Here is a 71,818-nt window from a genome sequence, read left to right on the forward strand (position 1 = left end):
TCTCTGTAACGTCAGTATCAAGGGATCTGACGCTCCCTACTGGCCTCTGGCAGAACTGCATGCAAATGTCGTACATGCAGGTACACAGAAAATGAAATCCGTCTACATAGAATTTTTGAAAAGGAGGTGAAAGCAGACATATGCTTTTTACTCAGATCTCTCTATTGCTGGGTGACCCATTGGAAGATGGCACTCCTATTGAGGGTCCGTTCATCTGCTCTGGAAATGCCTTCACAGACATGCCCAATGTGCATCTTCTAGGTGATTCTAATTCTATTTCAGTTGACAATCATGGCCAGTTATCATAATTATGTGATTATCTTTTCTTTGTTGCATTTATGTTTGTCTACATCTTCTCACTAGAATGTAAGTTCCCCAAGGTCAAGGACTTGTTCTGTTTGTTGTATGTCTTACTGCTCTATTTCTATATTCTAGAAAAATGTTTGGCATGAACATCTGTTGAATTAAGCCCAAGTCTCTATTCACACCCATGTAATGGCCTTACACAGGGTTCATGCTCAATAAATGTTTGCTAAATTAAACGGAAACCCAAAATCTGCAGGAGAACTTAGAGCATGGATTTGAGTCAAATGGCAAGAACTTTGGTCTTTTGCTTTTGCTTCCTAGCTAGCTGTGGTAGCACCACTGAGCTGCCAGTTCTTACTGGTGGAATGGAGGTACCTTTAGTATTGCCTTGATAGACATTTTTTGTTTGCACTTCAGACTTTGTAATGATTCAGTCATTGTCTGCTAAAGACAAAACAAGGATAGCAAGAAGCTAGGCCAGGTGACACCTGTAATACCACCAATCGAGTCTTTGAGGCAGGATGGTCACTCTGTCTCAGACAAACAAACAAACAAACAAAAGAGTGTCTTATGATTATTCTTTCTCTGCCTTCCAACAGCGAGAGCCAGGAGAAGCTAAGCAGATTTCCTTCAATAGGCATTCCTGGGTGCTTTACCAGACCCACAGAATTGGCTTCTCTCACTTCAGATCTTTCCTTACCACTTCCTTGTACCCGAACTCCCTTTCTTCTTAACGTTTCAAATCTCTTTTCTCTCACATAACCGTGGAGTGAAGGCAGAAGTGTCGGAGGCAGGCCTGAGTAGTTTTCTCTCTTTACCGGTCCTGAGGTTAAGTCTCTCACTGGTGATGTAAGAAAGGTCGACTGTGAAAGATAGTCAATTCAGCAAGGGCCTAGGGAATGTGAGAACAATGGTCCCGATCAGGATCCTCTGACAGATCTGGATGCTGCCCTTTTCCTTGGTCCCCTGCAGGAGGCAGCACGTCTTGCACCCTGCCCAGATGCCCCTTCGGTCAGTTCTGTTGCTGCCTTTACTTCTGGTGGCCCTAGCTTAGAGCAAGCTTAGGGACCCATTGAGCATCTCACTGCAACTCCCTCTTGCAAGTGGGGCGGGGTGGAGTGGGCAGAGGACAGCCTGAAATTGGCAATATGGGGACACAAGATCGCAGCATCGTACTCTTCAGTTCTCTAATGGCTCAAATCTCAGTCACCTAGAATAGGGTCGCCAGTAACCCCAGAGAATAAGGGAGATGTGCCTGAGCCCGGGGGCGCCTCTGCTTCTGTTCCTTTAAGGAGCCGCTGTTTAGCATTCCTGCTGCTGCCGCTGCCGCTGTCTGACTCTGCATTCTGATTGGCTGGAATCAATTGAGAAGGGAGCCAGGGAGAGATGCTCTTGACTCCACTCAGATCCATCCTGGGGACCCGAGCAGAAGAGGTTCTCGCCGCACCTAGCCTTTGCCCGGGCGCCTGATTCTTCTTTGCCGCTGGGCCTTGGCCCAGAAGCCACAACGGGCGACACGGAGCCGCCAGTGCTGGAAGGGGAGCCATGGGTGCGGGGCAGCGTGGGGGCAGAGGCCCCGGGACGCCCGCCCGGCCCCAGGCCCCGCTCCGCCCGGGCACCCCCACGGGTGCCCCCCCCTTCTTGGTCTGAGCAGTGCGAGTGTGCTAGAGAGCCCGGCGGCGGCGGCGGCGGCGGCGGCGTGGAAACTGGCGTGGGTTGGGGGGTCCGACCCGCGGGGGGCAGTGCCATGCACAAGCACCAGCACTGCTGTAAGTGCCCCGAGTGCTATGAGGTGACCCGCCTGGCCGCCCTGCGGCGTCTTGAGCCTCCTGGCTATGGGGACTGGCAGGTGCCGGACCCCTATGGGCCAAGTGGGGGCAACGGGGCCAGCTCCAGTTATGGAGGCTACAGCTCGCAGACCCTGCCTTCACAGGCAGGGGCTACCCCCACCCCTCGCACCAAGGCCAAGCTCATCCCCACAGGCCGAGATGTGGGGCCAGTGCCCCCTAAGCCAGTTCCCGGCAAGAGCACCCCGAAACTCAACGGCAGTGGCCCCGGCTGGTGGCCTGAATGCACCTGTACCAATCGGGACTGGTATGAGCAGGTAAGGACCGGCAGATGAGCAGGAGGGGAGGCTGATGGGACTACCCAAAGGACTAGGAATTGGGGTCTAGGAAGTCTGGGGAGCAATAGAGGTTGCTGGGGCTCCAAGTCTATGGATCTGAGCCTTAGCACTGCAGGTGACCAAAGAGAGACTGTTGGAAATACATGCTTCTTCTATGTGTGTCTGCTTAGGGGGGTCTCCATTTGAAGGAGATTGGGAGGAGCTGTTTGTATGAGGGGGTGATGGTATGGCGGAGGGGCACATTTTCTAGTGTGGGGGATTTGGGTTTGTCTCAGTGCGGGGCGGGGGGGGGTGGCAGTGTCTATGTGTCTGGCAGGGGGCGGGAGGTTCTGCGGGGGTTGTATGTGGTGTGTGTCTCCATAGGAGGGGAGGAGGGGGCATGGTGCTCTGCGTGGGGGGGACATATGTGTTTGTATGTATGTTGGGGTGTGTGGAAGAAAGCAATGGAGCTTGTGTGAATGTATGTAGCAGAGCCCATGTGTCCAGATGGCTGAGCTTCATGTCTCCATACCATGAGTCCCTCTCCATCCCAGTCCCTTTGTGTGTGAACGTGCACATGGATATGTGAGCATGTCTCTCTGAATGTGGAGGTGTCTCTGTGGATGAGGCTGCAGGGATAGCTGTATTTGTCTGAGGGTGTCTCCATGTATATGTGTGTAAGCATGTGGCTGCAAGAGTGTACACGTGTGTGTGTGTGTGTGTGTGTGTGTGTGTGTGTGTGTGTTGTTCCTGATGAGAAGCGCTCGACAGGCAAAGGGTGTGTGTGGGGGGGTGAGACACGTCCCAAGCAAGGCTGAGAGGCTGCTGAGAAGGACAGACTCTTTTGTCTAAGCTGTTCTGAAGTGTGTGTGCTGGGGGGGGGGGAGGGCAGGGGGTGTTAAACAAGCCTTCTTGCTCCAAAGCAGGCATATTGCCTGGAACCTGTCGAAGGGTGGCTTCCCTAATGTAGGGTCTGCCCTGAGTGGGACATGGCCCTTATAGGTACCCACAGATGTGAGAGAGCTTAGCTCCCCAGCTCTGATTTGGCACAGCTTGGGAGCCCCTGGGTGCTGGGCACAACTCCGGCTTCCACTCCCAGCCTGAACTGCCAGCTTAGAAAATGGAAGGAGCGTCTGTGGGAGAAGCAGCAAAATGGAGGCTGGGCCAGCAGAGCCAGGTCTCTGGCACGCATGGCGGAGGGCCTGTCTCGTTCTTCAGTTCTGCAGCCCCCAGGGTAGAAAGACAGGAGGAAAGGCTTCGCTCTCTATGGCAGGTGCTGACTGCACCAAGCTGGTGACCATTCTGGCCACCCCTGTCCTCTTCAGAGAATAGGATGTGCTTTTACCTAGAAGCAAAAGAAGGGGCTTCTTGGAGATAGGAATCCTCCGTTCTGTCTGTCTGTCTGTCTATACCTCTTCCTATGTCCCTAGCCTTGGTTTCTTGCCCTCTCCAGTGAGTCCCCTCTTATCTGCCCCTCCCTTACAAACACATGCTCATGCTTGGCCTGCCCAGTGGGAAATAGGTGCCAATTCCAGGGCTGGGCCCGTTGGGTACCCTGTCTTTACCCAGACTGATCTTTGGATGGCTCCTGACCCTAGAGGTAAGGTCCCCGAGTGGAAGTGGGACCAGAGCTAGAGGGCGGACTACTGGGACCTGAAACCTCCAGGTACCACATGAACTAGGCTTGAGGCATGGCTTGTCACATGTGGTGCACACATGGTACCCTAGGCACACGAAAGAGCTGAATGCTCTGTACTGGTTGTATTTCACTTCAGTTGGCTGTGTTGGTTTGGGGGTCTCGGAAGAACCAGTGATTTTTTTTTTCCCTCCTGGGACCAGAGTGAGGCTGCAGCTGGAGTCCTACCCACTGACTCCTTAAGACTACAGAACATGAAGGAGGAGATAGGGGAGGCATGGCTAGTCAGCACTCTTGAAGCCAGTGCTGCAGAGGATGGAGGTGGGAAGGGGGAGGCAGAGCAGAATATATCAGAAGAGCCCTCACCCCGGGTTTCCAGCTGCTCTCTCCTGGGGCCGAAACTTAAGAAAGGTATAACACAGCCAGAGAAATTTGGACCAGTGCTGGGACACCTGGTGAGAGAGTCAAGGGGGTTCCTTCAGTCTTGAAGATGATTATGGGAACGAGGGAGCAGGTGTACTAGTCTGTGCAGAATCAGATTTCCACTTGAACAATTGCCACAAGTATGTCCTGTCTGGAAGGCAATGTCTATTTGTTGCTGAAAACAACCTGTGCTTTTTTAACCACTCACTGGCCTGTCTTCCCCTGGTTACAGTATGCTAAAGATCACAAATTCTGCTTCTACTGTCTATGGGTCCTCAGGTTCTCTGACATGGGGAATTTTGTTTATCCCAGTCCTGTCCTACCCTAATTTGTCCTCAAACTACTGGCCAAATCCCACCCTGACCCTTTCTTTGGAACACAAAAAGGGTTCAAATCAAAAGTTGCTTTGAAAAAAAATGGATTAGGACTTTTGTTCCTGTCCATTTGAGAACTTGGATTTCTGGAACCTTTGAAAGAAGTATAAAAATAGGGCTTTCAGAGAATAACTCGGATGAAAATAACATGGGGAAGGAATGATCAGCCAAATTACCACTGGCCTTGAAGCTTCCTATAACCCAGAGTACCTGGAGATGCAAGTTCTATATCCTAACTCCCAGTGTGCCATTAGGCACACTCCACAACCACTCTGGCCTTTAGTGTCCCCAACTGTCATGTGAAAGTGGTGTCTGTTGTCTTTCCATATCTGACATTGTGGGAGTCTATGATCCCAATGTCAGGAGGAGCTGTTGTTCAGAAACTGAGAGGTTCCCTCACCGGGCTTCCTGTGGATGTTGGGTGTGGTACAGTTTGCCCACCATGCTCCATCTCTGCATCCCCCTTAGGCCAGCCCTGCACCCCTCCTAGTGAACCCTGAGGCCCTGGAGCCCAGCCTATCGGTGAGTGGACCACTGATTGGCTCAGTCTCAGACAATTGATCTGGGTTAAACAAGCAGCTGGTTTTGGACTGATATGGTTGGACACAAGGGGAGGGGTATGCTTGCTTGGGGTCAGCCTGTCCCCGTCCGTGGTCTAGAGATGCCTTGTGGTGTACTTGGGATCTTTGTGGGAGTGGGGAACGAAGCAAACTGACTAGAGTGCAGATACCTGGGAGGGCAGGAGACACTGAAGGAAGTGCTTGTGTCTTGTAGGTGAATGGCAGTGATGGCATGTTCAAATATGAGGAGATAGTACTGGAGCGGGTAAGTTTTCCAGTTGAGAGATTGGGAAATGGGAAGCCAAGGTTACATCCATGAGAGGGGAGGGCCCTGAGCAGCATTTCAAGACTCACTGGGGAGCCCGTATTGAGAGTATGAGGAAACAGGGCCCTCAGAAACTACATCACTGCAGCTATCAACCAACTCACAAATATTGATCATGTTGACTGAGGCCTGGAAACTTGGGGTGGGGGTTGGTTTGCTGAAGTTTCCCCACCAAAATGGTCAACATAGACTGAGAAACTGCTAGGTTTCTGAGGAATGTGTCCCACCCTTACCATGGGACCTGGAGAACCTACTCTGGGATATGGAGGGAGATGGAGAGCCAAGAACCCTCCTTTGTGCTCTCAGAATGAAATGACTGTGCCCTTCCACCCCCTTCTCAGGGCAACTCTGGCCTGGGCTTCAGTATCGCAGGTGGCATCGACAACCCTCATGTCCCTGATGACCCTGGCATCTTTATTACCAAGATCATTCCTGGTGGAGCAGCTGCCATGGATGGGAGGCTGGGGTGAGATGGCCTGGAAGCAGGGCTGTGGGTGGAAGGGACAGGATGACCCTTCCATTATATCTGAGAAGGAGAAGGAGAGGGAAAGGAGGAAGGGAGAGATGAGGAGAGGGAGGATACAGGAGACAGAGGGGCGGCCACACAGTGTCATGCCTCTTGGGCTTTCCCCACAGGGTAAATGACTGTGTGCTACGGGTGAATGAGGTGGACGTGTCCGAGGTGGTGCACAGCCGGGCCGTGGAGGCACTGAAGGAGGCAGGCCCTGTGGTGCGGTTGGTGGTGCGGAGGCGACAGCCTCCACCTGAGACTATCATGGAGGTCAACCTGCTCAAAGGGCCAAAAGGTGCGGCCCTCTTGGTTCCTATGCTCTAGCAACACCCCAAGCCTTTAAGTTCATGGCTGCCCCATAGGTGAATAGAAGGGAGTGGCTTTTCTCCTAGCATGATTATTACTCCAGGCCCAGATCATAGCCTTCTTTCTTGACCTTAAGTTTCAATCCTTACTGACCTTGGGATGATAGACCGGTGTTTGACTGGTGGGAAAGAAGCTTTTGGAGGGGACGGGGAGGGAATTGGCTTTGAAATGAATGGAAAAATGCTAACTTCTCCTTGTGGCTCTCTCCCACTTCCTGCTGGCTGCTATCTAGGCCTGGGTTTCAGCATTGCTGGGGGCATTGGCAACCAGCACATCCCAGGAGACAACAGCATCTATATCACCAAGATCATTGAAGGAGGAGCTGCTCAGAAGGATGGACGCCTACAGATTGGGGACCGGCTGCTTGCGGTGAGATAGCCTTCAAGGGGATGCCCAAACAGCAGAGTAGGGAGGAACAGCTCTGGTGCTCCCTCTCACTCCATCCAAACCTTAGTAGAGGATAAGGCATTTTGGCACATTTCAAGAATATCACCTGAGTTGTGTTTACTCAAGTAATGAGGCCCTAGTTTTTTCCATAGTGGGGCCAGTCACTCTTATAGCCCCTTGATCCTACCCTAGTTGGATCTGAAAGTATACTGAAAGAACATTTTTGGAGTACCCTGGAGAGGTTTTCCCTTCTAAGACCCACCCTAGGGTGTCTCCTCTTCTAGGTGAACAACACCAATCTGCAGGATGTGAGGCATGAGGAAGCTGTGGCCTCACTCAAGAACACATCAGACATGGTCTATCTCAAGGTGGCCAAGCCAGGCAGCCTCCACCTCAACGACATGTATGCTCCTCCTGACTATGCCAGCAGTACGTACTCATTGGTCTTTGGTCCTGGTTTCAGCGGAGACAGTATCTGTGCCCTTTGTTCAGAAAGAACTAGGAAGATGCTATTGTTATAACTGAGTTCAGGTCCAAGCCTTGTGCTTTCGAGTTGGGTGCCCTTGGGCAAGCTCTTTTCACAAATTCAGTTTCCTCTTTAGCCCAAAGAAGCTAATGATGTGTGTGTGTGTGTGTGTGTGTGTGTGTGTGTGTGTGTGTATGTGTGTGTGTATGTGTGTGTGTATGTGTGTATGTGTGTGTGTGTGTGTACACATAGGGCTGGTGTAAAGATCAAATAAGATCATGGATGAGAAAGCCCTTGAAATGTTATTAGGCTACAGAGATGTAAGGATTATTAGTCACACCTCAGTCATGCCTTTCTTGGTAGACTGCCTTGACTTCAGCTCTTTCTAAGACTCTCAGGAATAACTCTGGGTTTAGAAAGGGACAGAGGAGGAGGAACCCTGGGGGTGAGGGTGGGCAGTAGGTAAGGCAGAGAGCATGGTCTAGGGAATCAGCATTTCTTGGTTGTTTTTGTACCTGAGGTAGGATGTGAGGAAAAATTCTTGGAGAGGGTTGGGGAAAATTCCATAGTGGGACATCTCTGGACTCTTTTCTCTCTCTTTCTACCTCAGCTTTCACTGCCTTGGCTGACAATCACATAAGCCATAATTCCAGCCTTGGTTATCTTGGGGCAGTGGAGAGCAAGGTCACCTACCCTGCTCCTCCTCAGGTGCCCCCTACTCGCTACTCTCCCATTCCCAGACACATGCTGGCTGAGGAAGACTTTACCAGGTAAGACACTCCCCTGTTCGTTCAACCTAGAGGGGGTGAGAATAAGTTTTCTGGCCGGTGACAGGTCTTCCTGAAGTATGGTAAAGGGGGCAAGGTCCTCACCATTCCCAGCAGTAAGTTCTGGGGCCCTTCTCTGGGAGGCCTTCAGACTTTAGAGGAAACAGGGGTGGCTGCAGGAACGACTACTGCCGTCAGGGGGAGTGCTAAGCGAGTGGCCCAGATCGGAAAATGCAGATCCGGGGAGGGGTGAAGCTTCTAGGGGGCTGAGGAAGTGGGGGCAACGGGGAGTTTGCTGCCCCGCGACCGTAGCAATCCTTTCTTCGGCAGCCATCCATAGTGTCGCTGAAGAAGGCCTTTGAGCTGAGGGGGTTGGCGGGAGCCAGGAAGGCCGCCAGGCCAGCTCGGGACCGCGGGAGGCAGGGTTCCGCCCTGTGCTGGTGGCGGCGGGCCGGGGCCGTTGAACTGGTCAGGCCGGCCGGGGTTGCTGGGGGACAGGTTTGCAGGGTGGGGCCTAGGTGGCTGCTAGGCCAGCTGCGGTGGAGACAGAAAGCTAGACTGACCCGGGGAGAACCAGAGGAGCCATGGAGAGGGCTCGCAAGTTCTCAGGCTCAAGCTTGGCCCTGGGTTTGGGCTCAGCCTCGGCTTCAGCCTGGAGGAGGGCTTCGCAGAGGTGGGCCTGGCCGCTCCGCTCCCTGCGGCCTGGAGGGGATGCCAGGTAGGGAGCACCGAACCCAAGACTGGAAACTGCAAGAAAGAGTTTCACTTGAGACCTGGGCTTCCTCTTAGGAAAGATGCTTGTAACGAATGAAGATGGCCGGATGGGACAGCGTTCTGGGGAGTCGGGCGAGTTGTATGGATACCTATGTGCAGATAATTCTGCTCACCTGGTGGCACTGTGACCATTCAGAAGTCCTTGGATATGACTAGTTTTAGTTAGATTATATATATAAATAATCTTCCCTCCTCAGCTTGACCCACTTTGGGACCTGGGATTTCCTCATCTATTTCATTGGTCAGTGGTGGAACTTCAAAACTTCCCAGCAGTGGGTGTAATGAAAGTATCTTTTGGATGGTCAGGGAGATCACCCTAGGGTGACTCCACTGCCCTGTACACGTTTCTCTTTCACTCCGGGGCCGTTCACAGAGCTTACTAGAACAGAAGTCTCGGGGAAGAAATGGAGCAAGTGAACTGTGAAGTTTGGGTTCTAGAGTTCTGGAGGACTTTTAAGAGAGTGCTGAGGAATACCCATTGGGAAATTGACTTTAGGAAGGAGGGACACGGAACTGAAACTTGGCACCTGGCATAAAAGAGCAGCCAAGCAGGTTTCAAGAGACAAAGGGAAGCACAGGGCATCCATCACATATAGAAGCCCAAGTCTTTACTTCCTATAGCAAGTGTGCAAGTATGAATCTTGTGAATGAATCAACAGTTCCTGTCATCCTTTGTCCTGACCTCTTGTCATATTTTTTTCCTTTCTCTCCAGAGAGCCCCGCAAGATCATCCTGCACAAAGGTTCTACAGGCCTAGGCTTCAACATTGTAGGAGGGGAGGATGGAGAAGGCATTTTTGTTTCCTTTATCCTGGCAGGAGGCCCAGCAGACCTAAGTGGGGAGTTGCGAAGGGGAGATCGGATCTTAACGGTGAGACGAAGTCGAGGTGGGAGGATGGGTCTGTGCCAGGTGTAAAGGGAGATGGAGAGTTCTTGTGTCCACCAAGAAGTGCTTCTTGGGATGAATGAGGGAAGGGCTAAGAACTGAAGAAAATGTAAATTGTTTTATAAATATATTTAATTAGAAAAGGGCAACAAGACTAGACTTATGCTTGAGGAAGAAATGAATATCTCTAGATCTTAATTTTAATTGGCATTTGACTTCCACAAAAATAGTTATTACACCAGAGGTATTGTATCCTTTAGGCCTATTTTGTGGGGACAGGATGGAATTTGTGGAAAACCAATCCAAATGGGTTGAGAGATAGGTTGTACATCCTCTTTATAACAGTTATAAGGGCTCTCTCTCCCTCCCTCCCTCCCCTCCCTCCCCTCCCTCTCTGTCTCTCTCTCTCTCTGTCTCTCTTTCTCTCGACTTTGAGGTAGCTCACAGCTCCTCTCTTTGAACAGGTAAATGGAGTCAACTTGAGGAATGCTACCCATGAGCAGGCAGCAGCTGCTCTGAAACGGGCTGGCCAATCAGTCACCATTGTGGCCCAGTATAGACCTGAAGGTAAGAGAAGGGAAGGTGTGCAGAGATGATGAATCTCAACTTATACTTAGCATTGGCTTATCCCACCGTAGGGAAGTAGGGAACAAAGCCATTTGACCAGTCCGTGGTATTCTAGTGCAGTCACCTCGGATTTCCTTTAACCTCTAGACAGTGTGGTAGCAGTGGTGGTTTGGGAGCATCAATCAAGAGTGCTGAGATCCTACAGATGAGGAATGCAGTACCTCAGGAAGCCTGTAGCGGGCAGCAGCCCATGAGAAACACCACCAAGAGATTTTTAGGGCAAATGGAAAAAAAAAGAGGGAGTATGAGGGCTCAAAAGTGGTCATTGGGAATTGCGTGCCCTGGGAAAGAGTAAATCGGTTAGATGAACCTCAGAGAATAAGAAATCAGACCTCCTAAGAGATTTTGGAGGTGCCACTTATTGCCCTTCATCAAATTAGGTGATACTAAGCCCTTGGGATGGGGGATTCAGGAAGAGAATCACACCCATATGGAGACCTTTGTATTCTCAGCTAGTAGGCCCTCCTCAGGGGCGGGTGGGCGGAGCCGGTTATGAAACAAAGGTGTTTGATTGGCCCGGGCCAGCGGAGGCCCAGGTGAGGAGGTGAATTGTAGGAAGGCGCGTCCCAGCCTGCCAGCCAGCTGGACAACCATTGGTGCTCCGAGCGCGGCCTCCTGCCGCACGCCCCGCCCCCTGACCCAGGCGGAGGGCGACGGGCGCCCCTCCTCCCCTTGCGCCTCTGGCGTCTCCTCCTCTATCCCCTCCCCTCCCCCCTTCTCCCCTCCTCCCGCGCGCCCCGCTTTGTGTCCGTGGTCTCTTGCGCGGGACAGAGGGACCGGCCGGAGCCGGCGCTTTCTCGACACTAGACCTGGACTCCGACTGGGCGCCAGGTGAGGTGGGATGGACGGGGGCCAGACCTCCTCGCAGTCCCCCCAAGTCTCTCTACTGTTCTGTTCTCAGCTTCTTTTCCAACATTGCAACCCATCTCTGCCCTCTCCTCCGAAAGCCTGCGCTGCGCACCCCGACGCCCCTTCCCCGCCACTTTGGCTTCTTCAACTGCACTGCGAGGGGCTCTTCGCCCACCGAACCTTGTCTGGCTTTCACCTCTGGGCCATCACCTCTCACCCATCAACTGTTGCCCCTTTTCGTCCTAAAGCCTCAGTACAGCCCACAGCCTCCTTCCTGCAGCGTCCCCAGCTGCCCTCAATCCCTCGGAGGAATTTTCTAAATGTTCCTTTTTCCCCATGCTCCTTTCTCCCTCTAACCCTAGGAACTCCCCACGTAGTTTAGGATTCTCGTGTCCCCAGTGTTCTCAAGGTTTCATTCTTGAGAACCAGACATCTTTCATCTCTCCTCCCTCTTGCAATCCTGGCCTTTGTCCCCTTAGGGCTGCAGTGCCTGGGTTCCTTGGACACTCAGGCCCTGCAGGCCTGAAACCCCTGTGGAGGAGGAACCTGGTGCTGGCAGGTGCTCTAGTTGTGCAAGAAGAACGAGAGAAGCTAGGATCCCTGTGACAAAGCTCAGAAGACTCAAAAGTAACCACCTTTGTCCTTCCCGCCCCTCCCCCCACGCTAGTTCTGTGCCCTCCGAGCCATAAGAGAAAGGGCTCTGTCACCCTTTCTAGCAGGCTTGATGGGAGACAGGAGTGCAGGCAGGTTAACTATTAGGGGAGCTCATTGGTCTACGATAATTGGAAAGAGAGATGCAAATGGACACTTGGAATTATTTCTCTCCATGTTTGCCGTTCGGCTTCCTGACAGGGAATGCTCCTTAGGGATATTGTTTTATGTGAATCAGGCTTATGATGTTTGCTTCTGAAGAGAGGGTTCGCTATTGGATTTTTCCCAGCAACTAATATTTATCATTTTTGCCCTCAATTTAAGAGTAGATTCTGTAGAGGAAATGGCTTCGAATTGCCTGCTTGCCTGCCCCCACTGCTGTGTTTGCATGTGTGTGTGTGTGTAAGAGAAAATGGTTTTTCTCTCTGATGCTGGACACATGGAACCAATACTGTGAATTTGCCTGGTGGCAGTATGCTGGAAACTGGTGACTAAATATTTCTATGACTTGGGTTTGGGGAATGCAACTGGTCTGCATAAAAAGCTGTGAGTGGCTAAAGTCATTCCTGCCCTGTCTGCTGCTCTCAGTGTGGTTTTGAGAGTTTATGATGTAGACTGAGATGCTGTCTTGGGTCAGTTCTTTCTACCACTTGCTGCTCAAGGCCTTCCTTTCAGGAATTAGAGAAGCACAGCTAAGCAGTACCTCCCCAGTCTTATTTTTCCTTTGGTTTGCTCAATCCAACAGAGCTCTAATAAGCATTTCTCTTCATTTGAAAGTGGACCTTTAGGTGCCGGTCTAGATAGGCCATCAAACTTTTTTGCATTGAACCCATACTTTTCTTAAACCCTTTTTTTAAGAGTAAGGATTACATGTTGATAATTTAAAAAATATATTAAATATGGCTCTTTGGAAGATTGCATCATGGTGCCTGTTTGCAAGGTTGAATAATCCAAATATGTCCATCTGTTGGCAAAAGTGGTAGAGACTTTTCGTGTTGTTGGCTAAGCAACTGTTCATTATTTGGCTTTTCACATAGAATGTGAGCACGGGAGGGGTCAGATCACACTCTGCATCCCTGCTGTGCAGACTGGAACAACCCCAGGAGAGCTAGAACTCAACTGGCCTGAGGCCACACAGAGAAAGTTGCTGAGGATCAAAAAAGCATTTAATTTTGAGGTCCACCAGGGGGCACATACAGTGGTTATAACAACCAAGACCTAAGACTAGTTCAGAGTGGAAGAATAACCAGAAAGGGACTGGAGGAATAACAGATAGGGGACTAGGGAGGGGGTGAGAGAAAGCAGGGGATGGAAGGAGACTGCAGAGGCACCATTGCAGTGCACCCTTTGACTACATCATATTTAGCATGAGAGCTTAAAAATAGCTTTGACTAATTAGAACAGTCAGGATAAGAACTTTTTTCCCCCTGCCTTCTAAAATGTTTAAAATGAGATATAAGTCATAATAGCTTTCACTTCCCACATGTAGGTCTATAGTTCAGTGACACAGAGTTGTGCCTGTGTTGCCACAGATAAATTTAGAACAATTTCATGATCCTTCATCTCCTTGGAATACATAGAGAGGGACAGGCACTGGGAAGGTGATAGGCTTAAGGTAGCTGCTTCCTAGTGTATCTCCCTTGAACATGCAGGGGGCTGCGTGGCAACTTAGAAATGCTCCTAACAAGACTTTTTTTTTTTTTTTTTTGGTATATGTGGCTTGCTTAGTGTGGATTAATGAGGTATAGGAACCGGGTCTTTCTGTTTGAGCTTTATGTTGTGTTTTCACCATGAAGTTTGGAGATGTTAAATAGAAGTGTTAAATGATGAGATAGCACCGTGAAAGATAGTTAATAGTTTCCGTTCTGATTGCTCCAACCTGGTGTGGATACCCAAATCCTACCTGTTAGTTAAACGTCTCATTAAAATAGAACATTTAAACAGCTGGCGCGAAGCAGAGGCTTTCTTTCAAACTATTTTAAAATGGGTATTATTTCTCACTGGCCTCTGGAACTGCAGCAGCAAGGTAAGATGTGCTTGGCATTTTAACATGTTGGTTGAGGTCTCCTACACTTTCCCCCTAGTTGCTCTCTTCCACCCTCTGTTTATAAACTGAGCTCTTGTTTTTGTGGAAAGACCTCTTGTTTTTACAGTATAAACCTGATCTCTAATCAATAATTGAGCCAGAAATGGATCATTTAAAGTAGACCAAGTGGGGACTGATCCTTTCTGACATTTTGTTTGTTTGGTTGATTTTGCTTTTGTTTTTAACTAGAATGTAAAACCATATGGGGTAGAAGTATGCTAAGTGAGAGAATACTTTTTCCATTTTAAGGTGCCTAATGGGCTCACCACAGAAACTCCTCCACATAAACTCTGGAAGAGCCGAGTCAGGGCTGATAGCATGAAAGTTCCAGAGGGTTTTTTTTTTTTTTTTTTTTTTTTACAACATTTCCCCATATTTAGGAATGAAGGATGTAAACATTGCTACCCTATCAATATGATCTCTCATGAGGGCAGAGATTAAACTGCATCAAGGCAAAGGAAGTTTTGAAACTCCTACTGCATTCCTAAAGCAAGGCTAAGGCAAGGACGAAGAAGTCCTCAGAGTGAAAAGGTGGAAAGAACCTAAATGTCCACCAAATCTACAATGGGTGAACAAAGGCCACTCTTAATTTAGACCAAATTTTCTCTTCTATCATAAAACAGAATAAAGAACTGGTTGTCACAACAAGGCTGAACCTTGAAAACATTAAGTAAACAAAAAACAAACAAACAAACAAACAGAAAACCCAAGGCACATCTTAAATCCCACCAGCACTTCAGAGACAGACAGATCTCAGGGTCCCAGGCCAGCTCAGTTTACATAGTGGCTTCTAGAACAGCCAGAGCTACATAGTGAGACCCTGTTTTAAAAACCAAACTGAAACAACACAAATGAAAAGAAACTAATTCCATGGTTTCATTTACATAAACTGGCCACGAAAGGCAAATTAATGGAAGCAAAAGACCTGGGGCTCTAGTGAGGGGAGGGATGGGGGATTTTCTCTATCTCTGTGTAATAGAGAGGGATAGGTTTAAGATACTAGCTTCCTAATAGATCTCCTCTGTACAAGGAGGGGTTGGATGCCATTTAATCTCTGGGCTTCTACATACTTTGGGGGGGGGTCCAAACAAGATTTCCCTGTGTAATCCTGGCAGTCCTCTACTGTAAACCAGGCTAGCCTCAAACTCAGAGACTCTCCTGCCTCTGCCTCCCTATGCTGGGACTAAAGGTGTGCACCATCACTGCCTGGCTGTACTTTTTTGTGTTTTTGTTGTTGTTTTTGAGATAAGGTCTCTTTACCTGGCTTTGGTTGGCTTGGAACTGGCTGTGTAGATCAGGCTGGTTGGCTGACCAGATCTTCCTACTTCTGCCTTCCCAAATGCTGGTGGGATTAAAGGTGTATGCTACCACACCTTGTTTATCTCAGCTTTTCAGTCCTGGTGATCATTCAGTCCTGCACAGAAAGAAGGAAAGAGATTTCTGGAAGCATGTGGGAGTCTCCGACAGAAAAGTGAGTTCCCATAGGAAGTGGTTGTGTTGGAGAGGGGAGAGTTGCTTTGCTCAATTGAACAGCCAATGGGACCAGGTTTAGAATATTAATGGTGTAAGTAGGCATTTCTCATTTTGTCAACTGGAGTTGGGTCATTCCTTCTGAGTACTGGGGATGGTATCTGGGGCGTTATGTATGCTAAGCAGGGGTTGTGTCACTGAGTGACACCCCCAACCTTGTCATTCATTTTATGACAACAATTAATTCAAGGCTACACATAATGGAGTTTAATAGCTTAACTATCACCCCGAACTTCTTTTTATTTTTTTACGGTTTCTTTATTCTCGTATATGTGAGTACACTGTAGTTGTCTTCAGACACACCTGAAGAGAGCATCAGATCCTATTTCAGATGATTGTGAGCCACAGTGTGGTTGCTGGGAATTGAACTCACTCACTGCTCTTAACTGCTGAGCCATCTCTCCAGCCCCAACCCTCAAACTTCTTATCCCTCTTAGCCCTAGGCAACCACAAATCCCCTTTCTGATGTTTATGAAGTTACTGTTTATTCTGAATTTTTCATCTAAGGGAAAGTACATAGTATGTGGCTTTTTGAGACTGGCTTTTTTTTACTTAGCACGCAATCAAGGTAATTATGTTGTAGCATGTAGTGGTACTCTCTCTCTCTCTCTCTCTCTCTCTCTCTCTCTCTCTCTCTCTCTCTCTCTCTTTGTGTGTGTGTGTGTGTGTGTGTGTTTGAACTATTATAAATAATACTCTGTGAACATTAATGCGCAACCTGCAACCTTTCAGTGGGCAGAAGCTTACATATTTCTTGGATATGTTCTCTGGATCAAATCACATTACCATTCCCCTTAGAGGACTGTCCAGGCTGCTTTCTATTGGGCCTGTACCATCCCTGCATCCTCCCCAACACTTGTCAGTTCTCTTGGTTGTCACCATCCTGCTGGGTGTGAAGTGGAATCTCCTTGTGGTCTTGATTTGCATTCCCCAATAGTAATGCTGAACATATTTTAAGGGCTTATTATTTGTTGTTCAGTTCTGCTTTGATTTGATTCTCACCCTGTTTACAAATTAACTTGAGAACAAAGAGTGCCAAGCATGCCATTGCTCCAGTGATTAGAAGGAACCCAAAGGTAAGTAGCTAGCTCTCAGTCCCACCAGCTGAGTGTGCTGGAGGGGTTTAAAGCTTTAGTGAAGATGCTTTAGCTAGAAATGATGATCTGATAAGAATGATAGGGTCCACCTTTTATGGAATCAAGTTATTGAGATATAATTCACATGCCATAATATGAGCATGTTCATTTAAGATATACATTTCAGCTCTTTCTTCAATTTTTAGGATTTTTGTTACAGTCAATTTTAGAATATTTTCATCACTCCTAGAAGATTTGACCCACTACCAGTCTGTTGTGTTTCCCCCAGCTCTTCCCTGCCCCCACAACCTTAGGCAGTTCATGTAAACTTTGCAATATTTGGCCTGTTGTGCCCAGCTTCTCTTAGTGTAACCTCTTCAAGGTTCAGCCATGTTGTAACATGTGTCTGTCCCTCACTGCTTCAGGGTAGGATGACAGCAGTGTGCGGTTAGAACCCATTTTGTTTATCTGTTCTTGGGTTGACGGGCATTTGTGTTCTTTTCACTTTTTTGCTGTTGTGAATACTGCTATTACGAACATTCCTGACGAAGTTTTCCTGTGAACAGATGTTTTCAGCTCTCTTGGATTTACACCTAGAAGTAAAATTGCTGTGGGTCAGAAGGTAACAACATTTTTGAGGCACTGCCAGACTTCTTGAAGTGACTACACCCTTTCAGGCCTACCCAGTTTTGTAAACTTAGAAGAGAATATGTAGCTCTCCTTCCTCACAGTTTTGTCCCCTGAAGCTGCATGTGTGTTTGTGTTGGGCTTTTCCGTGTCCTGTGTTTCTGTAGCCCCAAGGACATTGGAGTGAAATTTGGCACGGTGTTTTGAACCTAGCTAGACAGGTGCTTTCTTGTCCTTGCTAGGTGTGAGTCAAAATCTTAGGAGCTTTGCTCTTTGTTAAACATCAGATCTTCCTGCTAGGTGGAATGACTACAGTAATATGTAGGAATAAGAATGGGTTTTAAATGTAATTAATAGCATTTGAGGACGTTTTTTCAGTCTATTGTACTAGCTGTTGAAATCTTGACCTTCATAATGACTCTGATGGTTTTAAAAAGAAGAAAACAACACTAGTATATTCTTCTAAAGGGTAAATGTTCTATTGCTTTAAACAGAGGAACAGAGAGAGAGTAATTTGGGACTGCCACTGTTACTGAAATTAAAACTTGTTTTTGCCACTGTTGTGTAAAATACATGCACACACATGTATACCTACACATATATCTATTAGCACAATATAGAGATACTAGACTCCTACATATATGATATAGAAGGTCATATATTATCTATATTAGAGAAGCCAAGCTCCTGAGATCTACTTCTGGATTTTTCTCTAAATGGATAAAAATTCTTGACTTTTAGACTCAGTTTCCTAATGTCTAAAATGAGGAGATTATGTAAAATGTTTTGTTATATGTTTTCTAGCTAAAATTCTGTTAGATAAGTGGAAGTAAGTTTTTAACTCAATTTATGAATTTTTGTTTGTACTTATTAAATCACGTGATCTTGAACTAATACAATAACTGCTTTGCTTTAATAAAGGTTCTCATCCGCCCCTCTCTCTTGAGCTAGGCTTTTATCCTCTTGAGAAAGGCTTCTGTTCACTTTTCACTGAATTCACAGCTCCCTGAAAAGCAAAAGCCTCAGAAATTTTTTGAATTTTCTGTTTGACAAAATTGAGTGATGAGATATTTTGTTAGCTAAAAAAATGAAGATAACATGTTTTATATAAACATGTACTTAAAGGATTTGAGTTTCAAAAAAGAGAAAGAATTTTGTAAATGTGGGGTTAAATTCCAAACTGGCTTTTCTAGTGTTTTCTAACTGTCCAGAAGAAGAAAGTGGTAAGCACCAAAGTCAGACAGGGCAGCTTGCTCATATTCTCTCAGAGGACAGGGTTGCTGCAGTGTGGGTCAGGAAGGTATGACTGTGGTGGATGTAGACTTCAGTAAGGCATTCAGTGCCTGGGTTATAATGGTTCTCTGTTCATGTAGATTTGTTTGCACCTGATTGCTAAGCTAGGAGCAGTGTAGACTGACATTTCTAGTGTAAGTACACCCTGGCTTTGCCCTGGTATACTGTTGGTCTGTTCAGTGTGTCTTTTTACTCAGATCCCTTCAATTTTATTCCTGGATATAAAAAATATAAGAATTTCATATAATTGCAAATATAAAAAATACAAAGTCATAAAATTCAAATCACCTGTCAAACTACCTCCAGGGATAACCACTGGCGCCTGTACATCTTTGTATGTTTCTTCTCAAACCATATGTATTTATATTTTACATAACATACACTGTGTCTGTAACTTTGAAAATGGGATTATTAGATTGAGGCAATTTTTATATTCTTTTCATTATTTTAAATTACATCATGACTATTTTCTTAGGTCATTACATATTATTTGAGAAAATTATTTGAAGTAGTTAACAAATAGCCCCTCATGTGTGCCATGATTCAGGTAACCATTCTTCCGGTAGTAGCTACAGATATTTAGGGTTTTCCCCCCAATATTCTGTTCTTCTAAAAATGCCTTAATGAATATCCTTGTACAAGGTTTCTCTGAATCTATAATTATTTCCTGAGAATATGTTCTTTCAAATGGAATTATTCATTTAAAGAATATGAACCTGTTTAATGCTTTTGATGCATTTTTTTCAAATTAGCTTTTACCTCTGCGGGCAATATAAGGTCCCCTCCCCCACCAAAAATTTCTCACTAATGCAGAGTAATTTTATTTATTTCCATTCTTTTGGCAGTTTTCTACATGCATAGAATGAATTTCAACCTTTGCCACCTCCTAGCACTCTTTCACTCCCCTCCCCTCCCCTGCCGAACCCTTTCATGTCCTTTTGCTTGAGGGCCCCCACTGAGTTTAATTAGAGTTCCTTGCATGAACATGGGTGGGAGGTTATTTACTGGAGCATGGGGAACTTATCATCAATCAGTACAACATTAAAGAAAGTGACACTCCTTCCCCAAGCCACTGTTAATTGGCAATGGCTCCTTGTGGGACTGGCCTTCATAAGCCCTTCCCCCTTGCAGAATGAAAGTTGTTGGCTCTCCCCGATCTGTGTGGGTCTTATGTAGGTAAGCAGCGTTGCAGTGAGTTTGTAAGGGAAGTGGCCATGCCTTTTTTGCAGCACACCTCTCCATCCTCCAGCTCTTCTGTTCTTTTCAACCTATCCTGCTATAGCCAAGCCTTGGAAGTGGGCTATGGTGCTGTCCCATCTAGGGCTGAACACTTTACCTTACTCTCAGTACTTCTATCAGTTATGAGTCTCTTCATTAACCACCATCCAGTGCAGTAGGAAGCTTTTGTGATAAAAGCTGAGAACAGCACTGTTATTTATTTGGACATAAACGTGAGTGCTTCAAAGGCTGTTTGAACACGTGTTCCTCCAGCCATCAGCTCTTGAGCAGGTTTACAGTACTCAGCATGGATTTTCTGTGTGGAATGGGCTTCAGATCCACTCTCACAGTGTTAACTACCCCACAATATTCATGGCATTATTGCACTAACAGGTACATATTGCCAAGCTGGTCCTTATTGTCCTTACAGGACTCACAGTCGGGTTGAGACTGTTGATAACCTCTCTTGTAGCAGCCTGGGTAGCACCTTCTAGCACTATGAAAACTAGCCAGCTAGGAGGAAGGTATCAACTCAGCTCCAGCTTAATTTTCCATGTCCTGTGACTAAAGTGTATAGTATCTTCAGCAGAAGGATCTTACCATCCAGTTCTGGTGGGTAACCTTTGGGGGCCTCTGTGGCCTCTCTGACCAACAACTTCCCGGTGTTTTCCCATATCTGCCACTGGGGGGTTTTCTTTAATAATCAATGGCTTCTAAGTTAGGTTTTTCTTTATGTTAACTAACTAAACACAACTTGAGGAACAAGGGTTTATCATCTCCCCTTACAACTCACAGATCACACTCTATCACTAAGGGCAGTCAGGGCAGGAACCTGGTGGCAGGAACTTGAATCAGATGCCATAGAGAAAACTAGTTGCTGGCTTGCTGGGCCTGCTTTCATTCATATGTGTATACTTATACATATACACACAGAATGATGGCGGGGGGGCAGGAGGAGAGAGGAGATTTCTCTGTATAGCCTTGGGTGTTCTGGAACTCAGTCTATACACCAGGCTGGGCCTGAACTCAGTGATCTGCCTGTCTCTGCCTCCTGAGTGCTGGGATTAAAGGCTTCCACAGCCACCACTGCCACCGTCAGCACCACCTTTCTTTTATATTTATATTTTGTGTAAGAATCCCCAAAGGGGCAGAAGAGGGCTTCAGCAGGTTCCATTTACTGCAGAAACAGATGGTTGTCAGATGCTGGAGTGTGGGCTGGGGATTGAACCTAAGAGCAGTCAGTGCTCTTAGCCACTGAGCCATTGCTCCAGCCACCAGTTTGCTTTCATTTACACTCCAGGACCATCTGCCCAGGGATACCACCACCCACAATTGGCTGTGTCCTTCTGCATCAATCATTAATTAAGCAAATGCCCTACAGGCTTGCCTGCAGCCAGTCTTTTGGCGACATTTTCTCCTTGGAGGATCTCGGCTCTCAGATGACTAGCTTGTCAAGTTGACAAATAAACAAAACAAATCAAGATAGTTTCTATAAACACTTGAGAGGCAGAAGTATGCAAATCTCTGAGTTAGGGGCCATCCTGGTCTAGGTAGTGAGTTGCTAGGCAGGGAGTACAAAACAAAAAATAACCTGGGGCTTCTGGGAGAAACATCTCCCTGTGCAGTGCAGGATACCTTCATTCTGACTAGTTTTCAATTATATTTTAACACTACTTATAAAATAGTAGATTCCTTATGACTTTTTTATAATCCTTAGTGTTGGTTACCCACTTTCCACCCCCTCCCACGCCTTTCATCCCTTTCCAGTTTCCTATCATTCAGTGTGATGGAACAAGCCTGTCATCCTAGCATTCAGGAGGTCCAAGGCTGTCCTGAACTACATAGCTAGATTATGACTCAAAAACTAAGTGCTGGGGTTAAAATGGAAGGTCACTTCCCTAACAAGTGCCTGTTTATACACTTTCTCCATTTCCTTTTGTGGTACAATCAGCTATTGAAGGTTTATATAGGTAAATTATTAGTTCTTTGTTGGATATATTACAAAGGCTTTTGCAATTCGTTTTTTTTTTATTGTTTCAGTGATGGGAATCAAACCCCAAGACCTCACATAAGCTAAGCAGAGTCTTTACTACTGAGCTATCCTACTGTCCCTTTTTGTTTGAGACACGGAATTGCTATGTAGACTGAGCAGGCTTTGACCTCAACTATCGTCCTATCTCAGCTCCCCATGTGCTAGGATTACAACAAATCAGCTTTTCATTCCCTCTCATGCTTTTGGTCTGTATTGAGAGATCTTGAAGGTCCTTTCCTATCCCGAGAGAAAATAAATGCCCAACTGTGTTTTCTTGTGGTTACTTAATGTTTTTGCTTCACATTTAGAACCATTGACTTGAAGACTTATTTTTATTATAAGCAAAATTATTTTATACTCTCATAATTTGGATTTTGGAGTTTCTTACTCTGTTCTGTCATGGTTTACCTTGGACTATCTGATTATTTTACAAAGAGATTACTTGAAAGCAATCACAGATACTTTAGCAACTATAAACTAGAGGAGAAGGGGTCTTTCTCTAGAGCCCTTTTTCTCTGGTCTCCTTTTTACAGGAATTTGACTTAAAAGGTTCAGATGATACTCTAGTAAGATTGTTGGGCAATTCATAATTCTGGGGGGAGGATTACTGTGAAGGATATATATTTAAATGTGGATTATTGACCTGACAAAATATAGAAATTGGTAACATCAACTTAGATTGGCAAGCTTCATTATAAGCTGTGTATGTTTTGGTCATTATGAGGTAGCATTTACCATTGAGTGTAAAAGATTGTTCTGAGAATGTCTGGTACTGAGAGCACACTAAGGGTAAAATTGTACCTTCATTCTCAGGTTTTCTGCAAGAGAAGACCTGCCTTGGGTGACCTTTCTATATACTTTGATTTGTGGGTTAAAGGAGCTAAACACTTGGTCATGTTTCATTGGAACAGGCTATGTGAAATTTCCTTTGAAGTAGGGAGAAGGCCCTGTTTGAAGCTTTTACCCAATCTGACTACTTGATGGATGTGAAAGCAAGCTACTTTTGTACTCATTTCAGACCAAGTGGCTGGGTGTTATAAAGACTTTAGTGAGCATAACACTTTCACTCAAACAGCCAGCTCTTCCTACATCCTCACTTCTTGGGGAGACAGACAGACAGACACACACACACATACTCACACTCACACCAACACAAAATCCCCACACAGTCTGTAGGGAAAACTGGAATTGTTCTAGCATGCTTACTTACGGAGTGCATCTTGTTTTCTGTTTTGTTCTCAGCCTTGGCTGAGTATGTGTCTCTGAGGAAGTGCACTGTGACAGTACAGGGACCAGAACAGGTTTCTGTGTAGGGCTAGTCATAATTTCAAGTCATCGTTCTAAGGGTAGAGCTGGAATTATTTTTCCTTAAGCGATATTTGTCCATATGGAAGCTGTTTGTCACTTCTGCTGGCTTACATACCCTTGAGATTTTATTTTAATATATATATATAAAGCAAAGAGTTTGAGGTTATTTGTAGATTTTAAAATTTTGTTAAATAAAAGAAATAGATTATCCTAGGTTTGATTCCTCATGAACCTCATTTATTTTTCTTAAAATCATAAAGTTATAATTAGAATAGCCTTTCAAAATTGTTTAGCTTTAAAGATGTTGGATTCTTGAAGTAGTGGGCCCATAATGACAAACTAACCCACATTTTCTTAATTGTATAGAGGCAAAAATTCCAAGAAACATACCTTTTGTCAATTCATGTATGCTGTACTTAGAGATTTCTTGTTGCTACTGTATTAAGACATGTACCATTGTAGCCCAGGCTAGCCTTGACATTGAGGTAGTCCTGTATCTTGACCTCCTGAGTGGTAGGATTGCAGGTGTGTGCCACCATGTCTAGCTTGGTAATAGGTGTCCTGATCAACTTCTTTAGCTCCATCCATTTAGTTTGAAGACATGAAGAGCTGTCTTCAAACATTTCCATAGGTGCTTGTAATTCACGCAGTCCCAAAGGTTCAGACTCCAAAGGCAACATTAGAAGGCTGAAACAATTTACACTCATCAGAATCTGTGCCTCTCTGTAGAGCTTGTAGCTTTATTTCCACCAGTGCGCTGTCATTTTTCACAGTTGGTGATTGCTTAAAACCTTGGGGCAGCTCAGCAATGGCGAATGGGAACTGAGTTTGAGATCTGAACTGATGAGCTTGTTGGGTAGCTGTTAGGAGTCATTCCGAACATGAGCTACATAGGATTCAGCCATGCCTTCCCTACTCAGCATTTTGTGGGACCTCAAGATCAGAAGGTTTATATTCTCTCTCCCTACTCCTCTTTCCTCTCTTCCTCCTTTTTTAAAAAGATCTATTTATTTATTTATTTATTTATTTATTTATTTATTTATTTATTTATTAAATATAAGTACACTGTAGTTGTCTTCAGACACACCAGAAGAGGGCATCAGATCTTATTACAGATGGTTGTGAGCCACCATGTGGTTGCTGGGAATTGAACTCAGGACCTTTGGAAGAGCAGTCAGTGCTCTTAACTGCTGAGCCATCTCTCCAGCCCCCTCTTCCTCCTTTTCTTTCCTCCTCCCTCTCCTTCCTATGGACTTAAATGTCACTTCTCCCAGGGAGAGCTTTGTTGAAATCTATCTCCCCAAGTAGATTGGGTCATTTTGTCTGAATCTCCCTCCGCTCTTTTATTCATTGCAGTTTTAAAGGTTGTAATTGAGTGGTTGTTTGTTGATATGATTGTAATTTATAGGGACGGTTTTGATTACTGGTATATTCTCAACAGCTAACACAGTGAGTGGTATGCAGTGGACACTTGGTAAATAGGTGAATAAGTTCATGAGTGGATAAGACTTGTATAGTAATGAAGGAATGGTGTTGAAGGGCACAAAGAGTGTCTGGCTTCAGGCAGTGAAAAGCAATAGAGGAGCAGGACATGAGAGATGCGAATGAATTGTGTTCAAGGGTTCGAGACCAGGAAATTCAAGAGCATTTGTGGAATGAGAAACAGGTAGATAATATTCAGGAATGGTGAAGCAGTCCTTGAATGATTACTTCAGGTGTTAGGGTAAGATTCTTTAGTAGCTGTGGTCATACATATTTGGATGGGGAAGTCTTGAAACTGTAGTTTTATAGTGGCCAAATAAGGATCTAAAGACCAGTTACCACAATAAACAGTGGCCCAGAGGAAAAACAATGACACAATGTGACCTAAGTCAGGCAGAGGCAATGTGACCTAATTCATGGCTGGGGGGCATAGATAAAACATTCTGACACTGGTGTCACAACCATTCAGGAGGTTGAGGCTGGAGGATCTTTTGAGGCCCGGATTTTCAGTAGGCCTGGGTAACAGAGACCAGTCTTTAAAGAAACTAAAATAGTCCAGAGAAAACAAAGAAGTTAAATCAACAGAAAAGCAATAGCTATGAAAGCGAGAGATGGAGTGAGGACATGGCGTGATCAAGAAGAAAGATCAGAACTTGTGACATACTGGCTGTGCATGGAAAAGTGGGGGTGTCAGTCATAGTAAGGGGACATTTTAGTGTAAGGAAAGAAAAGCTTGGGCTTCAGGTAGGAGAAGGCACAGTGAGTGGTCAAATCTAGTCCTAGATACTTATAAAGACAGGTAGACCATTTTACAGGTAAAATGGACTTAACGGTACCCTGAAAAAGGAGAGGGAGGCCTGTGACCTGGGCACTAATGCTGGAGTACTACACTCACTGGTAGAGCAGCCCTTTGCATTACTGTGCAGAGAACATTACATCCTTTCTGTCTTATCCTTTCCAGACTTCCTCTTAACCAAAAGGCAGGGAAATGGTGCTCTGTTCCAGAGAAAAAGCTTGGCTTTACTTTTGCATAGCTGAAAGGCTCACTAAAGTGTAGTCCCCAAACAAAAGGTTTCCCAAACCAAAGACCAGTCTGTTCTCAAAAGTAAATTTTGCCTCTGCTTCTATAGAAACCAAAAGGCTTCTGGAAGCTTCCAAATATCACTTTATCTTTACAGTCAGAAATGCTTCAGAATGGTTTCAGAATGTTGGAGTTTCATATGATAGTTACAATCAATTTTTTTTTGCTTTTTTGTAATGCTGAGATAAAACTCAGGGTCACATGTATGACAGGCAAGTGTGCTAGTACTGTATTGTACCCTGACTCAGCTCTGGGATGATCTGAGTGGGCATTGATTGTGTATTTGACTCTGCACTTTCACATTTAGAAATCTGTGCTTCAGACAGATTCATGCAATTGTACAGTGCAGCATTGATTGAACATTGATTGATGTAGGCTGCACGTGTTGGTGCATACCTATAATCCCAACACTCCAGAGTCTGAGAGGTACACTTGCCATGAATTGAAGCCCAGCCCGGGCTATACAGCAAGTGAACACTAGGTTATCCTGGCCATATGGCAAGAGCCCCATCTACATTGACCAGGATATGACTGAATAAGATTATGTCCTCTTGAATATGCATTACTATGTGACCATTAATATGTATGTGGTCTTTATTTGTGTGCTCATGTGAATGGGTTTCTATGACATCAGAGAATGAAAGCAAGTATATGTGTGTCTCTGTCTGAGCTGTGAATACATAGATATGTATGGAGGGAAGCCTGGAAAGATAGATATGAAAAATACTAACAGTGATTGTTTCCAAATAGCGGGAGGAGGAAACTAGACAGAAATCTCTAAAGAAGAAACTGGAAACAGACTTTTTTTTAAGTCAGGGGCTGGACTTAGTGGTAGAGGGTCTGCCTAGCATGCGTGAAGTCCTGGGTTTGATAACCAGTACTGCAAATTTTAAAAAATCAAAATTTTAAGATTAAAACACTTTTGTATGGTCTTATTTGGCAGTTGAAAAAGCATTTGTTGGAGATGGAGAAGCACATGCATAAGAGACCAGGAAGGGGACCAAGCCGAAAACCCCACTGTTGTAGTCTTTACAAACCTTTGCAGGCACATTGAGCAATGGCCTCTTTTGCATTTTCCATTTGTGGATTTGAGATTGTATTATCAAGTTTTGGGGTAGGGGGAGCATGCCATTCCTCTTGCCCTGCCTTCCTTTGGAAACTTTTCTCAGATCATTGCCTTGCTATTACCCAAAACCAAACTGGCTTCTCTGAGTCCAGACCAGCTGGGTCCAACTTGATGGGGCATCACGGTTACTTAATGCTTTCTGAAGGCAGATTTCTGGGCTCTGCTCCATTCAGTGGCTAAGGATACAGTATATCAGGGACAGCATGGGGGGCTTCTCAGAATTCTGATCTTAAAGCACACTGTGGTCCCTGAGAAATCCTCTCTCTGTACTGGCTTCTACTTGTGCCTGTATGATTTTCTGCTTTCTCCTGTGTGATTAGCATTGGTAAAAAGGAAGGAGGAAGCAGAGTATGACTCATCGTGGGTCACAAATGGTTGGGTTTATCTGAATGGGAAAATGAATAAAGTGCAGTTTAATAGACTTGAGATTTTAGTAATATGTAGTGCTTCTTGAAAGTAGCCTATTTGAAGTGGGGCCCTCTCAGAAGGAAGGATGGTCAAGTAGCTTCCTACGCAGTGACTTGGGCCTAAGAGATGCCCTCCAAATAATGGCTGCTTTACTGGTAAGTGGAAGGGAAGGAAAAATCTTGGGAAGTCTTAGAATTTAGCTGTTTTATAAGTGAAGATTTTGTGTTGGGGAAATATTTGCTAATAGTAATAGTCACTGTCTTGAGTCCATTCCACATACATTATTGTTGGAATGACTTTATCTTTGTTCTTTATAAAGTATCTTAACCAGTCTGGGATGTAGCTTACTGGTAAAGGGCTTGTCTGGGCCTCTATTCCCTCCCTAGCATTGTGGATCTATTAACTGGGTGACCAGTGGGAGTTATTAATGTCCTAAAACGGTGATGAGCAACCTCAGTTGCTCCCAGTAGTTACCCCCTGAAACTAAAGCATCAACTCTTCTGGAACTGCAGTTATGGACAGTTGTGAGCCACCATGTGGTTGCTGGGATTTGAACTCGGGACCTCTGGAAGAGCAGTCAGTGCTCTTAACCACTGAGCCATCTCTCCAGCCCCATGATACTTCTTTACTACCTTTGGATGGCCTCTGTAAAGCTGGTGGCCATCAGTTAAATCATCTGCTTTATTGGTTTGATAACAGATGCTTCTATTTGGACACAGTTTTCCTCAGCAGTCATTTAGCACAGGATACTCTGTGTCTAGTGGTCAGTAGATAGTATCCAGCTAGAAGCCAGAAACTGGTAAGGAGTGAAACTCTAGGGGTTCATCTGAATAAGAAAAATGAATAATGCAGTCCAATGAACTTGAAAAGCTGATAACAGACCCCACAAAGCAGCAGCTTTGCTCCCCTTCCCTTTCTTACTTTAATTGGGTCCCCTGGCTCAGAATTATCAATCTTGGATTATGAGTTTTGAGGAAATGGTGGCTTGGTGGTTGTTTTTAAAGGATTTTCTTTTTGAGAAACAGTTACTAAGCAACCGCTGTGGCCTGCTGCTGCTCTGTTAGAGTTCAGTGGGCAGGGTCACCTCCAAAGAAGGTTATGCATAGATGAGAGCAAAACCCTTGAAGATAGATTGGATATCACTCATCGGTGTTCTGAATTTGGGGGTTGTGTTGCTTTAGTAAGGCAGGGTCTTGGGTTATATTCCAGGCTGACCTAGGATTTGTGCCCCTTCTGCCCTAGCCTTCTGGTACTGTGGTTACTGGTATGCGGCACTGAGCTAGATTCAGTCCAGGTTCTACGTACAGTTGTACTGTTCTTTGATTCATCGTCACCAGGGAAGTACTGCCTGGTCAAATCTCTTGCCTGCATGGTTCTTCGCTGAGTGAGTGAGTGAGCTTGAAGGGAGGGCCTGGAAGGAAGGAGTGAGAAATGATCCCTGATTCAGGGGTTAGAGGCCAAGCCCTGGAGTGAGGTAAGTATCCTGTCTCTCCCAACAGCCCAAGGCTTCTATGACAGATCAGTCACCACCCTTTACATTTAGATTAGGACAGCTTATTTGTATTGATGTGTTGCCTTGTAAGTCTCAGAACAGGCACAATGTCCAGCTGCTGTGCGCCGCCCCCCCCCCCCCCCCCCCCCCCCCCGCACCACCATTTAATAGGTGAGTCAGTGAGTCAACTTCCTCTAGGATTGTAGGGACAGGAGTAAGTAAGGTGGACAAATTTCAGTGACACTCAGTGTGTGATGAATGAAAGAACATGTGAATTTAACTGGTTGGCTCCATTGATACCACAGGGAAGAAAAAGAAACTCTGAGAGGAGGAGATTTATGTGACTTTTAGCTCCACCCGTCCTTACCTTGGCTTCTGCGCATTTCCCTTTTCACCCAGCTGAAGGTCAGGTTGCTTCGCCCAGGGAGCCGAGGGGGGGAGCCGAGGGGGGGGGGGAGCCGAGGTGGAGGGCAGGTGTTGGAGCAGGTGTTGTGTTTTCTCCCACAGAGTCACACTGACTAGGTGGGGTTGCTTCTTGCCAGCCCCTATGTGGTGCGTAAGAATGCTTTTGTGAAAATCTTCCCCTGGAAGTGCAGTTGCTCAACCTTCAGCCTCCAGTATAAATCTTGACTGCTTTTAAAGTCAGCTTGTCACTGAAGTCCGCCTTGTTTTCTGATATTTCTACATTGTGTGCCTCTCAGCATACCCCATTTTACAAACAGTTATAGACCTGAAAATGTTGTGTTAAGGAGAGCTCGAGATTTAATGCTGGACAAATGGTTGCAGCTTGTTTCTTTTTAGACTTTGTACTGGGATCTACTCTGTCTTCACTAAAAATGTCATCCTGGGGAAACTGTCCTCCTTCCCTAACAGTGATTGGATAGCCTCTGGTCCCTTCCAGCCCCCCTGCCCTGTGTCTCAGGGCCATCTGTTCTCTGCAGCCCGCTTTTTGGGAAAGTCTCCTTGCCCATCTGCTCTCCTTGGGCCTTAGTGCCTGCTCTAAAGATTTATAAAGGCTGCCCTGGAACCTCTTTCCAGTTGTTATTTTGTAAGGATCAGTGAGATTTTGAAGCAGATAAAAGCTGTTTCCATTTGACATACCCAAATGCAACTCTTTTTTCCCCCTAGGTGCCTTTTTCCTCTTCTTGGTGGGGAGGGTTGGTCTGTCTTTCTCAACTTGGGGGAGGGACTCTGCTTATCAAAGCAGAGATTCCACCTCTCGGCTGCTTTGAAGCCTAGTGTCCTCCTGACTTTTTGACCAGGGGTGTGCTGGCCCAGGGAGCTCCTTGGCTTCATTCTTTTCCCCTTGTCTCCCTGACAGAGTACAGTCGCTTTGAATCCAAGATACATGACTTGCGCGAACAAATGATGAACAGCAGCATGAGCTCGGGGTCGGGGTCTCTCCGGACCAGTGAGAAGAGGTCCTTGTACGTCAGGTAAGCTGCCCCTCTGAGCACCGGGCCTAGTTCCTGTCTAACTGCTAGGGTGGGGATTGTGTACTCCCTGCACTAAACCAACACTCTGTACTGTGTGCTCACAGCGTGGGTTTTATGGTCAGTATCTCCTCCCTTTTGTGAACTGCTTTCTTCCTTTTCACTCACAAATGAGTCAGTCCAGGAAATGTTCTGTTTGCTCTAATTGTAAGACTGTTAGGTGATTGTTGCTAGTCAGCGTTCACGTAACACTTGAAATTTTGAAGTTTGTTACTTGAGAATCTCTGCTTTGAGGGGGAAAGTTAGCATCTCCTTCCACATATGCATGGTAGACAGGAGGGTCTTCGTCTGAGCATATCACTTATTACAGACCTGGTACTGGGTTTCTTAGGAGACCAAAGAGCTGGCAGGTTGCTGATTCTGAATGTTCTGCTATGTCCCCGGCCCCTTCTTTCCACCCAAGGCATGTGATTCATAGGACAAGATGGCGTATTCACCCTAAGAAGGGAAAGGCAGAGACAGCTTATTGTTGAAAGCTATGTGGTGACATTGTCAAAGACTGAGCTTTTGACCCTTGAAGGGGTCAAAGTATAAAGCCTGCAGCTAGCCGACTGATAAGGGAGCACAAGCTTTTCTTAGAATTAGGGGCAGTTTCCTTCTTCCTGCCTCGCTCTTGAGCACCAACAGGCTGGTTACCAGCACTCTGAGGTTAGCTGCCTTACAAAAATGATGGGATTACTCCTTAGTCTGTCCAGGCGCATTTAACTGGCTGAACATTTTATGGTGGCCTCTGATACTTGCCGGAGGCGGGAAGGAGAGGCCAGTTGCCTGGTAACGTGACAATTACTGTGTCATTGGGGTGTGAAATGACGGTAGCTAACTGATGTCAATGCTAATTGCAGCTCTCACGTGCTGCTTCTCTTTTTCCAGTTAGTCAGTGACCCTGCTGCACTGGGAGTCCGCCTAGGGAGCATTCCGTGCATCCGAGGCCCGCTAGACTCCTTAGAGTTCTAAAGTGAACCCTGCACTCTGCTCTTTGTGGGCGGAGAATCTTTGCTGCATTCACCGCCTGCTGGCGGCACAGGAGGGGAGAGAGGCTTGACTAGGCCCAGCCTTCTTTCCAGTCTCCTTCCTGGAGAAGGAAGGCCTGTTGGTGGCCACTGAAGCTCTTGCTCAGGATCTACAACATGGACAGTGGGTCTCTGATGTGGGGGAACCATCATGTGCTGTCACCCCCAAAAAGTGGGTAATATTTATGTGACTTGGTCAGGATTGTTCCGTTCCATGCTTCCAGCCCCCGCAGATGTGGCACTTCAGTGTGCGTGGGAAGCTCTCTTTAGGCAAGACAGTTCCTTCAGAGAGCTTTATTTTTAGATCTCTCCTCTCCGCCTAGCCTCTGCTAGTGCTGTCCCTGCCTGGGTAGGGGACAGGCACTGGCTCTTGCTGTGGAACACCACTTTGTCGCTGAGGCAAGGTATCCACTCACCCGGACTCAGGGAAGGAAGGGAAAGAGGCTCTTTCTAGCGAATTAGTTTTATATAATCTGTCCCTCACCTTGGCTATACAACTTTGTCCTCTGAGGAAAGTCGATATGGTTAGAATAGGAACTGTTTGTGAGTAGAGGCAATCTGGAAATCTTTAAGGTGACAGCTGGGAGCAGGAGCCCTTTCCTGGGCTAACCCCCTGGCCTGCTCTCTGTAGCCCAATACAGCCTTTGAATTTATAATCCTTGCTTCAGCTTTTTGAGGAGTGGGATTACAGGCCTGCACAACTAGTTTCAGCTTGTTTCCTACATTCTTAAAAAGGAAAAAAAAATCCATTGGTACCAATAGTTCCCTAAACTGTTACCTCCTCTCTCTGAATTCTGTGGCAGGAAACACTAGTTCCCTAAGAGACAACTCTGACTGTAGACAAACAAGTCCTTTAGTGAGGCTGGGCAAATGCAGGCACGCGTGTTGTACTCACCAACTCTATGCCTGCATACCTGTGTGTGCATGTGCGTGCATATGCGTGTGTGTGTGTGTGGGGTGAAGGCTAGGTGGACTGCCTGTGAGCCCAGGATTTCTCTTCGCCTCTGCTTCTCCAGTACTGGGATTACCGGCAGGCATGTGCCATCATGGCCAGCACTGGTGTGCAGGTGCTAGGGGTTGAACTCAGAACCTCAGCTTTGCACAGCAAGTACTTTTCTGACTGAGCCATGTCCCCATCCCCAAACACAAGATTCTTTACCGTTTTTAGTGTCCCGAAAACACTGTCTTGGACAGTAGGCAGTGTTGCCCCCTGGAGATTCGAACAAAGGACTATCATTCACAGACGCCTAGCCCCCTAACATCCCGGCTGCAAAGGTTTGGAATCAAGTACTCTCCACTGCCACTTCTTCCAGTCACTTCTTCAGTGGCTTCACGTGTTGGGAGCACTAATTTTTTCAGCCTGGTGACATGATTCCTGAGCAGCCCACGAAGGCTCCAGAGGAGCCTTTGCCAGGGATGAGCAGTGACCTCATGGCTGCCATATTCAATGACTGGTTGATGGGTCCACACCAGCCTGACATCCTCATCACCTGTGTTTCTACCAGACATTGGTCCTGCTGCTCCACAGGCTCTGTCTGCCCTGCTAACTGTCCGAAACACCTCCTTAGCTCTGGGCTCTAGATAGCAGTATCACTGCTTTCTGGAGCCTCAAACCTGCATGTCAACAACCTGATGGGCATGTGCAGAAGATCAAACTGCTCACCTCATGTCTCAGACAGGGCATATTCAAACTGACTCCTTCCCTCCTCTTAGCGTGCCTTAAGTTAATTTCCTTACCTTGTCACGTGGAAAAGGGATTTGTTCTGTCACCCAGGGCACATTTCAGTCCAATGTAAGGATGAAAGAGCTCATAATCAAAAGTCTGAAAGGGAATGGACTGCCTCTTGAGAGAAGGTATTTGATTTTTTTTTTTTTTTTTTTTTTTTGGGTCACTGAAGGGGTTATACAAGAGCCTGGGTGACTTTTTGCCCTGGGCATTGCAGAATTAAAGCTGAAGCACTATGTGGGCCTGTTGTACTCGGAAGCTTTTAGTAGTGTGCTGGCATCTTCTGCTTAAACGGAACCCAGGTTGCCCGCACATCAAGATCTTTATTATTTTCTTTAAATGGTCTTAAACTCATTTGAATAATAGTATATTATGTTCCCATTTTGCATATGAAAAAACTGAGGTTTGAATGAGACAGCTAGGAAACTCCCAAACTGGAATGTGAACTGAGTTGCATTGACCTTTAATAAAGTGTAATTCATTCAGTTTCCCCAACTCCATGACTGGTTACATTAGCTGGAGTGCTGGTAAGAAAAAATATATCCCTAGCTACCCCTTCTAGAGCCTCAGGGCTCTGTGTGTACTGATATTTTTTCTTTTTTGGTCATTGTTGACACTGTTTGGTCAGTTGGTCTCTCCCCAGTATCCAGGATTGATTGAATCTAGGGCCTCATACATGCTACCATTAGGCTAGATCGTCATATAATTCTTTTTTCTTTTGAGACAGAATCTCACTGTGTGACCCAGGCTGACTTCAGTCTTGAGCTCCTCCCACCCCAGCATCTCAAGTAGCTGGGATTACAGGCCTGTGCCTGCGGTCTGGTACAAAGTGTGTTTTTAACAGTCAGAATGCTCGAGAATGGCTACTTTATACTCTGATTGACACTTATTTCAGTGGAGCTACTAAACATCATGTTTCCTGTTCTGTGGAAGGCAGGGAAGTGGTGGTCGGCTTCCTGTCTCCTGCAGCTGACTTTTACCCAGACAGTGATGTGTCTGCATTCAGTTTGGGTTTCAGTTTAGGTTTCAGTTACTCTCCCCTCCCTTCTCCCTTCCCCTCCACTCCCTTCCCTTCCCCTCCAATCCCTTCCCCTCCCCTCCCCTCCCCTCCCATCTCTTGCCCTCCCCTCCCCAGGATCTATTTTCCTCTTGTTTGCATGGGTTTCCAAAGCTATTTTGAAGGAGGCAACTCCCTCTCTTAGGGGGCTGCTGCTGTTTTGAACATAGGGGTTATAGAAGTTTTTTTTGGGGGGGGGGAGATGACAGTGTCTGGACACTGGCAATCAGCTTTAAAACCACCAGGAACTTAACGAGAAAGCCCTTTCCTCTCTTTATCACATTACAACCATCACTTATTGGGCGAGTGTGATGAACAGAGCCTTTGTGTGTGCCTAGGGCTTTTGCTCTGCTACTGTGGTATTCTGTGTTGGACTGGACCACAGAAATCACCTCTCATGCCACTGGCTCACAGTTCGTTGATTAGATGTTTAATTTAGACCAATTATATGTGAAGACAAGGCGATGCTACTGAGTAGGTTTAAATTCAGGACCTGCCTTTGATTTATAAATGAATGAATGACCCAGGACTCTAAAGGTTGCCCAAGAGGCTCACTTGTGCAATTGTAGAAGTAGCTTTTGAATGTCGCAGACTCATCTGACTGCATTCTTTGCAGCCTCAGGACAACATTCTGGCAGTTTAAGAATTTTGGCCTCAGGCTGGCCATCTCCCAGTCTTCTTCCCACTCTAAAATGAAAATCCTGTTGAGGCATCTGTAGTTTTGGTTCAATGAAACAATGTTAGTATATTGGCTTGGTCACCAAAAAAAAAGACTGGAGAGTGCTTTTTCCGTCAACAACAGGACACTTTGCCCAGGGTGGTGTTCTTTGAAGCTCAGCTTGATTTTTTTTTTTTTTTTCATTAAGCTCCAGTAGGGGATGAAGATGCTAAAAAGAAACTATTGGCAGACTTCTCTGTCTGACAGAATTGGTGGTAGTGACAATTATTTATTTTTGCAGGGTTAGGGGTCAAATCCAGAGCCTGGAATGTACTAGCAAGCACTCTACTGCTAAACTGAACTGTACACCTAGGCTTGTGTATGGAAGTCACCGGTGCTACCAGTGGCTGCTGGAACCGCCTGTTTCCAAGCATAGTGCCATAATCATTCTGTCCTTCCCAGCATCTGCAGGACAGGGAGCCCCACAGGATAGCTTATTATGGGTTGTTGGTCCTTGAATGTCTCTTAAAATTCATGGTTGCCCTTTAGGGCTTGGCCCTTTTAGGTAGACTAGAGGTAAAGTCCCTGACCTGCTCCTTTTCTGAAGGTGTATCAAGATAACTGACTCTGGTAGCCACATTTGATGCTACCCTTATGATCAGTGTCCCTTGAAAATTTGGCTTTAGAATTTTAGGTTGTTCTTGGAAGCTGCTGGAAACTTTAATTTTCTACTAAGATCAAGAGCTGATGTATATAACTGCTACTTTATGGTTTTCTGTGCTCGTATTAGGCCAACCGGGCACTAGGTAGGCTGTCCAGTCTTCAAATTATACTTTGAAGTATAATTTAACTTTAACATTTTAGTGATACCCCAGACCCCAGTTTCAATGAAAGGCAAACACAGTAGAACACTAAGGAATAATAACTTGAGGGTGTTCTGTGGGATAGCCTGGGCTCATCCACCCTCCACAAGCATTGAGAAGGGCTTCCTCGGTGGTCTGCTATGAAAACTCAAAAATAATCATGCAAGAAGTAAATTGCAATAAATAGAATTATAAAGGAAGGCTGCTACCAAATGTCCGGAATGGATTACAAAGGAAATTTGGGGTATGTAGTATCACAAAGCAGGAGAAATTTAGGCTGGATCACGGAGGATTTGTACAAGGGGCTGAGAAGAACAATACAACCCAGGCAAGACAGGCAGTCAAGAGGTCAGCAAAATCCTGTGAGTTCTGCAGAAGCAGCCCTTGCCTTGTAGCCTCTTAATACTAAACTGTTCTTGTTTACTGTGTTGGGAAACCTGCCTAACGAGTTCCCTCCAGGGAGTTGCATTTTCATTGTATTCTTGCCTGTTAAGTTTAAGGTGCCACAATGGCTGTGCAAGGTGCTTATGACTTCTTTGGATCTTTTATATGCAACCCTCAGAATTTATGATCTGAACTACAAAGACTTTTGCTAGGCAATCTGTTTGCTCAGAGCTGATTATATCCTTCTTATTGAGGGGTCAGCTGAAATGAAGATTTGCAGAGTCTCCCAGAACTGTATGCATTACCCCTGTGGATGGGCACATGCAAGATCTCTTTGAAGATATTTTATTTTTTTAAAGATTTATGTATTTATTATATACATTGTAGCTGTCTTCAGACACACCAGAAGAGGGCATCAGATCTCATTACAGATGGTTGTGAGCCACCATGTGGTTGCTGGGAATTGAACTTGGGACCTCTGGAAGGGCAGTCAGTGCTCTTAACCACTGAGCCACCTCTCCAGCCCATGAAGATATTTTAAAAGTCACCTCTTAAACAGTAGAGCTCCCAAGACCTTTGGAAACATTGTCTCCTTAACTGATCAGGCAGTGGCCTTCAGTGCTGGAATGCCAAGACCAGTCTGGGATTTGAACCTGAACACTCCTGGGTCTATCATGCCTTGTGCTGATGGAACAGCAGTGAAGGGTTCTTTGTGCTATTTCTCTATTTTCCCAGGCCTTATTGTATAGTTTCTTCTTCAAACAATTCCATATTTTTCTGGTTCGACCTTGATGATGGATACGTCATAGGGTACCTAGGATCTGCCTCACCTTGGGGCTTAAGTACACAGGCATGGCTGAGAGGCTGGGAGTTGCTTTCTGCTGGTTACACAGAGCACTGTGGCTGTGGGCTTGGGAGTGAAAATAGTTCTGGAAGCTTTGACCTTTCATGACAGTGTTTCTAGTGACCTCACTGGTCCTTAATTTAACCTTAACTTCATGAAATTCTTTTTATTGGGCCAACAAGATAGCTCAGTGAGTAAAGGTGCTTCCCATAGAATCTGGAATCCTGTTAAACTGAGTTTGATTGGCCAGATCCCACCTGAAGGTTAAGGCAAGTAAACAACTCCACAAAGTTGTTCTTTGATTTCCACAAGGTGATATTCCTGGCCAACAACAACAACAACAATAATTACAATAATAATTGAGGAAGATGTTAAAATTCTATTACAATTCAGAAGAAAAGGGGGTTTCTTGTCATCCAACACACCTGTCCTCCAGTAAACTTACATGTACACACACTGCAGATCTTTTTATTATGTCTTATTTTTAGGTGTGAGGACAAAGGTTTGGCTTTTTTTTTTTCCTTCCTGTTGTCTCTTTGTGTCAGAGGTTGAAATGGTTCTGGGTCATTTGGGCCTTGCATATGGTAAACTTCAACTCTGGGACAGTGATTCAGTTTGGCTTTAAAAGAACTAGTATCTATCTTAATTTCTCTGGGTTAAAGGTGGAGAGGAAGGAACTGTGAGAGGCTTGGATGAAGGAGGTACTTAGAATAAAAAGGTTGAGGCCTGTCCCTTTATTAGGACTCTAGGCTACTTGGTTAACTATCACTGATAGAAGGCCACAATTTTTTTTTCTTTTTTTTCTTTTTTGACAATTTTATGGGTGTGTGTATGTGTGTGTGTGTGTGTGTGTGTGTGTGTGTGTGTGTGTATAGCATGAATTTTGGTAATTTTCACCCCCATTTTTTGTTCCTTTTGTATGTGACCCACTATGGTTAATTATGACTGCTTGCATGAATAGGAATGGAGTTCTTTACTGGAGCTTGAAACTTATCAATGAAGAAAATGACCCTAATGTCCTATGTATTTCTAGACCTGGCCTTCATTTGAAGAATATCTTCTAGTTCTTAGCATATCAGAATTTTTACAGGAAATGGGGAATAGATTTGGAGAAAAACTTGTATCATGGGTTTTGAAAACAGACCAAAATCAGGACAAAGGAAGAAATTGTTGAAGGAAATACCCTGGCTCATTACATGCTAGAGCTAGAAAGAAGCTTCAAGAATGCCTAAGAATTTTTTTTTTCTTTTAGACAGCAAAGTGGACAGAATGAACTTTGAGGTCCCAATTTTCTGCTGAGTTACTTTTTTTCCTATTGGCAGTCCTGATGGACAGAAAGGGGAATTCTCAGTTCATTGTTTGGGTTCATCACTGTACATATTAGTTCAGACTTTAAAACTTAGGTATCATTTTTGTATGTCCTTAATAGTCATGGCTTACAAGCATTGTCCATTCCTTTCTTTGATATAGCCTTGTCCAATCATTCATAGAGCAGTCAAACAAAAGCCAAATGGAACAGGTGCTACTTTTTAATGGGAATTTGGAGTTATATAACCTTTTGACTTTGTTTGCCAGGGAACTTAAAGCCTCTTCTGAAGTAGAAGGCGCAAGCCTGTACTTAGTGGAGCTGTTTCTCAATTTCTCCATTAATCGACTTACATTTTTGGAAATTGTAAAGGGAACACATGCTGTGGTTGCAAAACAAAGTGAACAGTACAGTCCTAATGTGGCTTTCTTGCTGGCTTGGATCTGTGTGTGTTGAGTGTTGTGCAGTGCCTGAGCTTATCTCAGAAGTAGATGCTATATAAGTTTTAGTCAAACTTTCAGATGTTTAAAAATGACAAATTATTGGATTCTTGGCATCTAGAAAACTCATTTGTACTAACTCTCCCCTATATCCCTACTTGTTGTCACCAAAGGCCAAGCCCAGTTCTTTGGGTGTTAAAACATACCTTATGTTTCTACCCAGTCAACTCTATGTTCTGATCTTTATATATACTGTTATCTACCTCAGTTCTTTTGTTTAGCTTTAGTTTTGTTTTCAATTTTTGAGATAGGATCTTACTAGTTGTCTTAGTTACATTTTTATTACTGTGCCAAAACATCATGACTAAGGCAACTACTAAAAGAAAGCATTTAATTAGGGATTTGCTTACTGTTTCAGAGGCTTAGTCCGTGGCCATGGTGGGGGAGCATGGCATCAGGGATGGCACAGGAGCAGTGGCCAAAAGCTTACATCTGATCATCAAGCAGTAGCCAAAGAGAATTAACTGAGAATGGCAGACCTCAAAGCCCAACCCCAGTGACACACCTTTTCCCACAAAGCCACACCTCTTAATCCTTCCCAAACAGTTCTTTTAAGTGAACCAAGCATTAAAATATATGAGCCTATGGGGCTATTCTCATTCAAACCATCATACTATATCTGTCATGCTCATGATCTTTCTGCCTTTACTACAGCCTGTATCATTACACCCAATTCCTGATTCATTTTGCCATCTTTCTATTTCCCTCTCCAAACTTCCAAACTAATGTGTGCTTAATACAAATTCTGCTCTTCTACTTCAGTTTTGGAACTCCTAATGCCATTTTGTTTTGCTCATCAGTTAGAATTACATTGCTCAAGCTTGTTGGTCTTTGTAGAACAGCTGACAGATGCCTGCCTTGTGTTAGGTTGCATGGAACTCAATTCATTTCAAATGCATTGCTCCTGTCACATAGAGCTTGGAAAAGACCTTGTAGACCAAATGCTTTATCTGCTGGCCTCTGCCCCTGCCCTTATTGCTAGGAGTGCATGCATTGTGAAGTAAAGAGCTTTTTGTTCGAGCTTGGATCTTTTCATCTTCAAGTTGCCTCAGCACCAAGTCTCAAGAGGGTTGTTTATACACCCTGTCTTTCATCTGGGCTTGTACACATGGAGATATGGTATTTTGGGCTTGTAGCTTCCTGCTAAGTGAGACAACTGGGATGAAAGTAAAGTCCCCTGACCCGTGTGCACTGTTAAAGAAGAATGAGAGAACCAGGCATGGTGGAACATACCTTTAATTCTAGCACTGGCGAGGCAGAGGAAGTCAATCCTTGTGAGTTTGAGGCCAGCCTGGTCTACATAGTGAGTTCCAGGACAGCCAGAGCTACATAGTCAGACCCTATCAAAAAAGGAGGGGAGGAGGAGGGTGTGTGTGTGTGTGGAGGGGTAGAGAGGTAACCCAACAGTTAAGAGCATTGACTGCTCTTCCAGAGGAGCTGAGATTAGTTTTCAGCATCCAAGGTGGGCAGGTGACAACCACCTGTTTCTGCAGCTGCAAGAGATTCTGCGCCCTCTTCTGGGCTCTATGGGTATCAGCACACATATTACATACTCTCTAACACACATACATATGCAGAAATAGCACCTATTTGTGCTGACTCCACACACTTAGTTAGCATGGGATGAGATGATTAGATTTCTTTAGGTGTGCTTTTTCCCTGAGCAGGAAGTCTGGTGGTACATGGTAGACTAGCTTCACTAGGACCTGAATTTTGGAGCTTTGGTTTACATTTGCTTCCAAATCTCCTCCTCTTTCATATCCCACTGCATTTTAGGGTGGAGCATAGGCAGTGGAACAGGTCTCCTTTTGGCTGATACTGTGTGTCTAGAAGCTTGGAGGAGATGGGCTTTGTGGAAGAATTTCCCTAATGGGTGGGGAATAGGCCGTTTCTTTGAAAAGGAGATGTTGTGTGTGTGTGTGTGTGTGTGTGTGTGTGTGTGTGTGTGTGTGTGTGTGTGTAGTAGGGCCTGAAACGGGGTGCCGTCTCACACAGTCTCTTCCTATGTACTGTGCTATTAGGTTGGCTCTCTTTTGATATCCTATCTGGTTGCCAGTCTCCTAGAATTCAGGAGTGGGATGATCTCTCTTCACTTTTTATGTCTGTTTCAGGGCCCTGTTTGATTATGATCGGACACGTGACAGCTGCCTACCAAGCCAGGGACTCAGTTTCTCTTATGGTGACATTCTACATGTCATTAACGCCTCTGATGATGAGTGGTGGCAAGCAAGGCTGGTGACTCCACATGGAGAGAGTGAACAGATTGGTGTGATCCCTAGTAAAAAGAGGTGAGCAGTCAGGGTTTTTAAGCTTGCTTTTCCTGGTTTTGTTATCTGTCTCTGTTTGTGTCTCTGTCTCTCTCTCCCCTCCCTCTTTTTCCTCCATCTTTCTCCCTCCTCCCCTTCCTCCTTGTCTTCCCACCTTTTTGTTGCTTTGTTTTATGAGACAATTCTCACTCTGTAGCATAGGCTAGACTGGAACGTCCTTTGTAGCCTAGACTGGCCTTAAACGTGCTGCATTCTCGCTGCCTCTGCCCTCTGAGTAGTAGGACTCAGTAGTGCCCCAGCACACCAGTCCTTGTGTTTGTCTTCGCTTGCCTGTCATACTGCGAGTTACTTGAGAGCCCTGTGCATGCCTTGTTAGGCCTTTTGGAATAGAGTCAGTACTTGGGACATGGTAGTCACTAAATGAGCCAGTGTGGTTGTTGTGCCTGCCACAGCCCATTGCTGAGACCTGTGCTGGCAGTAACTAGTCTTCTTGACTCCCAAACAGGGTTGAAAAGAAAGAGCGAGCTCGATTGAAAACTGTGAAATTCCATGCCAGGACAGGGATGATTGAGTCTAATCGGGTAAGTGGGGACCCCCACCCTCCCAAGGCAGTCAGCCAGAGTGTGGAAAGGGTGAGAGGCTTGGAGTTTGGGTTAATATACAAGAGAACTGGGACACATGAAAGGTTGTTATTCAAGGACTGGCTCTGTCCTGCTAGGAAATGGCCTGCTTTTTAGCAAGCTGCAGGAGCCCTGAAAGCCCACAGTTAGTGTGTGGCCCTGCTATTGGGTGACTGGCTCTGGGAGGGGTAGAGCTGGCTGACTTGGTGGGGAAGATGAAACCACTCCTGGTTGTCTTCTGGCAGCAGACCCTGCCAGAGCTGTGGAGATCCTGTTGTTACCACTCCATCTTTCCAGTGTCAGCCCAGAGCATCTGCTTGCCTTCAGACAGCATATAGGGCAAGGGGACTCGCCATCACACATCTCCTTTTGAGTTTTGAAGCAAAGGACAAAGAACTTGTAAAGCAATAGAGGGAAGAGAGGCATGGAGTAGATGACTGTGTGTCAGTGGCATCTTAGGGCTGTGTCTAGGAGCCACCAATGACTATTCTGTAGGAAGGTCAGTGAGTGACGCTAGGCTGAGTAGAGCATCTAACATCTCTACATTTTCCTGTGAACATAATTTTCCTCTTAACATCAACTTTCATTTAATCTCATAGACTCCATTTGTGAAAGATGTTCTTTTATTTAGCTCATCATTGTCTCCATTTTAGTTTTTCTTGCATGCTTTAAAATCCATTGTTGTTTTTTTTTTCTCCTTCTGTCCTTCCCCCCCACCTCCATCTTCATGTTCTTTCACAGTCGATCAAAACGAAACGTAAAAAGAGTTTTCGCCTCTCTCGAAAGTTTCCATTTTACAAGAGCAAAGAAAACATGGCCCAGGAGAACAGCATGCAGGAACGTAAGTAGCAGCAGAGTCCAGAGAGCGAGCAGACTGTTTGCAACCTGCCTTCTTGTCCTTAGTTGCCCCTACCTTAGAAGGAGTTGGTGGCCGCCCAAGCACTTGTGTGCATACGCCCACTTATTTGTAGACAGGATAGAACTTGGCCTGTACAGAGAGAGGTTCGAGCTTATTTGCCCAGCTCCTCACTTAGATTGGAGTGTTGGAGGCTCCAAGGATATCCCAGGCACCTATGTTGGAAGTGTGAAACAGAGCTGAGCTATTGTGATAAGGAATGGTATTCAGCTAGTGTCAGGATTAGAAAATGATTTTTTTCAAGTTCAAGGGACTAAGTGTTGCTCCCCTGACTCTCCCCTCTTGTGTTTTTTCCCCCTTAATTTCATTCATACATGTTAAGAGAAGAGCCTCTCTCTCCTCAGATCCCTAAAGCTGGCCTGCTTCTGGAATGCTCATGTATGTGTAAACACAGGTTGCCCATGTGATCCACAGCAGGCTTCCTATTATGTCAGGGCACCTGCAGAACCAGTTATCTAAATAAAGATTTATTGAGAAACACAAAGCTGATTTGGTAGAATAGGCTACAACACTGGGCTGCATTAGGAATCAGTTCAATCCTACTTAATCCCCTGACTCTACCACATGCCTCAGAAACAAGTTGCTCTGATAATGATCTGAAACACCAGGTCAAGTTTGTACAGTAGGTTCTCATTCATATCATTGTGAAATTGTAAATTGTAAATGTCTCATTTACCAATCACTCCTCCATCTTTCATGGAGCAATCTTGTCATCTAGGGCTATGGGGTCTGACAGGAAACTGACTAGTTTGGTAGAAAATGGCTCCTAGTAGGCTCATCTGATTTATGGTCATGCTATTTGTGGGTTGTGGCCACCTGGGGTAACCCTGATAGAATTAGGTATCTTCACAAAGATGAAGACTAGGCCTTACTGTCCAAGGCATGCTCAGTGACAAGGGATAGAAAAATGGGAGCCTAAGACAAAGATCTGAGATGATGTTGCCACAGTTTACTAGATTAGCCTTGAACCTTTCCAAGGAGCCCAGCCTGGAACATGTCACTATTTAATAACCTAGCCAGTTAGGGGTATCCATTGGGTTACAACTTTCTGGTACCTATTCTCCAGAAACAAAGCTTAGGGAAGCTCTGTGTATCATACCACATAGAAATTTTCTATGAAGGGTTTGGACATACTAAGGTATAGTATGGGGAAAAGCTCAAAGGACGATGATAATTCTGTCTGCAGACTTGGCATATAGACGTGTCTCTTTCATGTACCAATGGGAGATGTGTTCTAGGGAAAAAGCAGAGACCTGGCCTCTATAATTACACAATTGGTCAAAGAAGGTACTTTTAAGTCTTGGAGTGTTGTCTGTCATGTGCTATGGGCCTGTGGGCTGTAGACTACCTCAGAAAGCCTTTCTACTCCAAGGCCTTCTGGCCACAAGTGAATAGCATACTGCCAGACATCTTACCTGACATGGGATATTCTTTCTTCGGCAGATGTCTTCACCTCACTGTAGTTCTAAGTCTTCATTGGATTTCATACTCCTATCACTAATGCTCAACTGCCTCTGTATTCTTCCTTCCCTTCGTTGTTTTTTCTCTGTTTTTTCTCTTTTCCCTGGTTTTCTCCTTTCCTCCCCTCCCTCCCCTTCCCTTACCCTTTCTGTCCCTGTTGTCTGTGAAATCAGGACTTCCCTGGGTTAAGTGACGATTATTATGGAGCAAAGAACCTGAGTAAGTCAAACTTACACACCATTAACTGTATTTGTGGCATGAATGGAGCTCTTGGGGTGGGGGTAGGGATGTAGGGGACATGGGTGAAAGGGAAGGGTGAGGGAGGGGAGTGTTTGTGAGACCCTTTCCCATGGCAGGAGGAAATCTGTGGTTCCAAATGGCCCCTGGTATTCTAACAAAGCTCTAATATTCCTGTCTGCATACTTTCTATACCTCTGGGCAGTGGGGTACGAGCTTAGCGTCCCCATAGAAGTCAGCTGGGTCTCAGGGTGAGTACTCAGCTGATGTGGAGCTACCTGGAGCTTCCTGTGGAGCATGCTGGTTGAATCTTCTCCCAAGTAACCCTATACCAAAGAGTTGAGCTTGGGAACCACAGTTTTACTAGTTCTTTTAGCCGGGAACAGGGTGAACAAACTCCACATCTGAGCAGCCTCAGGAGTTCACATGTTGCCACAAGGCCAGCTGTCCATAGAACATCTCTAAGAAGCCAAGCTGGCCTGTACTGCTGAGTGATTTTTATCCCAGAAAAGCTCTGACCGACATCTCCATTTGGAAACAATTAGAGTGGGAAGTAGGGGAACCTAGGTGAAGGCCCCTTACCAGTTGTCCCTACTCACTGCAAATCCAGAGGACAGCCTTCCAGGTAGGCTCTGTCCATATATATTTGGTCCCTCAATAAAGGATAAAGGGAAAAGACATAGAACTTTGTCCTTAGGGGGAACCCAGGGGCTAGCCACGTGTGACAGACAACCCAGCAAGTCCTTGGGGAGGTGCACACAGCATATAATGGTCCTGGCTGAAACGAGCAGCATCTCTTCATAGTTTGGTGTGTCTGTGTCTCATTTCCATTTGCCTGCTGTTCCTTTGAGAGGGCTGCTAATGTCTGTGCCTCCTGTGAATGCAACTCTTTGCTTGAGCTTTCTCCACCTACACTCCAAGATAGGCAGGTCCCAACTGCCTGTGATGGGAGGGGTATGTCTTCCACATAGTCTTGCTGGCTGGTTGTTTTTGTGTATTTGACATGTGTCTTGTGGTGGATCGAGGTGCATCCCCCTCGCTGTTGAAGCCAAGTTCTCCTCAGCATTGGTTGAAGGAGGGTTGTGGGTAGCACCAAAGTTCAGAGTAGTGGTCCTGGTGACTTACATTTACCAGTGATGAGCCTCTAAGTTGGAGACTGTCACACAATTCTGTACCTTTGGTGGCTCTGTCTAGGGGGAAAATGTGTGAGCAGCAGCATGCCTGGGCTTTTCTCTTTGACTGTTCCTTATTCATTTCCTTCCTGCCCATTAGCCTTAGGAGATGAGTTCTGAGACAGGATTTGGAAACCATCCAAATCAGCTGGCTTGATTCAGAAGGAGAAAATGCTATGAAAGGAAATAAGGCTTCTAGCGCCTATGGAGGGATTTGGTAAACTGAGTGGGCTCTGGGGACATGGAGGAGGAGGCCAGAATATCAGGATTAGAGCTGTGCTTCCCAGTTGGTGGCCTGGATATGGCAGGCCTCCTGTGGCCTTACTTGGTTGGCAGCTCGCTGTCTCACTCCTGGCGCATTTTGAGTTTGTGCTGCATGTGACCTCTTAGTGGTGTGTTCTGAATTGGAGTCTCTTTTTTGTTGGCTTGCAGAGGGAGTGACATCCAACACCAGTGACAGCGAAAGCAGTTCCAGTAAGTGTGTGTCATACCCCCATGTCCTGTAGCTCCCCCATGTCTCCCATCATCATTCCAGTGTTCACTGCTACCATTGCTGCTCAGAGGCTGCTGCTCCTTTTAGCCATGTATACTTTGAGCCCCCGGAGATGCTGTGACAGGCTCATTCACCTTGTGGGATGGATGGAATTTGTAGACTCAAGAGAGAATAAACCCTACAGCTCTAGCTAGGACCTGGTTTGAAACCATCCCTGGAGTACTGGGGAGGATAAGCCAGTGATCTGGTCCCTGCCATGGGCATGTAGGCTGCTGAGACTATCAGCTAGACAGATTTGCTCAGAGACCAAAAGTAAAATGACTTCTGCCTTCCATCTGCCTTTTGGGGTTCCTAGGACTACCTTAACTTCTGGCTGGGTGACATAGTCAGGAAAGGAATTGCCCCAAATGCCTTGAGAGCTCCTATGACTACAGCATTGAAACCATAGCTCAAATCTCAAGCTCTGGGAACATTGGCCTTTGAAGAGCTGCAGTGACTATTGGTCTTAAACACTCCCTCAGGAGTCTCAGGCTCAGAGGGAGGCCTGGAGCAAGTGTCCTGTGGCTCCTGCAGCTCTTGCTGCCTTCCCTAGGATTGGTGTCAGCTTGATTGGGAATGGTGACTTTTTTAGGAGGACCTCATCATTGCCTGGTCACACGGGGGTCCACCAAGAGCAGAGAGCAGGTTCAGTATTGATTTTAAAGGATACTGGGACCTTAGCTCAGATGTGCACCAGTTTCCTAGATGCTTCTTAGAGATGCGAGGTTGGTAAACAAATAGATCTTAAAAGGGGCAACATTAGGCCATAACTTGGGAGGTTGGTCTAAGTGTCTGGACTCAGGTAAAGTGGCTGTGCGAGTATGTTTCAACCAGTTGGAGCTTCTCTGTGATTCTTCTCAGAACAAGGGGCTACTGAATATAACTAACAACTATTACCTATAAGAAGTGAATCCCTAGAGCTTGGGGTGGTTTGGTGGAGACTTGACTTCCGGGCCTTGCCCCATAATTGGGCAATATTTCACTGAATGAAAACAGCCCAGCCCAAGGCTGGTGAATGGCTTCTTAGCCTTGCCAACAGAAAGTGAGACTGTGGTGGGTGTGGGGTGTGGTAAATGCAGTACACAGCCATCAGATCATAAAGTGCTAACGTGTTTCCCTTTTTGCAGAAGGACAAGAGGATGCTATTTTGTCATATGAGCCAGTGACACGACAAGAAAGTAAGCCCCCCCTCTGAGAGTCTTGCTTTTGTGCCAGTCTGCTGGTCACGGGCTTAGTAAAGAGGGTAGCTTTGGGGCAGGGTAGGAGGAGACTTGGCACATCCAGCTCTTGGCTCCTCCCTAGAATCACTGGGTGGATGCCGTGGTGCACACACCTCTTGTGATACTTTTGCCCACTGCTAGGATGCCTTCCAAATGGCAGGTGGATATCAGGAAAGCAGGGGAAGGCCTGTTTCAGCAGAGGCAGTTGCTGCACAGGCAAAGGACCTGTGTCCTTCCCTGCGCATCTTCTTTGCAAGAACCTTGCTTAGTAGCTAGAGTCTGTGTGGAAATTGCTCCTGAAACTGTTGGAAATGGAGATGCTTCTGATTTCCGACTTGCCTGAGACTTTAGAATGTCCAATTTAAAGGCCATTTGAAGCCTTTAATTAAAAGCCAGAGAATAGCCTTAGTTGTTTTGCCTTGTCTGAGTGGTGGCCACAGAGCCTCTGTCCTCAGAGGCAGGGCAGGTTGTCCTGTGGGACCTCTGTTCATTGTCTTGTGCTCTCCCTCCCCAGTTCACTATGCCAGGCCTGTGATCATCTTGGGCCCAATGAAGGACCGAGTCAATGATGACCTCATCTCTGAGTTCCCACATAAGTTTGGATCCTGCGTGCCACGTAAGAGCACGGGCAGACCCAGATGAGTGAGGTTTGGTACTCTGGGAAGTGTCTAGGATCAGGGCCATTTGGAACCTCCTGGAAGTGAGTGGTATTGGTAGGGTTGGTATCCAATTTGGCTGCTTGATGCTATGGAGTTAAAGTTTGGGTGGTGATGGTCAGGATTAATTTTATAAATGGAGAGGCCCATCATTGTTCTGGTTTTATTTCCTGTGGCGCAGTGGTTTGAGGTATCAGTTTTTGGGATTCCTAACTCCTGTGCCAAGTATTGCATCCTCCATCAGCCATGTCATGGGAGGCCCTACCTTTTTGGTCCACATTGCCCTCAAGGACCCTACGTATAATGTCTGGAGTTTGGAAGAGGAAATAGGCCTGACAAAATCTTTCCAAGTGTTTTTCTCATTCATCTGAAAAATACTGGAGTAGACTTGTGTCCTTCCTGTGAGAAAGGATGAAGGCGGCTTTTAATAGCCCAGATCATTGCCTTTGGGGACACATTTCCTTCCTTTTTTCTTCCTTTTAGATACCACCCGGCCTCGGCGTGATAATGAGGTAGATGGACAGGATTACCACTTTGTGGTTTCCCGGGAACAGATGGAGAAGGATATTCAGGACAACAAGTTCATTGAGGCTGGCCAGTTCAATGATAATCTCTATGGGACCAGCATCCAGTCTGTGCGGGCAGTTGCAGAGAGGGTAAGCAAAGAGGAGGTGGTCTGGCTGCCACTGAGCCGCAGAGAAGACAAGTGTTCAGGCCTCATATCCACTTGCATTCACACCTTTCCCACACTGCTGAGCAAAGCTAGTCTCTCCATGTGCCCAGCCCTCAGTTGTGGCATATGTCTCTGGTGTATAACGTTCACTGATATATCAGCCACCTGGGAGGAAGGCCCCTAGGGAGCACTGGCGTCTTCTGGGTTGTAGATGCTGTGTTCATCAGTTTTCTTGTCACTGTGACAAAACAACTTCAAGGAAAGATTGATTTTTGGCTCATGGTTTCAGAGGTTTTCGCCTGTGCTAGTGTGGGCACAGTAATGCTGACCTGGTTACCTGCTTAGCAGGAAGCAAAGAGAATCTTGTGTGGGGAGCTTTCCTAGTTTTCTCCTTTGTTTTATCTGAGTTTCCAAAGCCATGGGATGGTGCTACCTATATTCAGTCAGTTTTTCCCCTTAGTTAACCTTTTCTGGGAAGGCCCTTGCAGAGAGCTTCACTAATCTGTAAGGTGGTACTTTAAAAAATACTTTTATTCCATGTGCTTTGGTATTATTCCCTGTATATATGTTGGTGTGTGGGTGTCGTATCCCCTAGAATTGGAGTTACAGACAGTTGTTCACTACCATGTGTTTGCTAGGGATTGAACCCCAGTCATCTGGAAGAGCAGCCAGTGCTCTTAACCTGAGCCTTAACTTGATCTCCTTAACAATCCAAAACAACCATCACAGAAACAAGGCACTTCTGGGAATTTTTCAGGACCTCTAGGATGTGTGTGTGTCTGGGTTCTTCTCAGGCCGATGTTTGACTGGCTGAGCTCTACTTTTTCAGGGCAAGCACTGCATCTTAGATGTCTCCGGCAACGCTATAAAGAGACTGCAGCAAGCACAACTTTACCCCATTGCCATTTTCATCAAGCCCAAGTCCATTGAAGCACTCATGTAAGTGTCCACAGGACTCAGTGACCCTGGAAGAATATAGATTTGCTGGGCAGGGCTGAAACTGTCTCTGAATACCTGCTCCTCCTGTTTGGGGGCCTAGGCACACGCCTCCTTCCCAGTTGGGATTTTAGACTACTTGTAGGTTTTGAGGAGGAAGTTAGCCAGGGTCTACTTTAAGGTGGCTGTTTAGCAGATTTTCGGGGAACCTAGAACATTTTGTTGTGTTAAGACATAGGATCTCCCTTGGAAATGGATTGCTCTGTGTCTTTGGCAGGGAAATGAACCGACGGCAGACGTATGAACAAGCAAATAAGATCTATGACAAAGCCATGAAACTGGAGCAAGAATTTGGAGAATACTTTACAGGTAAGAATCCGAAGTCCTCTGGGCAGGCCAGACAGTGGCTCAGGGAGACTTAGACAGAGCTGAAATGCCCAGGGAGCTTTGTAGTCATTGAACACAGACCTTTCCTCAGGCACTGAGGTTTCCTATCAGCCACCAGTTAGCTAGGTTCTAGTACAAGCCACTCCCAGGCACAGCTTTTGCTGGTTCCTTTGTTTAATCTGTTTGCGTGTTCTGTGAGATTGCAGGTTCCTTTGTCTCCTCCCTCTGTGCTCTTCTCCTGAATGTTTTTGCCTTACATGCTTTGGTGTTGATAAATGTCTGTTGGTGGTTTCTTAGTGTGGTGTTTAAGTTGTGGGTCAGTCTGCATGTGTGCACTTCATGACCAATTCTAAAAGTGGGGAAGATTCTCTAAAATACAGAACTAGGTATACACGAGCAGGCTGGTAGTGAGTAAATACAAACTCATAACATTGGGTTAGCCAAGTACAGAATTCAGAAATTATTTACATACCATGGGTCTTTGGAATCTTTTGTCATCCATATGTATGTCCTTGTTTGCTGGGCTGACCTGACACAGCAGATGTGATGGCCCCTAGGAACTCTGCCTCTTGCCAGAAATTGTGGCTTTCTGCTCTTCCCCTGGGTAACTGGGATTTTCCAAATCTGAGTGAAACCGCTTTAGATTATAGGCTGCCAGCCCACGGCAAAAGCAGTGGGAGCTTCCGTGTCTGGCACGCAGTGGGTACTCAATAAGCGTCTTTATAATCAACACACTGCCTGTCTCACTGACTCCAGCAGTTGATGTCCAGCTCTGGGCTCTAGGCACCTAGCCAGCTATACTTCTGCTCTGAACCCTAGGCAGATAATTCAAGAAGCCAGACCCCATGCTTCTGTATGTGTCCATCACACCCTGAGAACATCATAGGAGGGTCGTTACTAGAAGCAGGATGGGCGGAGCTTGGGGGCACTAATAAGGACCACAGTGGTAATTTACTTTGTTCTCTCTTCACTTTAGCCATTGTACAGGGTGACTCACTGGAAGAGATTTATAACAAAATCAAACAAATCATTGAGGACCAGTCTGGGCACTACATTTGGGTCCCATCCCCTGAAAAACTCTGAAGAATCCCCTCCAACCATTCTCTTGTGAACAGAAGAAATCAAGTCCCTCTTCCCTCCTTCCTCTTCATTCCTGTCCCCACGGGGAGAACAAATGACTACTGTTCTTGTCCCCCTTTTTAGAAATGTCAAAAATTGAGTTTTCTAGTCCTGTTCTTTTTTAAAAAATGTTGTTTGGTTTTGGTTTATTTTTTGGGATGATGCCATCACTCATCATGTGACCGTGCCCATTCCTGCATGGACCTTTCCCGCGCTAGCACAGGTGCAAACCCATCAGAGTTGTTGTTCTCATAAACACCCAGCAGAAGCGCAGAGAAGAGAGGAGGACTGATGGAAAGACAGACTCTGGACAACTGCACAGCTTGGAAAGTGAGCGAACAGCCCACGTGATGAGGTGCTCCTGGGCATTTCTACCCTGTACTGCTGGCTTGCAGCTCTGAACGGTGCAACGTAACAGCTACAGAAAGTATCTTATTTATATATAGATATATATATGTAATTTATATAAAATATATAGAAATTATTATATATATATATTATACACTCTTCTATAATATATATATATATTCATATACATTGGGACTAGAAAAATCTATGGAGACGTCCATCAATGGTACTATGTTATTAGAGAAATGCTTTAATTTTCATATTCCAATCAGATGACATCCTATGTTCCACCTGGTTGGGAAGGGGTTGACAACGGTAGTAAGTGCTATACCAAAGCACTCAAATTTGGTCATTCTCTTCAGAGTGAAGGTTTGCTCCGTGTGGGGCCAACCTACAGCATAAGAGAAGGGGCTTTGGCTGGGAGCTTGAGATTGGAGACTTGACTGAGAGCAGTTGCTGCCCCTGCAGGGCAGTCATTCCTGTGCAGAAAGAGAGAATGAATGGCTAATGATGCTCCGGATGAAATTGCCTATTGTTTTATGCCGCCTGATGTGTCTGCATGAGAGGTTTCCTTTTTGTTCATTTTTAAGCTGCTGTTAAACCAAAACCATGTTGTGCTACTGTGTCAGCCTTTTCATTATTCCAAATTTTACTTTTACTATTTAAGTGAATGCGTAGAATCCTATTTGCCAGTGTTCTAAAGGCTTGTGAGGTTCGGAAGGAGCCAGGCCTAGGATAAAGCAGTAACTTAGGCCTGGCCATCCAGTCAACAGAGGGAAAGCAGGGGCTGGTGAGGGCAGAGAGGACAAGCTGGGGCTCAGAGTTACCATGCTGGACTTAGCTAGGGGTTCCTTCATGGGGCCACTGACAGGCATAGGGAGGTGCTTGCCTTCCGGCTCTGTGCTGGGCTAGGGAAGAGCACCAGGCTTGGCCAGCCATGTAATGAGTTGGATTTGGGTTCTTTTATTTTGCAACTGCTCCATTTGCCCTACCCCAGCCCCCTCACCAACAGCTGGTAGCTTACTGTTTCTCCAAGAAGAAAGTAGACTTTAATGCTGTAAATTTGAGCTGTAGAGCTAAGACTCGCTTACTGGTGAGCTGTGAAATCTTGTTGCTTTTTTCCCAGAGTCTGATGGCAGTGACTGGTCCAGGTAGTTTTCCTCCCGCAGCCAGTGCAGGCAGCAGGTGTGGTCCAGGCCCTACCCCACCCCACTATGCTCCTTTGAAGCCAATGTGCCTCCCTCACCTCCACACTGGAGGGATGACGCAGGGGAGAACAGAATTGCTTGGCCCTCAACTGGGTTAGGACCATCGCAGGTGACACAGTGTTAACACTTTAAAGCACTACCAGCCACATTCAGGAACTCTGTTCACAGGTATCCTACCAGCATAACGAGTCACTGTGACTCGTGGGGCCCAGAGTTAGAAGAAAGAAAGGGCAGCAGCTTTCTTTTGGGCAGTACACTGGATTGAAGGCAAAGAGGGATAAAGCGACCGATGATTGTGACTCTCGTGAGGGGGGGTGAGCAGAGACTGTTGATTCTCTGATGATAACTGACAGGTGTGAGCAATGCTCAGCCCTCCCTCCCAGGGAAGAAAAGCAAAGATTCAAAGTAAGCATGATAATAGTTGGTTTACCAGTGTTCCTTCCAAGGAGACATATATTTTTTAATAAATGATAGTTGCAATGAACAATGGCTCGGTGATCTTCTTGAAGTAGTCATGTAGGGTGGTTGGGGTCCAACAGCTGGAAGAACTCAGACCAATGTCTCCTAGTGCTGGGGGAGGGGCAGCCGACCAGGCAATCCTTGAGAAGGGCGTGGCCCTGGGCGATGCTGGATCCTTTGCTAAAACTAAGCTAAAAGTGTATGCTGAGGTTTCTACCCTGCCCTAGAAGCTACCCTTAACACTCTCAGCTGGGTAGGGGCCATGTCCTTGGTGGCAAGATGCTGACACTTTTCGAAAAATTCTGTAGTAGAAAATGCTACTGTAACAAAGGTGCATGTTAGAGAAGCAAGGGCCAGCCTGCCATCACAGCACTGAGAGGAAGCTGCCTGCCAGCTACCACTTCCTTACGATGAAGGTAGGATGAGTCCAGCCTGGAGAGGGTGCCAGTTGTCCTTGTGGCCCTCAAGAGCTGGGACAAGTGCTTGAAGCAGGTATTTCTGACTATGGCTGATGTCATGCAGGCAGCTCGTGGGAAGAAACCTGAAGCGGCACTGCCACAATTAAGGCACAAGAGTGGAACCTGAATGGCTGAGCCACCCCTGAGCTGTGTGGGCCGAATCCCAGGAAGGATAATTGCCAGCTCTCATTTGTGGGGTTTCATGGTATGCACAGAGCTTGCCTCACTATATTCTCTCGTGTGTTCTAAGGAAGCCCAAAAAAGGGAACCCCTAAAGAGCTCTATGGGGCTGAGGAAATTCAGTTGGCTTATAAAATGCACTCTGCTGAGACTGTCTGTCTTCATAGTTGATGTCCTGTCTACAAGAAGTACAGCTGGAGGAAATTAAGGCCCAGAACAAGAAAACAACTGAGTAACTTAGAAACACCAAAGGGAGACAGGCCCCCTGGTGTGTGGGGCCTGACTGTCAGCAGGGTCTTGTCTCTGAAGTGTCAGGTGGGGTCCTCTCAAGTCTGCTGCTGACTGAAGGCTGACTAAATTTCTTCACCTTCAAAAATATCCATAGTTTGATGCCTATAACTAAATAAAATAATCAAACACAAATTATCAACTTTATCCTACTTTAAAAGAGGTTTTAGACATTAGTTAATGAATGTACATGCTTTACCAGAAGCAAGTGCATATACTGAGGGGCCAGGAATGAAGCTAACAGAGACACAGAAGAGTGTGGGGTTGAGGACTGAGACAGCCAGAGAGGGAACCTTGGGCTCAAGCACAACAGGCATTACTAAGACCACCAGTCTTTTCTGACGGGACAATGCCTGCCTAAGTTTAAACACTGTCTAGGCCAAGGGAGCAATAAGATGATCAGGAGTTCCCAGCATTCACCTTTTCAGAGTAGCCTGTGCTGAGCAGAGCCCAGGCCTAGAGGCCTCTTGCTCCACATGGACGACCCGACCCGTCTCCCGCTTAGTTTTTCCACTCCTCAGGTTTTGTCTGTTGGCTTGGTTTCCAGCTGGGCTTCTATTGCTTCAATTCCACGAATCTTTTTTTTATCCATTCAGTAATTTCCTTGGCACCTTTAGGACATAGTATTGTCATTGTGAATAACTTCAGAAGCTCAAATTCCAATTTCCTCAAAAGCCTTTGCTTTTATTACTTCCAAGAGAAAGCAAAACTAGCTCCTGCACTTTTGGATTCCATCTCAGGTGGATAACCATGCCCTGTCAGAAGCTAGAACTTCAACAATGACACCCCAAGTATTTTATGCAGAGCCATCACCACTGGGCACAGTGATTCTCTCTAGTGGATTTTTCCATATATATGAGAATGCCGAACTACCCTATATGGCCATCCCTCCCTGACTGGCCCATCAGCACTCAGTCAGAGAAAAGCAGGGGTGAGAGGTGTGCTGCCTGCCTCACCCACCCCCAGGAGCCTGTAAAACCCATTGCTCTTTGGTGTGTGACCTGTCAAACCTTGGATTTTTAATTCCACAGCAGCCCCTGTCTAGCCATTTGCTTTCTCTAAAAGCAGCAGTTTCCAAACCTGATCTTGGCTCATGGTCTTGCTCTGCCTGGGAATGCCCACTTTCCCCACCTTAGTTACCCAGAAGGCTCTTTAATATGTCAAGACTTCATACAAGGATCTCAATCCTTTTATAATCCTTTCACAGGGCCATTCCCTCTTCCCACGGGGAGAAGGAATTGATGGCATTGACCTCTTCTTTGTGCATTGTCACCTGTTACCATTCACACATGTGTGTTCATCAGTTGCCAAAAACAGCTGTGAAGGAGATGTCTTCTTCTCACTGTTTTCCAGGTAAGGAAACTGAGTTACAGTGTGATTGTGTGGCTAATATGTGACAGAGAGGTGAGCCAAACACAGCCTATGGCTCTGGTAGCTGTGCTCCTAGGTTCCCCAGCAGCCTGTTCTTTTGCTATGCTCAAGACCTCATCCTGTCCCTGTTGATGGGCTTTTTCTCACAGAGATCTGTCTGGACTGCTCTTTCACACATGCCCTCAAGTGCAGCCCCAGAGAGTAAAGGGGATGAATGAGCAGCAGGCTGTCTGAATCCTGAGGACAGGACAGACCAGACCTCTGCCTGCAGTCATGCTTTACTTTCTGACCTTGAATCTTCCACTGGGATCTTGCTCCCTTTGCTTTCTTTCCATTCATCTTCAACTGCTTGGCCTTGCTCAGCTCACCTCACTTCTTTTCATTCCGCTGTCCTACCCAGAGCTACCTGGCCACCTGCCCTGTGCCACATGCAAGTGACAACATGTGCTCAACTGGGGCTATCCTTTAACAGCAACTGAGAGCTGTCACAGGACAGCATTTCCTTCCCAAACCAGAAATTTCAAGACCCTAGAAACTTGACCAGGCCTTGTCCTCTTCCCCAGAGGATGCCATTTTACTCTGAGCATGCCCCTCCTCTTCCACTGGCGCCCCCAGCCAGCAGCTCTGGCCCCATCCCTCTGGATGCACCACATTTTCCTACCCCCAGGCTCAATGCTGATTTGACTCCTTTGGGTCATATAGATTTTCCAGCCAAAACGTGTTGAATATTTATGACTTTAATATAGTTCTTTGTCGCTATTCCTGCTCCACCCTGTATGTCAGGAGCTGCTGCTTGCAGAGCATTTATTGAGAGGCTTTCCTCTTGGTGACAGAAAGAAAAGGGCACAAGAACAGCTCTAGTCTGAAGGAGCCTGGGGTCTAGACAGGAACAAGGAAGAAACAGAATTTTACATTAAGGCAGAAGGTGAGAAAGGAAAAACCCAGGATGGGGATTGGTTACAAAAGGTGCATAGGTACAGCCTCTCTGGAAGTGATATTCAGATTGAGATCTTTAGTACCTGCAGGAACAAGCCACTCTATTCAGGATGGGGGGATGGGGAAGGGGACAGGGTTTGTTGAGCACTCTTTACTACACTGGTCATCTGCTAGTTCTTGAAAGCAGCGTAGATTCCCTGAGGTTTTCTTTTTTTGTTTGTTTTTTGTTTTTTGTTTTTTTAAACCCAGAAGCAAGGCCTCTGTCTCAAGGCTTTGAATCCACATCTCTTCTGTTACAAAACCTTCAAGCTTCAGCTGAAATGTTACCATTCATGCTAATGCTGATCTTTGGAGAAGAAACCCCTTTTGTTCCCTCCTAGCAGTTTCTACTGATTTGCCCTTGTTTGCATGCTTGCTTTTTGTCTACGTGTACTTCTCCAATGAGACAAAATGCTTCTAGGAGGCTGGGGTGTTTCTGATGTATGTTTCCATTATAAATGCCCTGCATATTATAGATGCTAGCTAAATGACTGTTGAAATGTCCCTTTCTGGGCCTCAGTCTTACTTAAAACTAAGGTTTGAGACAGATGATCTCAAAGCCCTCTCAGCTCGAATATTTAAAATGATTCAGTAGAATTCTAAAGGATGTGGCTTTGCCAAGTTCTTCACAAAACGTTCATATTTTTGTGAACTTGTGCTTAAAGCCAATGAGGCAGGTGACATAAAAGTTGTAAGAACTGCTCTTGAAGAACAGGACACTTAACATATATCTTAGGGTTTTACTGCTGTGAACAGACACCATGACCAAGGCAAGTCTTATAAGGACAATATTTAATCGGGGCTGACTTACAGGTTCAGAGGTGCAGTCCATTATCATCAAGGTGGGAACATGGCAACATGCAGACAGTCATGGTGCAGGAGGAGCTGAGAGCTCTATATCTTCATCTGAAGGCCAGTAGAAGACTGGCTCCCACATGGTTAGAAGGAGGGTCTCATAGCCCACCCCTATAGTGACACACTTCCTCCAATAAGACCATACCTCCTAGTAGTGCCACTCCCTGGGCCAAGCATATTCAAATCACTACAGTATACAACCAAACATCACTCGTTGGCACACTAGGGGCTTTCCTCTAATAAGGAGCCAGGATGCAAATGATCCTGGGACTGTAACCAGGGGAAATTTTTTTCTATTGGCTGGCAGTGGGGTCAAATTCCATAATAGACTGAAAAATTAGAAAGTGTTGGGTTGAAATATTTGAATTTCATGAAGAAGTTGTGCTTGGGAAATTAGGGAATGAAGGTGCCAAAAATACCCATGTCTGCCCTTGCAGAGATGATGTGGTCCTTAGCTTAAATGGGGCTACTGAAGCAGCAAAAAGGTGACAGGGTAGCAATCATATGTGAGATTGACCAGGTTTGAGTCCTGCACCAAGTGTCCTGTAGCTAGTGAGGGGCACAGTTTGTCTTTCTGGTGGGCTTACAGAGCATGGCGGAGAGTTAGGTACAGAGTATGACTGAAAAGTCTCACCTCAGGATGAATGATGGCTTCCCCATAGGTGCATAGGTGGAATCACCTCTACAGTATTCTGTTATTGCCTCCAAAGACTAAAAGAATGACATATAGCTCCAAGAGACATGTAAGAAGGACTGGCTAGAATCTTAGGTGAGGTTCTAATGGCCCTCCCCACACCCCTTTTTAGGAGGCAATGCCAACAGATCCAATCTGGAAGGTGCCTTGCAGTGAGTGAGCTGCTTCGATAAGGGTGGTTATAGCTACAACCCCACCCCTTCTAGATCTTTGAGTCTTTCTGCTTCAACCTCTCGCATATTCCATGAGCCTTGGAGGGGTGACATAAATGACTGTTTTCTTCCATTCGGCTGAGCATTTGCTCACTATGCTCCAGCATCAGGCACTTGCTCTTGAGTGGCCTGACTATAGCGTAGCCTCTGTGGTAGCTATTCACTGCAAAATAAGTGTCCTTGGTCAAGGCTGATAGCTGCAATGATCTATGTACATAAACACACATGTTTCGGAGGACCTAGGGAGGAATATTATATTTAACAAAAACAGTTATTTTCCCACCAGGGGCCTATGACTTCCGTAGCCACAAGGTATGTTCTAGCTTATAGTACCAGATAGATACTCCCTCCTTTGGAGTAGGCCTTAAATCCAATGGGAAAGTTGCTAGTTGTACCCATAACACTCTGTGCCACTACTGGCAGCTAGCGATTTTGCCTACAGGGTAGATAATGTAGTATGTAGGGTTAACAGTCTGGGAGTATTGATGACAATTCTCTCCCAGAAGACTGCATAATATACCTTCCAGCACTTTGAAAGTTGGGAGGGAACTTTTAGCTCAGTCCCAGATTGATTTCTTCATATCCTGCAACCAAAGCACAAACTATTTTTGGCAATGGAAAAGGGGGTCCTTACATCACATTGTGGCATACAAGCAACAGCAATAGCCTGTTGAGGCATTTTGAGGTATTCTGGGGCTTCCCTGGCCAGCAAGTCAGGGTGGTAGCCCCTTCCTGGCACTGAGCTTTTTCAATTAATAACCTCACGGCTTTTGGGAACATCTTTCCACCTCAACACAGAGTACTTTTGTTCATTCTTTAGCCACTGTTCCAACATTTACAGGTACAAACTATTGTAGTGTTTTCTCAATTACCTTGCTGTGTAGAACCTGTGCCTTATACAAACAAAAAGCTGCCGAGAATCACATCTGTGCCTAGCCTTTACACCTCATATGAACTGATTTTCCATGCTTGCTAATGTAAGTGAGTGTACTGAGTATTTAGGGTGATTTTCTACTTCAAAATACTCAGAGGTTAGCACCATACCTAATCAATATAGTGAAATATTTTTACAGAGATCAGGCAGGATCTCTTAAAGTCCACCACTGTTCATGTCCCCAAGCAAGAATCAGTTGATCTAGGAGTCAGCACCTAAATGGGTACTAAAGAAAAAAATTAGCAAGGTCCAATACATGAAAAGATCTCATCCCTTTTGTCAATTGTTTGGTCAAAAGAGCAGATTGGAACAGTGACATGGGAGGTAGGTACTACTTATATAACCTATAATCTTCATAGTCTACAATCTACAATCTGTATCTCTCTATTTTCAATCACTGCATAATCCATTTTGCTATCTCATCCACTGTAGGCACTGTAGGCACCCACACATCGCCCCCGACCAAATGGGCTTAGTATGGGTGACTCAAACTGCTTGTCCTGGTCCAAGGTCAAGAGGGGATGAGGCTATGCTATCTCCTGGTTTGCTCACTGTCTTGACTGCCTCCCAGGGAGGGTCTGACAGGCATCTGCTGTATCTAGGGTATATTTTGACACCTTCATTCCCTAATTTCCCTAGCACAACTTCATGAAATTCAAAGCATCTATTCTAACCACATCTGGCTGCTGAGAGGGGGCCTGGGCTGGGTGATAATCTCTGTCCTAGTATAAGTTTTTTAATAGGAGAGAAACGTACACAGCTTACACTGAGAATAACTACCCACTCTTGAGACATACCATCTTCACCTGTATCGTTTATCATTTATGCCTTCTGTGGACTATTATTTAGTCTTTAAAGCCTTCTAGAAGCTCACTAGCACAGCATTTTGCTGTCATTTTTCCCCCTTGGGAAGGCTAGCTTGACACAAATCTTGCTATACTTGTCTTCGAATAAGCAGAACAGACACCTTTCTCTGCTTTGTCTTTTTTTTTTTTTTTAATCATCTCTGTGTTGTTTTACCACTTTACAGGCCCAATTTATATGTCATTCAGATCACTCAGATCCGAAGAGCCAAAGCCACTAAAGTTCCTTACTAGTTTCAAAGTCCATATTGAGTTAAATTCTTAACTCTCTGGTGATCAGTGAGCTGGGCAGCAGACATCACCTCTGGCATTCTCTCAGTAACTCCGGGCTCCTCTGTCTTCCAGTCACTGGTATACATGGGGACCTCAGCCTGTGATAACCAAGTGTCTCCAATAGTTCACATGAGCCAGTCCATCAGTGACTAATTTCCCTCCTATTGCCTGGGGTTATGCAGCTTTGAATGGATAGTTATATTATTCAGTTTCAATTACTTTCAAAGCACTGTCATCCTACAGGTTCCCATGTCTGACAGTCTCATAAGCCAGCCTGTGAGAGGCTCTTTCATTCATTTGTAAAAAATTTCCCTTCACTCAAGCAGCCCCAGCGGTAGGTGTTCTCAGATTATCATAGATTTTTGTACTGGGTCATTTAAAGGCTCCAGTCTGCATGCTGAGTCATGGATTTCCCCCTCCTCTGTAATAAATGTTAGATCTATCGGCTAGCTGGTATCATGTGTACCTCACCTTCTTCCTTCGTGCTATGCAATTCTTCCCATGGGCCCCGAGGTTTTAGATCACAGAAGGGCTCTCTAGTGTGGATATAATTTATGCTGTTCTTGTCTTGTACCCTGCCAGCTTTAAGAACCAGCAAGCCAAGGCTGGGCCCGGGACTGAACATAGCTTCCACTCAGCTGGTAGAAGGCCTACTATGCAGAAAGCCCTAGGTTTGACCCACAGTACTGCATACTGGGCTCTGGGCTCTGTGTCTCATGCCTATATGTCCAGTACCAGGGATGTTAAGACATGAAGATCCTAAGTTTAAGGCCGCTCTTGGCAACACATGGACTTCAAGGCCAGCCTGAGCTACATGAGACCCTGACTTAAGCAAGCAAACAATAAAGTACAACAAGCCAGCAACCCCATGCCCTCCTTCCCTTTCCCAGTTTACAAATCAGAGGGTAACATGGAGGATACTGTATCTTTTACTTCTTGTAATTCCCCCTTACATGGTCTGGGGTTTTTCTGTGATGATAGCTGCACCTCAGTTGCACGTCTTATATCACCCACCAATGCAACTGACACCACAGCTCCTTCTAGGGACTGTGATATGTTTGTTCTCTAGTTCATCAATGGTTTAGGGGACATCCCATTTATCAAGTAGGCATGACACTCTATACTAAATAGAAAAGATGGTAACCATAGGATTCTAACCAAAGATGCTCCCATCTCAGTTTATCTTTGGTTGCATGTCCTATTATCCAGTGCTGAAGGCCTGTAATCACCACCACAGCAAGGAAGGCACACCCTCCTGTACCACGTAGGGAAAGATAGCCTTATCAGGATGCCCCTGTAGACTGTTCCAGGGGTCAGCCTCAGTTATATGTCTCAGCACCTGTTGAAGGGGCCATGCCACCCCTCCCAAACTTATTTTGGGTTCTGTCATGTCTCTGTTTTAGGTACTGAGTGTTTGGGGAGTTTTTCTAGGGAAATATGAACAAATGCCTACTTCCCGTAGATAAAACACCAACCACAAAGCAAAGTACAATTTTACCAAAGTCCAGTGTGGCGACCTAACAAGTTTGTTTGACGTACTTATAGAAGCATGGGTGAGGGAAGAATGACTTAAGGAGCTGACTGAGGATGTCTCCATGGTTGGAGAAGTGGAGTCTAGCCTCCCTCGCTGAGTCACACTGTGTACACTCTCAGTTCCCGAGACCATACCATGTGCAGCTGAGACATGACTGCATGCAGCTGCAAGAAGGTGCAGGAGGATGAGCTTGAGGTCTCAGGTGAGAGTCTAATGACTCTCCCCACCTCCTTCTGTGGTGAAGCATTAATACGAATGATCAGTGGTGGCTTACAGATCATCATAGCTGCTATGGGGAAGAAGAAAATGGCTGTTATAATTGGAGGACGCTGTTTTACAACCTCTGGTCTCTATTCTTGTATAAACTACAGTCTTGGAAGTCGCCAGACTGTCACACAAATATATATTTACTAACTGGTAGGTTCTGTTATTGAAGGTTCAATGAGTAACTGTAATGGCCTGCGAACTAGCCTTTCTTCCTCCCCACTCTCCCGTCTACCGTTTACTGACTGTTGTCTAGATTAACATTCTTAAGGCCATTCCTGGCTCCGCCAACTTCCAGCTTAAACTTCTTCAGTAGTTAAGTTGATCCTGACTCAGGAAAAAGCAGCTTTTCCTAACTTTTGGATGCCTCTCAAAACCTAAGTACCCTATTTCTGATACTTTGGGCTTCCTCAGTTTTTCTCAACAGGTCCCATATCTCTCTGTTGCTGTGATTAAATGCCATGATCAGAAGAAGAAAAAAGCCATTTAGTTCAGCTCATGGTTTCAGAGGAACAGTCTATAATGGTGGGGAAGGTAGCAGGTAGCCAGAGCAGGAAACAGAAGGAGAACAGCTCCAATTGCAGACATAGAACAGAAAAGGCAAACTGAAAGTGGGGTGGGCTATGAGCTCTTAAAGCCTGCCCCGAGTGACCTACTTCCTCCAGTAAAGTCCTACCTCCTAAGGGTTTTACAACACAGACTCAAACTTGTTACCAACTGGGGAGCAAATTTTCAAGACATAAGTCTATGGTGGGGGGCAAATCACTAAAGCACAGCACCCCATTCTCTTATCCCTGAAGCCTCATAGTCATATCATTATACAAAAATGCATTTAGTCCAACTTCAAAAGCCCTCATAGTCTTTCACAGTCTCCATGTTATCTGAAAGTCCAAAGGCTCTCTTGAGACTCAATATACACTTTTAATTGTAACTCCCTGTTAAAAAAAACAAAAACAAAAACAAAACAAAACAAAAAAAAAAAAAACAAAACAAAACCAACCACCTACTTCTAGCACATAATGGGCCCAGAATATGCACTGTCATTCAAAAAGTAAGGAATGGGGTGACAGTGAGAAAAATAATGGAACCCATTAGGGCAGACCCAAATCCTGCAGTTCCATCTCTGGTGCCTGGGACTTCAACTTTAGAGGGCTTACATGGCCCCACACTCCAGCTTTGCTTCCTACAACACACAACTCTTTCTCGGGCTGGTTCTGCTCTCAGTATGCAGCTTTTATTGACAGTTCTGGCATCTCCAACATCTTGGGGTCTCCACTTCAATGCAGGTCTCACCTTTGCTGCTTCGCATAACAGCCTCTCAGGCACCTCTTCTTGCAGTGACTCCAGCATTGGCACACTGCGCCTATCCTCAGTGGTTCTGGGACTGTAGAGGAACAGCACATGGCCCCTTCACTGTTGTTCTTTCTATGCCTCAAAAGCCTGTGGATGGCACAGTCAAGTTTGAGTGGACCTTGGGATGGACCCTGGTCCCTTAAGACATATTTGAAGTGATGTTTGTATGCTGTTTTCTGGAAGCAGAAAACTCAGTAGGCCTTTTCCTTTCACGAATTAGAAGCTTAGCTATGTGGGAATCTTGACCTGAGGCCACCCTTCCCATTGTTCCCATTGTGATTGGTGGCACAAATCTCTTTAATAATCAGTCTCTCTCAGCATACATTGGAATATTAAGCTTCTTAGGCTCTTTTTCTGTCCTTTGACTTCCTTCTACCCCAGTTGCTCTTTACAGTGCATACTCAAATAAGGAAGGTCAATCATAACCATGTGTCATTAGGGTGTCTGTTACTGTGATCAAACACTATAACCCTAAGTAACTTGTGGAGGAGAGTTTTTTGTTTGTGCTTTCACATTATAGTCCAGATCCATGGAAGTCAGGGCAGAAACTCACAGTAGAATCCTGGAGAAAGGAACTGAAGCAGAAGCATGGAGGGGTGCTGTTTACTGCATTGTTCTTTGTGGCTCGCTCAGCCTGCTTTCATATAGCACTCAGGACTACCCAAGGGTGGGCCCATATCAACCACCAACCAAGAAAATGCACCACAGACTTGTCTACAAGCCAATCTGGTGGGAGCATTTTCTCAATTTGGGTTCCTTTTTATTGGATATTTTATGTATTTACATTTCAATTGTTATCCCCTTTACTGGTTCCCCCCTCTCCCAGTTAGGCTCCTTTTTCCAAAATGACTAGCTTGTGTCAAGTTGACATAAAACTAGACAGGATAATTGTCAACTTGACATACAGATCTATCACTATTCAACTAGAACCATTTCTTTCTCATTTATCCCCAAGATGGCATATGTAATATTAATATCATAATACAAAACATAAATAGCTGTAACATTTCCCAGTCTGTAAAAGTTTAAAACATATAAAGTTTCTTTCAAAGTTTAAAGTTTCTCTACAATACCCAAACTGTCTCTAAAATATCCAAAGTCTCTCTAAAATATTAAAAGTCTTTGTAAAGTTTCAAAGTCTCTTAACTGTGGACTCCTATAAAATGAAAAAATAAGTTTCATAGTTATTTAACTCCAAGAAGGAAGAACCAGGGCACAGTGGTAATCTGAACAAAGTAAAACTGAACTCCAATGCTGGCAAAGAACCCATTGCCCAATATCTGTGATTCACTCATAACCTTCTGGGCTCCAAAGGGCTTGTGGGCCCATCCACACATAGCATGCGTAGCTTGTCTTGCAGGATCAGGTCAGCACCACTTCCATGGTTTTTGTTATCCTAGTATACTGGCATCTTCACAAGGCCAACTCTCACTGCAACTGGGCTGCAATAGCTTCACCAATACCTTCACCAAGTATCTCCTTGGTTCTCTTTAGGGACTCTAAACCTGCTGCATAGTGCAAAGCCCCAGTCTCTCTCTAACCTCCTTCTATATTAATACTGGGTTTCACCAATGACCTGTCCTTGCATATCATGGTGTCAAGCCTCAGCTGCTCTCCATGAGTTTGTTATACTTTCAAAACAATGCTACCTGGAAGACTCTTATAATAGCAAATTCAGCTGCTTGCATGTGGTTCAGCCTCAGGCCCCTCTGGACCATAGTTTCTGTGTGTTGACCTAAGGAAACATTTCCCAGAAGATTTTGATTGTCCCAGCAAACCAAAGCTTCCACTTCAGTGGGTCTGGTCTTTTGTTAATGACAGATGACTCTTCAGCCCCACATGACCAAAACCACAAATTCATTCATTCTTTCTTTCCTTCCTTCCTTCCTTCCTTCCTTCCTTTCTTTCTTTCTTTCTTTTACTTATTCTTACTTATTCACTTTACATCCCACTCACTAACCCTCCAGTTATCCCATCCCTGGCATATCAAGTCTCTTTGAGGACCCACATGAAGACCAAGTTGTACATCTGCTACATATGGAACCACAAATTCTTAATTAAAAATATAGAATTGTCCTAATACTCTTCATAAACCAGGCCTCCATCATCTGCATGTCTCCCAACATTCTTATCCTCTAAGCTACTACAGAACAGCCCACTGAGCTCTGAGCATTCAATGTTTATTTTTTCCAACCCAAAAGTCAAATACCACTAAAACTTTCACCAAAACGCATGGCCATGTCTGTCAAAGCAATAACCCCATGACCTGCTACCAATTTGTCTTAGTTAGAATTTCCATAGCTATGATAAAATATTATGACTATAAGCAATTTGAGGAAAGTTTCTTTGTCTTACACTCCCACACCATAGTCCATTATTGAAGGAAGTAAGAAAAGGAACTCAAGGCAGGATCCTAGAAGCAGGAACTGAAGCAGAGGTCATGGAGGCACTCTGCTTACTGGCTTATTTCTCATGGCTTATTCAGCCTGATTATAGCACCTTTGACCAACAGCCAGGGGAGACATTATCCACCATGAGCTGGTCCCTCCCACATCAATCATTAATCAGGAAAATGTATCACAGACTTGCCCACAGGCCAGTCTAGTGAGGACATTTTCTCAATTGAGATTCCCTTTCCCAAAATGACTCCAGCTTGTGTCAAGTTGACAAACTAGCCAGCACACCATGCCACAGATAGTTAAGACATCATGCAGTCTTCAGACTTCCATTGTTTTCTATTTGATTTAAGGTAAATTCTTAGAACATGGGCTTAGAAAGTAGAAGGTGCCACCCATAATTTGAGTGTGTTTTCCTGCTTCAAATAATCTGATCAAGAAAATCCGTCACAGGAGTCCCCAGCAGCTGGTGCTTTAGTTGGTTCCAGAAACAGTTGACAACCAAGATCTAGCCACCACAGCCCCATCGCTCTGCCACGTAGCTGCCTACCATCCCGTGGTATGTCCATGTTCAAACTCAAACACTATGGCTGCTTTTCCTTGCCTCTTATAATCTTATCTGGGTAGATTCTAAGATTTATAGCTTGCTTACTGGCGTATTTTTTTCTTTCAGACTCTAATAAAATTGTTCTTAGCTGTCATAAAAATAATCTTTCAATGAATTGTATGATGCAGTCCAAAGTCCTCAGAAAGATCATGGGAAGCCTTCACCCGACCTTTTAACCTTTCCTCACCCAGCATTCCCTGTTGAATCCTCCATACTGCAAGTGCACAGAGCCATGCATGGTGCCTCATACAGAAAGACTCTGTGCCTTCACTAAGCTGTTTGCTTCCTCTGGGAACACTCTTCCTCTCATTTCTTATGTCCAAATCTCATATTTGGTTTTCTTTCTTTTTGTCTTGGTCTGCTGCCTAGGATGGCCTTGCCTCCAGAGTGCATAAAGGTAGATTGTGCTACAGTGCTATACTCATGCTCCACCATGCCAATCTCCAATACTTATCTTTAAAGCCCACTTAATGTTCTCCACAAAGCATAGGCTCTTTTGGATTCTTTGTTCTTTCCCAACTAGACACTTCCACACAACCCTTCTATTTCTAATGTTGTATTGGTTCTAACCTAATAAAATGTAAGCCCACCCTTTTCTGCTATCAGAACATAAAACTCACAAAGGGAAAGATCTTGGTATAAACCACAATCATTCATTGGCTAGAAGAACAAATGAATGAATGAATAAAAGCGCATAAATTGCATGAATTTCTGGCTTCTTAATTAATAGCAGGGACAGGGGCTGGAGGTATGTGGGCTGCTACATGACTATTGTCACTGATCATGTATTCTCATCATCATTTTCCAGGGAGCTGTGTGACACTATAAAGTCAAACAAATACTGTGCACATTCACCTCTTCCATCTCTTATTCTAACATGTTCGCTTCCTGTAAAAATAAATGACCTCACAAAAGGTGAGACTTTCCAAAGACTATAAAGTGTGTGTGTGTACGGAGAGTGATGGTCAGAGTTGAGGACTTGTAAAAACCAGTTGGTTTTACTGTTGTTGTTTTAGAGACAAGGGCTCACTATATAGCCCAGGCTGGCTCTAACTAAAGATCTTCCTTCTTTGGCTTTCTAATTGTTGAGACCATAAGAACATGCTACTATATCTGGCTTCTTTTCTTTTCTTTTCTTATGAAATGAAACTGGTACTTTGGAATAGTAGAAAATACATGAAAGATGAGATCCCTGCCTTTCTGAAGTACTAGGGACTTAACCTAGGGACATGCACAGTGAAGTGCTACACCACTGGATTACATTCTTAGATGGAGATGGCTGTGTTTAGAGACAGAATTTTAGAATAAAATGGTGTAAAATACTAGATTACTGGGCTCTTAGCTAAGGACAGTGCTCTCTGTGATAACTGGCAAAAATATTTTTCCAAGAGCTTTGATTATATGATAGAGAAAACTTGAAATTGAAAGCAGAAAGGAAAAAAGTACTCTGATATTAAAATCAATTGCCAGTAGATAATCTTAGATATGACAACAAGAACAGCTCTCAGGGAGTCACTCATGAAGCCAAAGAAAATCTAGGAAACCCCATACAAATAGAACTTACAATTTCAGATGTTTCTGTTCTAATACACAGCAAATACATTTTTTATTACACAAAGTCACCAATATTCAAGTATTTTTGACCTACAAAATGCCATCCTCATTTGGTTGAGAAATAGAAAATAAAGATGAAAAAAGAAAGCTGAAATGTTAACTAAAGTATACAAGATTGGGTGCCACTAAGTTTTAGAGGGATGTAACTTATAGGAGGAATCTGGCATTAGAAAAAATATTAAGCAGTCACCCTTTAGAAATGGGAGGTGGCATTGTACTATCTAAATATGTCTACAAATGTGAAGGCAGAGTCCTCTATAATTATAGCAGTTACAAAGAGAAAGGATGAGAACTTACAGAGTGAAATATACTACATACTATCACCAAGGAAACAGGCAGAAATGGATGTTATGTATTGCTGATGGATGCAGAGCACACAAGTTTTAACATGACTAAATACAGTGGAACTGGGAGACTTGAGCCAGAGTTGCTGTGTTGGACATGGTGACACACACCATGACCCTAGCATGTAGATGATGGAAGCTAGAAACACAAGGTCACCCTCAGCTTTATTAAGAGCCGGAGGCCTGTCTCAAAACCAAAGATTCACTTACAAAACATTTAAAGATTTTTTTTCCCAGACAGAATTACCAATCCAAAAGAACAACAAAATCAACAAGAAGATTGTTACTTGTAACTTAATTACATACCCTTAATGAATTGACCATAATAAGTGAAGTAGAAACTTGAACAGTGACCATATATATCATCCTAGAATCTGTGAGAGTTTAAGTTGGTACTGAAGTGTTTCTTCTTAAAATGTAAGAAGGCAGATTTGAGAAAGTTCAGAGAAATTTAAGGTAATGCAAAGACAGGGGAGAGGGGTCCTATATAACCTGGGACCTTGTGCATGCTAGGCAAGGGGTACATCACAGAGGTATTGCCTAACCCTTTTTGCTTTTTATTTTGAGATGGATTCCCACTAAGTTATCTAGGTTGGCATTGAACTTGTGATACTCCTTTTTTATTGGATATTCTCTGTATTTACATTTCAAATGTTATCCCCTTCCCCGTCACTCCCATCCCACCTCCCCCACTTGTTTTCATGAAGGTGCTCCCTTGCCTAAATACCCTCCCCACCACGGCACGTTGGCATTCCCCTACACTGAGAAAAATGTGCCTTCACTGGACCAAAGGTTTCTTCTCTTTTTTCCAAAGATTTATTTATTTTATTTATATGAGTACACTGTAGCTGTCTTCAGATGCATCAGAAGAGGGCATCAGATCTCATTACAAATTGTTGTGAGCCACCATGTGGTTGCTGGACATTGAACTCAGGACCTCTGGAAGAGCAGTCAGTACTCTCAACCGCTGAGCCATCTTTCCAACCCAAACCTGTGATACACTTACCGCAGCATCAAGAGTAGGTAGGATTGGAGAGCAGGGAGTGTGGTGCTCTCTAAAAAAGGGTCCTTTCCGACCCAGAGAGTAGGCCGGGTCTCTGTCATCGGGACTCGGGATCTGCCCACAGAAGGCTGAGTTTCCAGACTAGCTGCACAAGACTTCTGACACATGAGCCCACGGAGACAGAACTGAGTCACTGCCATCAGAACTCATTGCCTGCCCACAAAGAGGCTCAATCTCCCTCCTGAGCCCAAGGGCCATCAAACCCACAGGAGAGACAAGCACCAGTCAGAAACAAAAAAATCACTCAAAATCACAGACAAGATGACAAGAGGAAAGTGCAAAAACCCAAGCAATGGAAACCAAGTGTCTTAGTCAGGGTTTCTATTCCTGCACAAACATGATCAAGAAGTAAGTTGGGGAGAAAAGGGTTTATTCAGCTTACACTTCCATATCCCTGTTCATCACCAAAGGAAGTCAGGACTGGAACTCAAGCAGGTCAGGAAGTAGGAGCTGATGCAGAGGCCATGGAGGGATGTTACTTACTGGCTTGCTTCCCCTGGCTTGCTCAGCTTGCTTTCTTATAGAACCCAGTTCTACCAGCCCAGGGATGGCACCACCCACAATGGGCTGGGCCCTCCTCTCTTGATCACTAGTTGAGAAATGCCTTATAGCTGGATCTCAGGCAGGCATTTCCTCAACTGAGGCTCCTTTCTCTGTGATAACTCCAGCTTGTATCAAGTTGACACAAAACCAGCCAGTACATCAAGACAACCTGGCAACATCAGAACCCAGTTCTTCCAACAAAGTAAGTATGGATTTCCCAACACTCCAGAAAAACAAGATTTAGACTTAAAATCATACTTCATGATGATGATGGAGATCTTTGAGAAGCACATGAATAACTCCCTTAAACAATTACAGGAGAACCAGGAGAAATCACTCAAAGAACATACAAGAAGCCTACAGAACTCCAAATATTGGACCAGAAAAGAAATTCTTCCTGACACATAATAATCCAAACACCAAATGTTCAAAACAAATAAAGAATACTAAAAGCAGTAAGGGAAAGAGGACAAATAACATATAAAGGCAGACCAATCAGAATTACACAAGACTTTTCAACGGAGACTATGAAAGCTAGAAGATCCTGAAGAGACATCATACAGACTCTAAGAGAACACAAATGCCAGCCCAGGTTTCTATATCCAGCAAAACTCTCAATTATCATAGATGGAGAGACTGAGATATTCCAGGACAAAACCAAATTCACACACTATCTGACCACAAATCCAACCCAACAAAAGATTACAGATGGAAAACCCAATACAAAAAGAGAAAGTATACCCTAGAAAAGACAAGAAAATAATCATGCAAGAAAACCAAAAGAAGAAAAGCACACAAACATAATTCTACCTCTAACAACAAAAATATCAGGAAACAACAATCACTATTCCTTGGTATCTTTTAATATCAATGGACTCAAATCCCCAATAAAGAAACATATACTATCAGACTGGATACATAAACAGGATCCAGCATTTTGCTGCATACAAAAAACATCTCAGAGACAAGGACAGACACCACCTAAGAGTAAAAGGCAGGGAAAACAAGAACTTCCAAGCAAATGGTCCCAAGAAAAAAGCTGGAGTAGCCATTCTAATATGTAATAAAATAGATTTTCAACCAAAAGTTATCAAAAAAGATAAGGAAGGACGCTTTTTACCCATCAAAGGAAAAATCTATCAAGATGAATTCTCTCTCAATCCTGAACATCTATGCTCCAAACACAAGAGTACCACATTCATAAAAGAAACCCTACTAAAGCTCAAAACATATATTGTACCATACACAATAATAGTAGTGGTAGACTTCAACACCCCCCCTCTCATTGATGGACAGATCATGGAAGCAGAAATCGAACAGAGACACAGCAAAACTAGCAGAGGTTATGAACCAATTGGAATTAACAGACATCTACAGAACATTTCATCCCAAAACAAAAGAATATACCTTCTTCTCAGCACCCCACAGTCCCTTTTCCAAAACTGACCATATAGTCAGCCAGAAAACAAGCCTCAACAGATAAAAGAAGATCGAAATACCCCCATGCATCCTATCAGATCACCATAGACTAAGGCTGGTCCTTAATAACAACAAAGACAACAAAAAGCCCATATACACATGGAAGCTGGACAGTGTGTTACTCAATGATAACATGGTCCAGGAAGAAATAAAAAATAATTAAGAATTTTTTTAGAATTTAATGAAAATAAAAGCACAACATACCCAAACTTATGGGATGCAATGAAAGCAGTACTAAGAGGAAAACTCATAGCTCTGACTGCCTCCAAAAACAAACTGGAGAGAGCATACACTAGCAACTTGACAGCACAGCTGAAAGCTCTAGAACAAAAGGAAGCAGATACACCCAAGAGAAGTAGATGGCAGGAAATAATCAAACTGAGAGCAGAAATCAACCAAGTAGAAACAAAAAGAACTACGCAAAGAATCAACAAAACCAGCAGCTGGTTCTTTGAGAAAATCAACAAGATCAATAAACCCTTAGCCAGACTAAATAGAGGGCACAGAGAGAGTATCCAAATAAACAAAATCAGAAATGAAAGGGGAGACATAACAACAGAAACTGAGGAAAATCAAGAAATCATCAGATCCCACTACAAAAGCCTGTACTCAAGAAAACTGGAAAACCTAGAGGAAATGAACAAATTTCTAAACAGATACCAGATAGCAAAATTAAATCAGGATCAGACAAACCAT

General features: G+C 45.0%; 1 protein-coding gene across 7 annotated transcripts; it reads left to right on the forward strand.

Moving 5' to 3' along the window:
* Positions 1-2,053: 2,053 nt before the first annotated feature.
* DLG3 (discs large MAGUK scaffold protein 3) lies at positions 2,054-51,275 on the forward strand (the record flags this gene model as incomplete). Of its 7 annotated transcripts, none has more annotated exons than XM_080911031.1 (21): positions 2,054-2,410; positions 5,312-5,365; positions 5,618-5,668; positions 6,070-6,194; positions 6,365-6,534; positions 6,838-6,974; positions 7,277-7,421; positions 8,069-8,228; positions 9,713-9,869; positions 10,349-10,451; positions 30,092-30,206; positions 40,723-40,899; positions 41,384-41,459; positions 42,240-42,339; positions 45,717-45,758; positions 46,944-46,994; positions 47,551-47,652; positions 48,176-48,348; positions 49,195-49,304; positions 49,579-49,670; positions 50,665-51,275. In XM_080911031.1, the coding sequence occupies 21 exons, from the start codon at positions 2,054-2,056 to the stop codon at positions 50,769-50,771; spliced, it is 2,604 nt and encodes an 867-aa protein (XP_080767157.1). In that variant the 3' UTR covers positions 50,772-51,275. The 7 variants fall into 7 exon arrangements, with proteins under 7 accessions (XP_080767157.1, XP_080767159.1, XP_080767161.1 ...); XM_080911033.1 differs by lacking the exon at positions 42,240-42,339 and adding an exon at positions 44,049-44,094; XM_080911035.1 differs by lacking the exons at positions 42,240-42,339; positions 45,717-45,758 and adding an exon at positions 44,049-44,094.
* Between the last annotated feature and the right edge of the window lie 20,543 nt (positions 51,276-71,818).

The sequence above is a fragment of the Micromys minutus genome (genome assembly GCF_963924665.1).
Source record: "Micromys minutus genome assembly, chromosome: X".
NCBI lineage: Eukaryota > Metazoa > Chordata > Mammalia > Rodentia > Muridae > Micromys > Micromys minutus.